This window comes from Xenopus laevis, chromosome 3L (genome assembly GCF_017654675.1).
Source record: "Xenopus laevis strain J_2021 chromosome 3L, Xenopus_laevis_v10.1, whole genome shotgun sequence".
Classification (NCBI taxonomy): domain Eukaryota; kingdom Metazoa; phylum Chordata; class Amphibia; order Anura; family Pipidae; genus Xenopus; species Xenopus laevis.
The window spans coordinates 66,088,192-66,160,280 of record NC_054375.1 but is presented as its reverse complement, the minus strand read 5'-3'; the positions used below and the strand labels follow the sequence as shown (position 1 = coordinate 66,160,280).

General features: G+C 37.9%; 1 protein-coding gene across 1 annotated transcript; it reads right to left on the bottom strand.

Annotated features, from left to right (window-relative positions):
- Window positions 1-26,496: 26,496 nt before the first annotated feature.
- Window positions 26,497-68,139, bottom strand: cnot2.L (CCR4-NOT transcription complex subunit 2 L homeolog). The gene is made up of 15 exons (XM_041586351.1): window positions 67,878-68,139; window positions 49,165-49,287; window positions 47,948-48,020; window positions 43,544-43,691; window positions 41,267-41,449; window positions 39,922-40,001; window positions 37,405-37,530; window positions 36,063-36,184; window positions 34,369-34,489; window positions 34,113-34,269; window positions 32,208-32,269; window positions 32,062-32,111; window positions 31,073-31,173; window positions 30,299-30,443; window positions 26,497-27,716 (listed from the first exon to the last, which is right to left on the bottom strand). The coding sequence occupies exons 2-15, from the start codon at window positions 49,273-49,275 to the stop codon at window positions 27,630-27,632; spliced, it is 1,566 nt and encodes a 521-aa protein (XP_041442285.1). The 5' UTR covers window positions 49,276-49,287; window positions 67,878-68,139; the 3' UTR covers window positions 26,497-27,629.
- Between the last annotated feature and the right edge of the window lie 3,950 nt (window positions 68,140-72,089).

Below are 72,089 nucleotides of genomic sequence, written 5' to 3'. Positions count from 1 at the left end.
GATATATACTACAAACACTAAGGACTTATTACAATTGATCTCATAATCTAAGGATACTAGGACAGCACTTGGATCTGACTTAAAGGGATTCTGTTATGATTTTTATGATATAGGTTTTATTTCTAAATGACACTGTTTATACTGCAAATAATTCACTCTACAATATAAAATGTAATTCCTGAACCAGCAAGTGTATTTTTTTAGTTGTAATATTGGTGTGGAGGCAGCCATCTCAGGTTGTTTTGCCTGGTCATGTGCTTTCAGAAAGAGCCAGCACTTTAGGATGGAACTGCTTTCTGGCAGGCTGTTGTTTCTCCTACTCAATGTAACTGAATGTGTCTCAGTGGGACCTGGATTTCACTATTGAGTGCTGTTCTTAGATCTAACCGGCAGCTGTTATCTTGTATCAGGGAGCTGTTATCTGGTTACCTTCCCATTGTTCTGTTGTTTTTAAGGAAAAAAAAAGACTAAACCGGGCCCTAGACAAGGTAATGCCCCCCCCATCTAAAGTTACAGTTGTAAAAGATCACTTTCAAATGGCTACAGCACAGCTCGCCAGCCTGGCCTGACTACCCCCTCCTCCCCCTCACAAGCCAGTCACAGTACCAATCCCAGAGACCCTTTACAAATGACTTTGCCCCCAAATACATTTTTTGTAATTTCAGCCTGCAGCAGGCACTGCCACAGTTGCTGCACAGACCGAGCTGCTGCATGAGCGTCATGACGTCAGCATGCAGCATCGCGGCGTCACTGCGACACAACGGCACTGCGTTAAGGGGTGCCCGGGACCCAGAACATTTCATAGGTGATTTTTTTATTTCTGTTATCCAGGCCCGAGCCTCTATAGCTAGGCGGGCCCTAGGCAGGTGTCTAGGGTGCCTAGCGGGTAATCCGGCCCTGGCTGGAGGAGGGGATGGAGGGGGTAACATCACTCCAACTTGCAATACAGCATTAAAGAGTGACTGGAGTTTATCAGAGCACAAGTCACATGACTGGGGGAGCTGGGAAACTGACAGTATTTAGAGCCCCGTGTCAGATTTCAAAGTTAAATTAAAAAAAAAATGTTTGCTCTTTTGAAAAATGGGTTTTAAGTGCAGAAGTCTTCTGGAGCAGCACTATTATCTGATGTGTTTTGGAAAAAAAAAAATTCCCATGACAGTGGAAGGAGGCAAGGGGCTATGATATCTTATTTCACACCGTAACCCCCCACAATGAATGTGGTTACTTGCAATCCTCCTTCTCCACCTTCACTATTATGTGAGCTCAGAAGATGTGTCTTATTAAATGATGCTTTGTGTATGTATATCTTTATTTGGAAAGCTCTACTCACATAAGCAGAGCTGATTGTTGGCATACATGAACACTTTACGTGACACACAGTTTGCAGAATCTTCTGTTCCAGGGTGCCAACAATTTTACATTTTGGAAATTAAACCCTCTGTTAAAACACGTTTGGACTTGCTCTCTACACCTGGAACTTGAAGGGATAAGAGTGCAGATAGGGGAACAAACATTGCAGTACATACAGTAAATAGAAATATACAGGGTTGGAAAGATTAAGTGCCATTTGATAAGAGACACAGAAAGAAGGAGGTCCCTCCCATGTAGAGCTTACAGTCTAAGTCAAAATATGATCTGCTTCTATGAAAACACACATAGCAATTTGACAGCAGTGTGCCTCAGTGGCTTATTCCCAATAGTTGCAAAGACAACATACAAAAGCATACTTAGTGAACTCAGCAAACCAACACACACCACCATTTGTGTAAAGGTTAAATGGGTTGTTTATTTTTAATATGTTATACTCTCTCTATATGCTCGACTCCTAGCAGCTTTTCAACTGTTTTATTTTAGTGTCAGATGGGGGTCACTGACCCCAGCATCCCAAAAACTATTGATCTTTGAGGCTACAATTATTTTGTTATTGTTACTTTTTATCACGCATCTATTTCAGCCTCTCATTCAATCCACTACCGGGTTGCTAGGGTAAATTGCACCCTAGAAATACATTGTACAACACCAGAGGATTTGGAAAGCAAATAGCTTCTATGGCCTTATATAAAGCAGAAAGGAAAACCTGTCTGAGCAGAATTAGGTGAGTTTTTTTTATTATTATGGCTTTTGCTACAAACATGTCAGCATCCCTGCAATACATCAAACTGATGGCTGAACTATAACAGCCTTAAGCTGGCCAAAATAAGGGGTGACCTAGATTGGAATGAAGGAGCCATTATTTATAGAGCATTAGTGTTTGGTCCAACTGATCAGTATTCCTCATTTTTGTCACTGTGTGGACATATATCATTTTAGCAAGGGATTTCATCTAATTATATCACTGCTTAAATGATACAGTGCTCACAGATTTGTTTAGAGGAGTTAAAGGGGATGTCAAACCAAAGTTTAAAAATTGCTATAATTATTCTGTGCCATATTGGAAGCTGAGTGGTATACAGTAAATTTGTTGCATTTTGGCTGTGTAAATTCCTTATTTTAGCAAGTTTTGTCCTCAAGATGCCTCATTCTATGGGTCTGGGTAGGCCAGCAGTATGATCTGATGATTTGCCCTGGTGGGGGGGATATGATTTGCCCCAGTACATGGTTGGATAAATGTGGCAGGTATATGCTTCTTTGGTGATCTCAACAATAGCATGGATCTAGATATGGCCATCTTTAATAACAGAGATCAGGCGAGATTCACCAGCATGAGCCTGCCACAACAGTGCTTATTCTGTATTTTACCAGAATTCTGTAATCCTTATTGTGTAAATAAAGTGAAAGTCAGTTAACAGATTTCTTTGTTTCCCTATCCTTTGTTTAGATTGATGTCAGTTCATATAAATGAATCAGGATTGCCTTCATTTCAGAGAGTAAATTTTGTACCTTAAATAGGAATCATCACTACATTCACTTTCAGATGCCCACAGAGAATAAAATAGAAGGTATGGAATGGAACAGCGAGATTCAGATTGGTGGGTAAATGGCCATTAAGTGAAACATTTAAAGTTAGTCCAGAGAGTATACCACCTGGGGCATCATCCCTATCTCACTATATCTGCCCCAAGCACCATAGAACAAATGTCCCACATGATTGGATGTCTCTCACTCACAAGTACATCACAAACTCCAGTGTCCTTACACAGATCCTTCTCTCCAGTCACTCTAAGCTTTTATCCAGAAAAGTTCAAGTCTAACCATTACATAAGCCAGTCTTTTGCAAACTGTTCTCTTCTTATTTGAAAATGGTTGCTCCTCCACCTTTGCATGGAGAAGCAAAGAAGCATAGAAAGTCAGTATTTAGTGGGCTGGTGGGGGCTGTTAGGGCCTCTATGTGGGCTATTTGGGCCTCTGTGTACCTGAAATGCCAGGGCCTATTTTAATTCTCAGTCCGGACCTGGGTGGGTGGGGAGGGAGAGCAATGGTAAAAGTAAATGACTCACATTCGGAGCGCAGACCAATGCACGCCGAAAATGCCTGTTGTAATATCAATGCGGCTTTATTTCTACATACAGTGTGATACAGATAGTGGGTGTGCAGAACGATCCTACCCATTTCGTGCCCCGAGAGACAGAGTATGTATAATATATATATATATATATATATATATATATATATATATATATATATATATATATATATATATATATATATATATATATATATATATATATATATATATATATATATATATATATATTAAAAAGGCAAAACACTTTACCAATAAATATCAGAGAGGGTATCAATAGACAATAGAAATAAGCAAGTCATCTTCTGTCATGGTCCAATGACAGAAATAGAGTATAAAATAAACAATTTCAGAAAGGCCTGAGTATCTTCTTGAAATATGATGTAACAACAGGTTCCTGTAGCTGGTTAGTGACTATAGGAATCATGACATGAAACCTAAAAAATAAAACTGACAGTGATTAGGTGCTTAGGGTTAGGTCAAGATTTCATTCTACCAACTATGTCATATGTTAATAAGACATAAATGTATCAACAATTTTTATTAAGAAATTCTATTGGGCTGTTATGAAACCACCCTGTTACCTTGAAACAATGAAGCTGGAAGGTGTAAGAAAGATGGAAGTGTTCCAATAAACCATAAAGTTGAACAAAGGGAACTCTGAAGTATGTTCAAACCATGTGTCATCTTAAAGGATAGAAAAAAAAGAGACCAAAAGGGGCAACAGACAAAGAAACTGGGTAAGGAGTGATAAATGGAAGTAAATAGAGTATATGATCAGGGCAGAGAGGTAGGTAGTCAGAGTAGAGGGATGAGCAGGGATTAAAGGGGTGGTTCACCTTTCAGATAACTTTTAATATGATGTAGAGAGTGATATTCTGAGATAATTTGCAATTGGTTCTCATTTTTTATTAGTTAAGTTTTTTGACGTTTTATTCAGCAGCTCTTCAATTTGCATTTTAAGCAATCTGGTAGCTAGGATCCCAATTACCCTAGCAACCATGCATTGATTTGAATAAGAGACTGGAATATGAATAGGAGAGGCCTGAATAGAAAGATGAGTAATAAAAAGTAGCAATAAAAATACATTTGTAGCCTTACAGAGCATTTGCTTTTTAGATGGGGTCAGCGACGCCCATTTGAAAGCTGCTAAGAGTCAGAAAAAAAACCAAATAACTATAAAACTACAAAAAAAAAAATGAAAACCTATTGGAAAGTTGCTTAGAATTGGCCATTCTATAACATACGAAAAGTTACCTTAAATGTGAACAACCCCTTTTGGGATTGAAGGAAAAGTAGGAAAAGAGAATGGGAAGCAGAGACCAGGGAAATAAGCAGAAGCAGTGACCTCTCTGCCAGGGTTGGCAAGTCAAGTGGACATTCTATCATCTTTCTTATACAATCTTGCCTGGTACGTGAGTGCAGTGTTCTTGTTTTGTAGTACATGCTGTCCTGGGTTATAAATGTTACTGCAGTGATCACAAAACAAGCTCTGCTTTCTGTAAGCAGACATACTGTTTTGGCTGCCAGACACTGCAGAAAAAAGAATGAAAGGTACACAAAATCAAAATGTTTTATTTGTTCTAAAACATTTAGGTTACATAAATAAGTTTAGTTTCACCCTTCAAGTCATGCCTTATGAGTCAGCTTCCAACAAATATAGCATTATTATTGCCCTAAACAAAGTGCTGTACAATGACTAAAATTATTACAGTCAATCTCACTATATTTAAAGAACAAAATACTGCAAACTGCAACAAGCCTGCAGTCTACAGAATAATGGGAAATGTACAGTGGTATTATTAACATGTATTTATAAAGCACCTACATATTCTGCAGTGCTATACAATAAAAAGGTGTATAAACTGAATATACAGATTTCAAACAAAACTTTACCAATAAAGCCCAACAGAGCTTACATTCTAAAATGAGGAGAGGTATGAGGCACAAGGTGTGGGGATAGGAAATATCAGCAAAGTGAGAGAGTGTTATTGCGCATTGCATTTAGCAGCATATGGCGTACACTGAAGCTACAGTATGTTAGAATAGATGAGGTGCAGTAAATATACTTTGAGAGATCAGTTAAAGGCAGAGGCATTGGGAAAAAGTCATACAGAATTCGGGAGGGAGCAGCTTTTGCAGAGGCATAAATGTGAGTATGTGAAAAGGTAAGGAGTTGAGGAACTGGTCAGTAGAAGAGAGTAACAAGCTATTTGGTGAGTACTAGTTGTTCTCTGAAATTCTATTGTGTGGAGTTGATCACCAAGATCAAGGGTGAGTGTATATTTCTATATCTATCTAACTTTCCTGGAATCAGGAAAATGTTGATGACTTGCAAAAAAGTTTGGGAATCTTTCTGGCATCCCAAGTTCTATAAATCTATAACAAACATGCAGCTATATGTATCATGTTTTGTTTCATACCTACTGTATGTACCAAAATGTTAAAGCCAAAGAACAATTTGGAAATGCTGTTTTGAACTGGAACCCTTTTTCAGTTCTGCATGGATGACTTAGAACAAGGCATTAAATATGATAGCTGTATGCCTGGTAATAATAAATAAAAGCTGTGATATGGTTACATTGGGAGTTTTGGCGGCACACGAGGTTTAAACAGTCAAATATTTACTACATACGTTTCAACTGACTTTGGAAGTCATTGGCGTGTCTTTCTGCCTCTATCCATTCAATATTTCTTCCTTGTGTGCTTTTCTCTGTGGCCATGTACTGCTGTTTGTGGATTCTTTTCTGCCTGCTGGCCTTCTGTGCATTAGGGCTGCCATCAGGGGGTAAGATGGGGTACTCCATGTTCCATTAAGAGTTGGGAAGGTGCAGAATTGAGCAGAGTGGATTGGGTATGGGTGGATCTTGGATGGGCTAGGGTGTAATTGGGCATGGTAGATCAGAGGAGTAGCCATGCATTCACATTTCATGAGTAGCCACACTGTGCTCCTGTATTATTACTGTACAAGGGCTAATATGGAAGGACAACATCAGTCTCACTGATTCCTTTAGCAAGAGATCTTAAAAAAACTAAAGATGAATGAATCATTCACACCTAATTTGAAACGTGTGAAGACTGCAATTGTACCTAATGAAAGAAAATTAGAGGTAGAGACGACAAACAACATCTGTGACAACATCATTGACCACCTGGTACATAATGTTCCCTTCTGTCAGGCCAGAGAACACAGGAGCCATAAGATGCCGGCAGCATCTTTTGTTACAGAATATGCAATTGATCATTCAACAAAAATGTTTGCCTTAAACCAATTAGTAATAGATTAAATCATATGTTACATGCATAAACCGTTACATAATAAATGAAATGAAAAATAAATGAACTCTAAAGGTATGACTACAATAAAAAACCCAGTGCCGTTGCTTGCATTTTTAATGATTTGACTTTGGTGCGTTACATTGGGAGCCTTTTACAGTTATTATCATCACAGGAGTAAAAGCAAAACCAGTTTTGGAAATAAATGCAGGAGCACACCACTTAGTAGCTTTCTTCGCTGATGGCAATTTATCTCCGCTTTCCCCTACCTCTACAATAAATTTGTGTACTTAAGTGATTGCGGATAAGCTCTTGCATTGCATGTTTCCATGGTGATGTCAGTACTTGTCGTCTGCTCTTGGATTCACATATTTCCTTTAACAGCTGAGTAGCTCAATAAATCTCACAACAATACCATTAACCACTGGTGTCACTGGAGCCACAGGGCCCCAGTTAGTTGGGACTTCAGTTTCACCTGCTGGCAATGTTTACTCTAATGTTTTACCTTCTATAACAAAACCAGAGGCTTATATTAATAAAGAGTATCACAGAATGGCACAGAAACATAGCTACTTTTTTAATGTCTGAGAAACTACTTCACTGTTACATTGTTCACAAGATTTCCCATCCTCACGCCACTCTAGTCATAGGAACAAACATCTCACTAGGAGATAGGTGACACCCAGGGGACCCACAGGCAACCGCTATTAACTAGACTGATAGCTGTCACCTACATACTGCAGGGCTTTAAACTGCTTCTTTTCAGGCCAATGCCTGAAGCACTGTATGTCTGAAAGTAATATTAAATACATCTTTGAAAATAAAATAAAAAAGTACCAGCATGACACTCAATAGATAATAAACCATAAATAGAATTTAGGCCATAATACTGGCATTTGATTGATTTTATGGAGTTTAACAAAACATATAACACTGTCTGCAAGAAACTTACAAAGCCTTCGCTAGCAACCAAGTGAAAGGACTAGAATTAAAACTCAGGTCTGCACAGTATTTAAGTACCGTTTTACAACTGGTAAACAGAAAAATGCACTGTGCCTGGTTCAGTAAATCTGATCATTAGTTCCATTACCAATTAGTGTGACATTGAAATAGCTGATTTGCTTCAACATAGAAATCTGCCCTCTTACAGGAAAACTAAACTCCAAAAATGTATATCGCTAGAAATGCTGTATTTTATATACTGAACTTCCCCAGCCTAAAGGTTCTGCATCTTTACAACGGTAATGATCCAAGCTTTTACGGGCCCATTTACTTAGCTCGAGTGAAGGAATAGAATAAAAAAAACTTTGAATTTCGAATCATTTTTTTTCTACTTTGACCATCGAATGGGCTACTTAGACCTTCGACTTTGAATCGAACGATTCAAACTAAAAATCGTTCGACTATTCGACCATTCGATATTCAAAGTACTGTCTCTTTAAAAAAAAACTTTGACCCCCTAGTTCGCCACCTAAAACCTACCGAAGTCAATGTTAGCCTATGGGGAAGGTCCCCATAGACTTTGCTATCTTTTTTTGGTTGAAGAAAAATCGTTCGATCAATGGATTAAAATCCTTTGAATCGATCGAACAATTGCGCTACATCCTTCGAAGGATTTAACGTCGACAGTCGAATATCGAGGGTTAATTAACCCTCGATATTCGACCTTAAGTAAATTTGCCCATTAAAGTTGTTCCATATAGTTAAATGCAATATCTTTAAAAGGGAACTATTGCGAAAATGAAATTTTAATACAAGCTTCAGCATACTGAAATAAGAAACTTTCTAAATATAATAAATTAAATATTCTGTAGCGTTTCTGAAATAATGAAGTTTATCTTCACTATGCCTCACTCAGCATCTGTTTCTCTTCATTCTCTCTTCATGCAGCAGTTGGGTGTCAGATATTCATTGACAGTTAGATCCAATATATCTTATAGGGGGCTCCTTTTACCTAGAAGATGTATTAGAGCTCACTCTATTAAAATCACCAGACATCATGTCTGTCTACATGCAGCATTTGTGCAAAAGCTGTAATTCATCTGTTAGGAAAGGAAGCCCCGTATAAGATATATTGGATCATTCATCTGACATCCAACTGTTGCATGAAGAATGAAGAGAAACAGATGTTGAGACAGGAATAGTAAAGATAAACTTGATTTTTTAAGAAACAATGCAGGATATTAAATTGATTGTATTTAGAAAGTTTGATTTCAGTATGATGAAGCTTATACAAAATTTTAATTTTCGCAATAGTTCCCCTAAAATATTAAATCCTCATTGTTGAGCTAGTATACTTATTGGAATGAGGTATTGAATAAGGCCCCCTTTAAATAACAGGTAGTTACTTTCAATGTGGTATATATAAATATTTATGGTGTAACGGTTCCCTTATTTATTATATTCAAATAGCTCTAACTATCATATTCAATGGAGTTTGTCACCCCTGTCAACCAGTTTTTGCCTTTTAATAGCTATTTTTGTTTCCTCTGAAACATTGCAAACAAATGTTGGTGTTCTGATGAACGTAATATCAAGTAAAGTTAAGTTCCATGATTAAAGAGCATTTGATTGCATATAGCTGTAGCATACTGTATGTACCAGGTTGTTTCAAGCAGGACTAAAGGATAAGGATACAGTTTGGTATAATACACATGAACTACTTGAGTTAGGTTTAACTGTATAAGCAGTGCTGGGCCAGGCCAATAGGGCCCCCCATGTAGAAACGTTTACATGTGCAGTCATAATGCAGGCACCGGGAAACTAAATGATGAGTGTGGTGGGGGGAGGAGGCCCTGGACTCAGAGTAGCCAGACAGAAGAGGTATAAGCAGCCAATCAGCAGAAGACATTTACTGGTCACCGGTTTAAAAGTAAACATCTCATTGGTTGTTAATGGTTACTGCTCCTGGGCAAACTTTGTGCCTTTTATTACATATGGGGTCAGTGAAATAAAGCAGTTATCAGACAAACATCTGTTTTTACTTAAAGGAAAACTATACCCCCCAAACAATGTAGGTCTCTATAAAAAGACATTGCATAAAACAGCTCATAAGTAAAACCCTGCTTCATGTAAATAAACCATTTTCATAATAATATACTTTTCTAGTAGTATGTGCCATTGGGTAATCATAAATAGAAAATTGCCATTATAAAAAATAAGGGCCGCCCCCTGGGATCGTAGGATTCACTGTACAAACATACCAACAAACCATACATGTTAGGTCACATGAGCCAATTAACAGACAGATTTGTGTCTTTTGCTTCCACACTTCTTCCTGTTACAGTTAGAGTTGTAGTATTTCTGGTCAGGTGATCTCTGAGACAGCACACAGACCATCACAAAATGGTGGCTCAAGGCAAGAGATGTAAAAGGGCAATATTTACTTAAATATATATTCCAGTTTGGTAAGATTCTATAATATGCCACTTAATATGATATGAACTATCTGTTGCTTAAGTGTTCATTTTGGGGGTATAGTTTTCCTTTAAATTAAATTTGTAGGCATACCTGTCTAGAACATTTATCAGAGGTAGTTGGTCTTTTTTAGTTTAACTCCCCTTGGAGGTCCAACCTTTGTCTGGGCCATATTTTAGCTCATGTCATTGTAGTATATCAGTCATTCAGCCAAAGCTCCAAATATAACTCACCCAAACCAAACTCTCAGGTGTAATTAGGAGGCATCACCCCCAAATCTGACCCATACAATACAGAGGATATAAGTATTTTTCACTATTAACACAATGGATGGTTCTTACTGTATAATGCCACCGCAATGACTAGTGAACTTGTTCTGTAGTTTTTAGAGATTATACTAAAGTTGCTAGTCTTCTGAAGAGATGTAAACATAAGATGGGGCAGTGGTGCCAGAATGAATTTTATTAAATTGTAACAAGAGATTGTGTGAAAGTAGATGAAAGTAGATGAACACACAGTATACATTTGGTATAGCCTATTATTCTACAGTAGATACTGGGCTGCATTAAACCCCCTTCAAATTATAATATTCCAGTTCCAGGAATATGACTACATGCAATTCAGTTCCTGTTGGACGGGCAAGCAAGATTTGCTTCATGACATTGGAGGAATATAATATTTCCATTAGGACCTCCTAACGCATCGGAACAAAGTGAGAGAATGCTATATAATAAGTATAGCCGTACCTATTTGTGAAAGTGGTTAGTTAATGCTAATGTCAAACTGGGTGTTTTGACTGCCGCGGTCATCAGGTAGAAAACTATGGTGGTCAAAACCTCCCTCTCCACCTGTCACAGGCTCCCATATTAATTACAGGGAAGGCTGTGTCCAACACATATGTAGTAGTAACAGGTGGACCTCTGCTCAAAAAGCAGGATGTTTACCTGTCACCACTGTGTGTGATTAAGACACAACGTTCCGGATACATTAATATGGAAAACGGTGACAGGTGGAGGGGGGTGCATTGACTGAAGCTATTTTTTACCTCATGACAATCATGGTCAAAGCACCCAATCTGACTAAATCATACAGTTGAAGAGAAGAAGAAGTTGGTCATTTTAAAAGGAAAACTATACCCCAGAACAATGAAGTTCCCTCTAAAAGTATATTGCATAAAGCAGGGTGGAAGAACACCAAAAAAAAATTGCATAGCATTCATTTGTTATGCCCGGTTCTCAAAATCTGATAATTATTTGCATTCATGTGAGTTTCTTTGCCATATTCTTTTTAGATCACTTAGGTCATATAAGTAAATTTCAATTAAAGGCAACTCTGTGTTTATTATAAATCTACCCGCAACATTTTGGAGGATTGCCCTTCTTCTGGTGTGACAGTTTCATCATTAAAGTAATATATAGGGCAGTACAAGTCCAAACATAAAGCCAATCCATGGTTCCTTAGTTTTCTTAGTTATCCCGTCTGTAGAGAACTTCTAAACATTTTAAGAAGATCCATGAGTCCAAGTAAGAATACATGGTTAACTGAGTCTGCAGCAAAACATCCTCACGCTGGTATTTTAATACAAGATGAAAGAAAAAAAGTCTTCATGTATCAATATAAATTTTACAATATATAACACACAAGAGCAAAATACCATACAATTAACTTGAGTCATCCTTACTGCCTCTTTAAAAACAATTGTACTATGGTACCGCTTATAATGGATCCCACTTCAACCAGACAGAAGTTGCTTTGGTGAAATACTGCAGCCTAATTTAGTCAGATGTAATTAAGCATCAAAGCCACATCTTGTGGAGACTCATTAACTGGATATCTTACAAACAATGCCGTTTTAGATTACAAATGGATAAATCTTTTGTCTCAGCACTGACTGTAATTCTTACAACGGTAACTTTCGCAGACAACATTACTTTGCATGTTTTTTGTTGGGCGTGACCGACATACACATTTCATTTCTGTCTTAAACCTGGTATTTGGCAGAAAATATTACTTTGGGAAATAATGTTGGTTATTTGCCAGTTAAAAAAATGGTTTATCAAGCATTGCATGTTAATATGGTACATGGTGTTAGACCAAGCAGACTTCTTTAACAGTAAGGGACACAAGATATGTGAACTCATTGTATTTTAAGATTAAAAAGTATATAAAGTGACAGTTCACCGTGGGGGGGCAATGATGTATGCATCAAATATTATCCAGATGCTGCATATTGTTTTATATAGGGCTATTGGCAATTTGCAATCTGCCTCTCCGCACCTGCATCACTGGCTGCTAGGATCACAATTTGTGTGTAACGTGCTCTCACTTACTAGTGTACAGGTCTGAGTGGGCAGGCAGATAATTCAAGGGGTTATAAATTACTGCATGTGTAGCTCAAATATATATATATACCTGTGCTGAACAGAAGAATGCAGCTGATTTAGCTAACACGTTATTTATTGTGTATTTCTTATATTTCTGATTTAATCAAAATAAATAACTAACTATAAATAAAATAATACAAAGATATCTCACCATGCACTGATCAAGGAGCACTCTGTTGTATTATAAGTGCTGGGCCTTTAGCAACATATCAAGAAACTTCTATGTTATTTGTATTAATTTATTTAATTGAAAGAAAGCAATATTTTAAATATGTGAAACTGTGCATAGAAAATGATTTGTGTTTGTGGTAAATAAATCCATAAAATACTGCTAAAATAGATTAGAGGTCAGCAGAATCTGCCTCTGTAGATATCTGGGATTAAGCATTGTATTTTATTGATACTGGAAAAAAAACTTCTTTTTTACCACGCAACAAGCAAATCCGCAGAAAGGTGCTGAAATTGTTATTTTATAATTGCGAAATCGAACTGCGCAATAAAACTCTGGCACCAGGAAGATATGTTGGCGTGCATTCAAACGCAAGAGTAATGAGGTGAGGAACACTAGGCAATGTCTAACAAATGTGGGAAGTTATGTTGTTATGATAGATTGGAATTGTGCATCTTATTGCGATGAGAGTAAGTGGAAGCTGATACTAGGAGTGCAGGATAGTTAGTGCTTTAAAGGAAAACTATACCCCCGAACAATTTAGGTCTCTATAAAGAGATACTGCATAAAACAGCTAATATGTAAAACCCTGCTTCATGTAAACAAACCATTTTCTTAATTCTATACTTTTTTTAGTAGTATGTGCCATTGGGTAATCATAAATAGAAAATTGCCAATTTTAAAAAATAAAGGCCGCTCCCTGGGATCGTAGGATTCACGGTTCATACAAACATACTAAACAAACCATACATGTTAGGTCACATGAGCCAATTAACAGACAGAGTTGTGTCTTTTACATAGTTAGTTAGTTACATAGTTAAATTGGGTTGAAAAAAGACAAAGTCCATCAAGTTCAACCCCTCCAAATGAAAACCCAGCATCCATACATACACCCCTCTCTACTTTTAATTAAATTCTATATACCCATACCTATACTAACTATTGTATCACAATAGCCTTTGATATTATGTCTGTCCAAAAAATCATCCACACTTCTTCCTGTTACAGTTAGAGTTGTAGTATTTCTGGTCAGGTGATCTCTGAGACAGCACACAGACCATCACAAAATGGGGGTTCAAGGCAAGAGATTTAAAAGGGCAATATTTACTTAAATATACAGTATAGACCAGTTTGATAGGATAATATGCCACTTAATACGATGTAAACTATGTGTTGGTTGAGTATTCATTTTGGGGGTATAGTTTTCCTTTAAGCAAAGATAGGTGCAAAATTTGTTTACACTATATGGTTGGTACTGGGATTACACAAAAACTGTTTGAGTACTATTCCCTGTGGGGGATCATTATGTTCTACATGTTTGGGCAACAGGTAAGGGGTCCTGTTCATATGGATCAGTGTGCCATAAATAATTGCACTTGTACTGGATCCCAGAGATAAAATTGGGCCGTGATCCTATATTATGCCCAAGTTGCACTACATTCAATAATAACATGATCTTGACATGATAAAAATGTTGCAGGTTAAACTTGGAGCCTTCTAATAAGCCCTTCTTGCATTGCATATAGTGTCTATTGTTTCAGCTATTTAAAAATAAATACATTTCAAGCATCTTTCCCATGATGGAAAAAAAATCTATAAAATTGCATTTAGTGTTGCTGTGCCTGATGTGTTCCTTCCTCAAACAAAAAACCAACTGTTCTGTTCAGTATAGCTGCACAGCTGCATAGATTGCCCCAGGAGACAGGCATGGCCTGCATGTCATATATTCTACACATATGGAACAATGATGTACTTGATGGAAGCAGAATGGATTACAAGCAGAAGATGACAGATACAAAAATAATGTTATTAGCTCCTCTGCAACTCCTCCCCCAGCAACACTTTCATAAATGCCCAATCACTGTCAATTTGTTTTTTTGAAAATAGGCAAAACAAGTTACATGGCATTTTAGTGACTATAACATATGTATGAAAGTACAACGTCTGCCTGAACAACAAAAATGCCAAACAAACTGTGCTTCTTAAATCGTCCTTAAATGCACGGTTACCACCACTGCGTACCATCAGCAGGGTAGTTGTGAGAATGTGCATACAACCCAACTTTGATATCCTTTTTTCTTGTACCATAATAGTTCACATTATATCCAGCTGATTCACAATGGCTTTAAATGTCACACTTGGAGCTGTTTGAAAAGATGTCATTAAGGCAGACTCCTTGTTACCTATTCTTCAGAATATAAATAGCAGCTGTAGAGATTGCATTCAGGCTGTGGTTCTGAATCCTTGGTTCCAACTGACTGCTTTGAACCTACTCTTTCAGAACAGTGGGCTTAGAGCAGAATGGATTGCTACACATATGTCTTTTTTGTTAACAAAATGTACAGTAGATTCATTGATCTTGGAAAGCTTTATATATATATTAAAGGAGAAGGAAAGGCTTCGTACACTTAACAATCCTCTTCCGTCTTGCTCTTTCTTTCGCACGGCTGCCGATGCACAATAGAACGAAAAGTCAAATTTTAACTAAAAAGTCAGCTATTTCGTGCATGCGTTTGCCCCGGTAAATTTGAAGAAAGAAGAGGCCGGAAGAAGATCGATCCGTGGTGCTTGCTGGTATAACCCTGGGCAGGTGCAGTTTTCTGCTGATAGGAGCACCAGCCCAGGGTTTCAGGTAAGTCAATACAATCACTTGGGGGTGCCTAACATTTGCCACCCCAAGTGCTGCAAGCCTTTCCTTCTCCTTTAAAGGGGAACTCCACACAAACATAACAAGCTATTTGAAAAGTGAACGTAATTTCAAGCAACTTTGCATTATAAATCAATTAAAAAACATGCAGACTTTTCATGATTTTTTATGGTTTGGAACAGTTCACTAAGCCTAGCCCCCTGCTCTCCTGCTGATCTGACTGACTACTTTGCTGAGCTGGCTGACTACTGTTACTTTGTATCAGATGCCACCAGTTCTCAGCCTGCATCCTCCATACCCCACAATTCCCTGCACACATGATTTCAATAAGGAAAGGAACATCACAGTGCAATGTATTGTGGGTTATGTAGTACCTGCATGCTGCCTGTAAGCTGTGGAGAAGTTGTAATATCAGTGTTTAGTCCCTCCTTCCCTGCCAGGATTTCAAATGATGCAGAAAGTGAAGAACTGTTAAATGGCATTTATTCATACTTTTTGAAGAAACAGGTAACTCACTGTGATGGGTATATGAGGGGTTTCTGTGTTATGTGGGTACATATATCAAATTTTGGTTTGGAAGCCGGAGTTCCCCTTTACCATTAAGGTACAGATTTTTCAAGTTTCTGCCCATCTAGGCTTGGGAAGCCGGAGTTCCCCTTCAAGTTTATGAATTGAGAAAATATACTGCTAATAGACCAGCAAAACCAAGACCTAGAACCAAGTACCAAGAAGTTTTAAAGCACCTTGAGAAATATGAAGGTGTATATAAAGTTGGCATATGATTAAATAATGGATATTGTAGTGTTTTAGGCTCGATATGTTTACTGGAAATTTTTCATTATCACAGGATAACTGTCAAAAGTGCTGTAAAAATTGGATGGCTTAAAACTAGACTGGGAAAGCTAAATGAAGACAAGTGCCCTGGGAACCTTAGATTCATGTCTATTACAGGGTTGTGATCAGGGCCGGGCCAAGTCGGCAAGGCAACCAGTCAGTATCTTTCCACTGAGGTAAAAAATTATTATGCGGTAACTAAGTATTCCTATATACTTCAGTCTTTAGAATGGTGTGAATAACTATTCTGGGCACCCATTCTATAAGTACTGGAGGTACTGGTCTTCCTTTAAAGTACAAATAAAGCTCAACAAGTAATTAAAGAGATTAAAATATACATTGATCTCTACAAGATAAATTGTTTCTAAAGATCCAATATCTGTACAAACCTTTAGGCTCACTCGCTGAAATTATATATAATGCTCAGGAATTTTGGATATACTCAAGTTGCTTCACAATTAAAGTCTATGAGAACATCCAGGTGACACATGACAAGTTTGTTAGAACTAAATAGTTGTAAAACATTTCTTACACCTGAAATTCAGTGAGAAAATTATCTGCTACACTTAAACAGCCACAAGTGCAGTCACACCAAAATGGATGCAAATGCTGCACATATATTTTCACCATGTTTTATTATGACCGTCCTATGTCTTCTCATGAATTATGCAGATGTTCACATATTGATTCTGGGTAACCTGGAGCTACCACTAAACCCGCAAACTAATGAAACCCCCTAGCCCCTACCCTCCATAGTCCCCCCTCCTGTTCACCCCTGCACAGGTGTTAATACATGTAAATGCCCTAAGTCTTCAGTAAGTAAGTGGTGTATCGGCGTATGGGCAGTTGTAGCAATTTTCCGGTCCCGAACAACATCGCATGTGCCGACAGCCACTGCAATTGCAGAAGGGACATGAAGATTCCTGAATCGATGAAGATGGTGCCTGTGAGCTCCGCTGCGCTGACTCTGCATTGAGGGGTAATTAAAGACTTAGGGGCATTTACAGGTATTAACACCTGTGCGGGGGGAACGAGGAGGTAGGGGGTAAAGATTTTTATTCGTTTGGGAGTTTAGTCCAGAAAAAAATGCCCCCAGTAGCTTCCCATTTTAATTTCTTGCTGATTTACTGCACGTTTTGGGCTGTTCTCAGATATTGGAGCTTTGGGACATAATGTACAATATACATTTCACAATACAAGTAAAAACAGATTCACAAACCATGGCAGCATTTAAACCTTCAGAATGAATTCATACTGTACATGTGCATTGGTGAATCGTCTCTATTTTGTATGCCTCACTGTCCCCAGCCTGTGGCAGCAATAGGAAGGTGAGTAATGTTGGGGTCAAAATGCCCTACTGATACCTTAATAGTGGAATATTACATAAAATCAAAACTTCACAAAGAGCTGCCAAAATCATTATTCAAACTGGCACACTTATGAAACACTTGTTCATTTTAAATTCTGGCCCATTGGAATACAAATGAACTCTATACAGCTATGGCATTCACAAATCCTTGTAACTCTGCTGAAATGCCAAGTTGTAAAAGTCTTCAATGTCTCACTGAATTACTTTGTTACTAAAGTATTATGTTGTCTGGCCTGTAATTCCCAATGATAAAAAGCTGACAGACCCCATTGTTAAGCCAAATTTTGCATCACCCCAAAATATTGTGTATGCACCAGAATATGGGGACCTGATGCCCATGCCAATACATAGGCTATGCTTTTATAGGCTGGGGGATGGAAGGAGGAGGGAATGTAAATTGTGCAGTGACATATAGGAAGTGTTGAATGGAAAGTGACAGCAATTGTGTGCCCTATCTCTATGTTTGAGGTATAGAGACGGCACAGTCAATATTTGATTGACAGCTGAGATTTTTAAATACATTTATAACATGTATGGGTGTTTTAATACAAAAAAAAAGAATTTGTGCTTTATGTTTAATTTGCAAAGGGCCTTTATTATACAGCTTTTTATGTGTGGGTGACAAGTCCCCTTTATTTTTATGTGTGGGTGACAAGTCCCCTTTATTTTCCTTCAGGCATGTACCTTCATGCTTGGCAGTTAAAGGTTTACTTGGCAGTAAAAAAATTTTTCTTTTTTTATACTTTTTGAACGATTTGCCTTCTGACTCTTTCCAGCTTTTAAATGGGGGTCACTGACCCCATCTTAAAAACAAATGTAAGCACAAATCTATTGTTATTGTTACTTTTTATAACTCATCAGACCCTCTCTTATTTATACCCCAGGTAATTTGGAGCCTAGCAACCAGTTGCTAAAATTGCAATCTGCTGAAAATAACTCAAAAACCACAAATATTAAAACCAATTGTAAATTGTCTTTGAATTTCATGCTCTACATGATACCAAAAGTGAACTTAATAGCGAACAATCCCTTTAGCATATTGAACTGTTAAACACAATAATAACCATGTCTTAATTTTGCAGGAACAAAGGAAAGAGGATAACAACATGCAGAGAAGATCTAGACAATGGTAAATCACAGAGAAATCAAGCAAATCAAATAAAATGTGATTTCTATATAAACCTAGAAACAAATTGTATATTACATTTTATTTTATTTTTTAGAGCAGAAGCCATTTTCTAATAAATCCTGTGTTAATGTATTACATGCTTGCTTTATTGCACATTATTGTATTTATTGTAGGTAAATGGTTGGAAGTTTTTTCTCCATTGGTTGGATGCCATTTCTGATCATTTTTTATGGTGATAGTCCCTAAGAGAACTCACATTTTTCTAATACAGATTAAACATTTTCTGAATGAACTCAAATATTTTTAAATGGATGCACATGATTAATGATTAAATGATTTTAAAGGGATACTGTCATGGGAAAAAAACATTTTTTCAAAATGAATCAGTTAATAGTGCTACTCCAGCAGAATTCTGCACTGAAATCCATTTCTCAAAAGAGCAAACAGGTTTTTTATATTCAATTTTAAAATCTGACATGGGGCTAGACATTTTGTCAATTTCCCAGCTGCCCCAAGTCATGTGACTTGTGCCTGCACTTTAGGAGAGAAATGCTTTCTGGCAGGCTGCTGTTTTTCCTTCTCAATGTAACTGAATGTGTCTCAGTGGGACATGGGTTTTTACTATTGAGTGTTGTTCTTAGATCTACCAGGCAGCTGTTATCTTGTGTTAGGGAACTGCTATCTGGTTACCTTCCCATTGTTCTTTTGTTTGGCTGCTGGGGGGAAAAAGGGAGGGGGTGATATCACTCTAACTTGCAGTACAGCAGTAAAGAGTGATTGAAGTTTATCAGAGCACAAGTCACATGACTTGGGGCAGCTGGGAAATTGACAATATGTCTAGCCCCATGTCAGATTTCAAAATTGAATATTAAAGAATCTGCTCTTTTGAGAAATGGATTCAGTGCAGAATTCTGCTGGAGCAGCACTATTAACTGATTCATTTTGGAAAAAATTTATTTCCCCATGACAGTATCCCTTTAAAGGGTTTCACACTATTCTATTGCATGTGGCTTAAGGGCCCTTACACACGAGCGTTTTGAGCTGCAATCCCGTGTTCCGGTTTTATGCGTTCAGTGGCAGGGGAGCGCAGCATGTAGCATTTTACCTGCGTTCGGCGCTTACATGCATATGTGTGAGTACAGCCCCCTTGACAGTAATGGTGTGCGTTTACTCTTGCTCTCCCCTGAGGCTGAACACATGAAACTTGAACGCAGGGGAGCGCAGCTCAAAACGCCCATGTGTAAGGGTCCTAAAGGGTGGTTGAATTTTATGTTAATTTTAAGTATGTTATAGAATAGCCAATTCTAAGCAACTTTTCATCTGGTCTTCATTCTTCTTCTTTTTTTTTAGTTTTTGAATTATTTGCCTTCTTCTGACTCTTTTCAACTTTCAAATGGGAGTCACACAATTTATTGTCATTGCAATGTTTTATCACTCATTTATCTATCCAGGCCCTCTCCTATTCATATTCCAGTCAAGATTGGTGAAATAAACTGGAGAGCTGTTGAATAAAAAGCTAAATAACTCATAAACCACAAATAATAAAAAATGAAAACCAATTGCAAATTGTCTAAGAATATCACTCTCTATATCATACTAAAAGTTCATTTCAAGGCGAAACCCCACTTTAAAGCACACTATAACAACGACAGCAGAAGTCACAAGTGGGCGAGTGCGGATACATTTGTTTTGAAAGCATTTTCTAATGAATGACACAGTATATGATACAAGTCCTAATATGCTTGCCACAAGAACATCATAAATTGTGCTTATGTTTCCACTGAAATTGTTTGCTTGAATTATTTTCACATTTCTATCTATTTGGAGCCACACAGACAAAAGGCCAATTTCCAAGACCTTTCTGCCACCCTACATCAGTAAAAGCATTTTTTAAGGGTAAAGACACACACAATACATACCTATATTCAACATGAAATTCTGAAATAGGGCTTGTGTTGGATATGCCTTCTGCCTATACAATTGATTAAGAAACCTGTAGTTGCTGTTACAAATGTTGCCAATCAGTGCAGAACAGAGTGGATTGCATCCAATTTACACTTGATCTCATGTCTTTGGTTCTTTAGAGCAGTTGTTGAGGGAGGAAAAGTTTTTTTTATCTGATCTGATTTACTAATAAACACCCTGTATAATGAAATCCTCCTTATCTGTACACTGGAGACAAAGGGCAACAATGAGAAAAAGGGTTTGATTTATACAGAGCACATTATCTCTCGTTATTAAAAACTGCTTATTCCAGGAGTTTAATGCTTCATTCTGGAAAAAGCCCTTTTTTACCTATTTGAATACAATTTAGATGTTGTACATTCCAAGGTCAAATAAATATAATCTTTTTTCCTACATATCAACCCAACTGGTAATTTAGCTCTCCCTAATCTAATCCATTCCTAATCAATGTTTGTATTTTAGCAGCATGACACTTTCTCATCCTTTGCAAATTCCAGGGGATTTTTGCTCTTAAGAGCTTTTCATCTCCATAATTCCAGCCATGTGAAGTTGCAGTTCGTAGGCAAGCTCACATAATTCATCTATGAACTCTTGCTCTTACTAGTGCTCATAGAGACAACATAGCACACAATAATGAATATTATGGCATCCAGCATTTCAGTTAATCTCACAGTACTGCAGTGCAATGCAAATTATATGTCTTTATGCATTTATTTTTATTTGCATTTACTGTGAAAAGGACACCAACTATTTTTTAGAAAAAAACTAGATTTATGGCATACATAACTTGGCAGTGTTGGACAAGATGTAGAAAGTGCAGGTATGAATAAGGAAATGAAACCTAAGGCTTGTATTGCACTTCATCTTAGATTGTGGGTTTCTGTTCTTAGCTGTCACATTTCATTTTGATAACCAGGCTGCAGTTGTATTTGTAGCTGTGTTAAAGGAGAACTAAACTCTAAAAATGAATATGGCTAAATATGCCATATATTATAAACTGAACTTATTGCACCAGCCTAAAGTTTCAGCTTGCCAATAGCAGCAATGATCCAGAACTTCAAACTTGTCACAGGGGTCACCATATTGGAAAGTGTCTGCGACACTCACATACTCAGTGGGCTCTGAGCAGCTGTTGAGAAGCTAAGCTTAGGGGTCGTCACACATTATCAAGCAGAAAAAGAGGTTTGTCTGTAATATAAGCTGATGCTACAGGGCTTATTATAAATTCCGATGCTAGTTGCACTGGTTTCTGTGCTGCCATGTAGTAATTATGTGTATTAATTAATATCAGCCTTATATTATGACATTCCTATTCTATGTGTACTGTATATTGTGAGTGGGTCCCTATGCTCAGTAAGTGACAGCAGCACAGAGCATGTGCAGTGAATCTGCAGAAAAGAAGATAGAGAGCTACTGGGGCATCTTTGGAGACACAGATCTTGCCTTGGGCTGGTACAGAAGCCCAAAACATAATGTACAACATTTCTTGCTACCTCTATAGTTTAAGTTCTCCTTTAAGGCTTCATATCTAACTTCCCCCATTTTACATCATCATCACTGAGGGTCAGTTAGACCCTGTTTTATTCTTCCTCTTACTTATTCTTCTAGTACCATCTGTTGCAGTAAAATCTTCATTATGCAAGAAAAGTGAGGGTTATGTAATAAAAGGCACATAAAAATTTGCTCAGGTGCAGTAACCAATAACAACCAATCAGAAGATAGCATTTACTTGTCACCTGTTTAAAAGGAAACATTTTATTGGTTGCTATGGGTTACTGCTCCTGGGCAAACATACTGCCTTTTATTACATATGGGGGCAAGACCCCAAGTAAAAAATGCAAAAAGGTGTTTCAGATGCGTCTAGGACTCACAAGAAGAGTGAGCAGATTTATTACATTTGGTAGTAAATAACAAATGGAATCGGCCCTGTCTGTGTATAAACTGCTCTACAAAATCCATAAACTGGGTTTGTGCCTGGGAGTTTTCCCTGTGGGAAGATAAGTGACTTATTTGAAGATATCTAAACCAGCCCAGATAACATAAATTATATTTCAATTATGTCTGTAAGACTAAAAAGATTTGAAACAGCTTTCCATGCAGACGGTTTTTACCAATTCAGAATATATCCATGTTCACCAGAAATGTTTTAAAACTTTGTTTTATAACCTATTCCAACATTATCAGAATATGTAATTTGTGTTATGAATATTACCATATATATCACATCTATGGAAATATTACATGCTACTGTATGAATGCAGCTATGATCTATTTTCATTGTCAGCATCCTCAAATATCTTCCTTTCCTTATGGAGTTTCCAGTCTTACTGAACCAATAACATCAATAACTTATACTTCCCCTAGCATCAGTGCCATACTAAGTAGACCAAGTATAAAGGGATTTAATATCTGTTTCAAAACACATGCTGATCTTGTATAGAGACATTCAGACAGCTTTTATAGTACCACTCAAATCGTATTAATACTTAGGGTTTATGCAGTAAACAGACGGTGAAGCATGAGGACTCATTTTACAGTTTGCAGAGAACATTATGCTCTTGTATATTTGCAATTATAATTAGGGCAGCTGCCATATTGCTTGTTGTGGTGATGTCCTTCTCTGTTGCTATAAGAAAATTTAATTGCAATCCTCAACCAATGTTTCTCTGTAGGCCCCATGTTATGATCCAGTTGATGGCCCTAGAGACAACGATTGGATCAGCTTTAGTTGGCCCTGTATGTAGCTGGTCGTTTCAGGCCCAGATCTGCGCATTTGGTGACCTCACCAAATGAGATCTCTTCGTTGATGCAGTCTCACGATCCTACCACCTGTATAGCCTCAATTCTGATCCGATCGTTGGACCCTAGGGCACAGCTGCCTAGGCTGATCGACGAGCTGACAGTTTTCAAAGCCATCTACCAATATTGCTCGTCTCCCACCATACACGCACCGAATATTGTACGAAAATATGCGACATTGGTGCCACCTTTAGAGTAGGTTAAAGATGTGCAGTAAAAGCTAATGGCACTGGAATTAAAGACCTGAAAGTTGAAAGGAACCAACAAAAGTGTTTACAAATGGTATGAAGCTTTCACAATTTCATGCAAATTTTAAAAAAATGAATACGGTAATCACTGGTATTCCCTACTGCTTATCCAGATGTTGAAGACAAGAATGGAGATATATACCTAGGTTTGTACACAGGTCAGGGAAATCCATATGCCATTTATACATAATAATATTACCTGATGTTTTGAAGTGCAGTTGCAGTCCTCAAATATACAACAGCAATTCAGACTTTAAATTATATTGTATTTGTTTTTTGGTGTAATTTCAGATAAAAAGTTCCCAGCAACAAAGGAATAATAAAGGTAAGCATTTGGTTTATATTAATAAAGGCACTAAATATGCATGCAGATAGTAGCCTATATAATATTTAGCAGTACAAACTCTAAGTAGGGCTATAAATTAAAGGATTCATGATACATGAGTTTACTAATGGGTAGGATTATTTGCTTTTACTCCTTATTGTAATGTGTACAGTGTATAATCAGTAGTACTAAAAGATTAGCACTACACTCCTGTGGGGTTGTATTGGTTGAAGTAATAAAGTCCATGTAAAGCTGGCCATAGATGTTTAGATTTACCTTCGGTGCCATACTTTTCCTCCGTTTCCTATGTCGCCACTTTAATCCTCAATTTACTTTCAAAGCTTGCCAGCAGATATAAAGAACAAAACCTGAACTTATCAATAACCCGGCACCGCTGCTATATGGGCGGGATGCTGCACTGACATTACAGGCAAGAAAAGGATTCTCTAGTAAGAAAACCTTTCTCTGTATGGCCCTACTTGCCAATGCAGAGCAACTAGGGCGATCTTCAAAAAATAAGGGGGAATTAATTCTAACAACAGTAATAATAACTGCAGAAATGAATTCAGCGCAACTGCGGATTGTTGTACTTTCCACCAAAGGCTGCATCTGCAGACTAGAATTCATCCACTTTATAGAATCTGGAGAAGGCATGTAGCAAACTCCAGATGACCACTTGGCAAGTCATGTCCAGGGGCGCTCGGTTGTGGAACATCCATGAGGAACTCACTTTACTTTTGGTGGTGCATCCTTGTCACATGAACTATATGCTTGTGAAATTGCCTGAATTATCTACCATGCCAAGGCAATAATCCTACTAAGTGCCTCATACTGCTAACAAGTTCTCTCTTGCCCATTCTTGTGTCCAGTGATTATTCTATGGTTTCTAGTTCTTCATTTTCTATTGTAGCAACTTAAAGCAGACATTTTTTTCTCAACTATTCTGCTCAGAGACCTAGTCTTCTTTCTTGACAAAATGAGACGTTTAGGGTTAGTTCACACAGGGCGTTTTGGGGAGAATGGTCATCTCCTTTTTCATTTTTCCTACTGTAATTGTAATACTATATGGCTTTAATGGCTGTCTCCCTCCCTCTGTTATAAGAAGCAAGCAGAAGGGGCATGACCCCACACAATCAGGAGAGTGGCCAGCTAAAATTAGGACATTAAACGGGACACTATATCCAGGATCAGACTGGGCCAGACACAGGGAAAAAAACCTGGTGGGCTCCAGCCCTCGTGGGCCCTGCCGGCCCAGACCTGCTCCCCTGGTGGCCCCATAAAGATATGCACCGCATCTTTCGCATGTCCGCATAGAGTTTTAAGGTTGGGAAGGGGCCCCCAGGGACTGCCAGGAGGGCCCTTGTTTTGCGGCCCCGGTGGGTCCCCAAGGCTCCAGTCCAACCCTGACTATACCCCACTGTTTAACATGCATTTGAAGAATAGATGCATGTGTCAAACATAATTTTTGCCGCTTGTTTTAATTATGACAAATCTAATAATATAAATAATGCAGAAAGGGAAATTAAAGATACTCCATGTTTTTTCCTTGTGAAGTGAATATTAAGACTTTCAATACAACCCTGCCACTTTTGTTGTGACTGTTTTGTTTTAGTAGAGTTCAATATGCATTGAGTAGCGTAGGTTCCCCTATTTGCTATGTTAAGATCATAAAATTAAAAAAATAAAATAAAAAAAAAAACAGATTAAAACAATAGGCAAATAGTATTTCAGCCCATTCATTTCAGCTCCATTCATTGAACTCATCTTAAACAAGAGGGTACACTGCCCCTTTAATGAACACCCAAAGCAAAGCATGACCACCATCTGGTCGGTTAAAATGATGGTTGATCTCAATGTTATTCATAGTGAAAAAAGATAAATATATAGGCCGGTATTTTTTTTCCAGAAAAGGTGGCAACCCTAAACACATTATTTTGAATATCTTTAAAGACCATATATACATTCCTGTGTGTTTTGAAAATGTTTTTCCAAACAAGAACATAATATGAATGATTCTAAGATATATCTAAGAGTGTAGCAAAACGACATATAGTTTGAAGAGAGTCATTGGAAGACTCTGAGGTCTAGAAGAGTCTAGTTGCTTTAATCGATTTACGTGACAATTTCTGTTTTATCTCCTTAGCTAATTTTTTACTATGTGCAAGCAATAGTGAGGCATTTAGTATAAGCAATAATTTCGATTCAAGACTGATGGCCTCGGAAGATTTCATTCTTTTGTATATTGACTAGATTAAGATCTTTCACTTTTTGCTGAGCGACCGTCGTCAGTATCCCCCACATGTGTGGCCAGAGATTGTAACTTAGCAGTTACTGGAGAGTGTACTTTGAAATCCATGACTTATATACGATGATTCCCGCACATCCAAATGAGCTTATCAGGTAAGTTAAATGAATCTGATATTATGGCAAAATGATTTCACAATCTCAAATCAAAGTCAACACGTCAACAGTGAGGAGAGCTTTTCTACTTTATTACAAAGAGAAGAAGCCTTTATGTGGTCAGAAAATACAAGATTGATCTTTTTTGTCCTATGAAACGCTGCTGTTCAAACAGCCAGAGTGAATTGTCTCAGTTCACTTCCTTAAGTCCCATCACGTTCACTTGGGTATGGATGTCCTTGACTGCTGAAAATCTGGCCCTTTAGTGCACAGGGCGACAAAGGAGTCCCCCGACCAGCAGTTCCAAAATGTCCCATTTTCATATATTGCATCCATGCACACCTCCTAAAAATGAGGTACAGCAGGGCAAACATTTCCAAAATAGGTGTCATATATATAATATATACACATTCGTACATACATACCTTTATTCATGTGATGTCCAAAAATTTAAAAAAAATGTACACATTTATTACAAAATCGTAACAAAGACTGGACAGTGTTTTGCTCATTCTGGAAAGATGAAGCTCAGTAATACACAACTCTGGAAATTGTCCAAAGGTTGCAGCAATATCTTTCTCCTAAACAGTCAAATATGTTGTGTCAGCACTTTCCCTACCAGAGGGGCCTGTAAAGCCTTGCACTGCAAAGCAATTCAGAACCCTCTGGACGGGAAGGGGCTTCACGTGGCTAAAATTGCCTTTCAAAAGAGAATGGGGAGTAAAATGAAGGAAGTTGACCTTGCCCATCTTTCCAAATGAAATACGAGAAGGATCTTCACATAAAAATGCACAAACATGTGTTTCTTTTTATTACCAATGAACAATGCAAACTTTGCTGTCTAAACGTGTCGTTTTTTTTTTCCTCTCTTCCTTTGTACAATTTGGAAATTGGGTGGTAAACTTTGTCGGTGTACTGTATTTGTGTGTGTGTTTATGTCCAGACCAAGGTCTGTCTGCTGGCATTAAAGGAAAGCAAACAAGAGAAAAAAAAATCCAGACCCTGCTCAAACTAAAGAAACAAATTACAATTACAGTTGTTGGGCAGCACATAATTAGTAAGGCAGGACCTCAAGTGATGATCCCTTTGCATGAGACAATTGCCAGATCCTCAAGGAATTAAAACCAGGATGCCTGAGCCACATCAGTTCTGCAGTTATTGAGTATTGTGCTGAGACAGCCATACCCCATGAACTGGGAAGTCTTTAGAAGGCTTGCTGAGCAGGATTGTAATTGAAGGTGGATGGCAGTTGGGGCCTTTCTTCTAGCTTGTCATATTCCAAATGGAACTCCTGTCATAAACCAAAATCAAATCTTGACTTAATATTTCATGTTTACACAGAAGCTGAAAATCCACTTAAATACAACACATATATTTATATGTATATATATAGCACAATTAAGTGTTACTTACCGGAAAAAAGGTTTGCTGTCATTAATCTTACAGTACTAGATCTGTAAAAAGTAGCCATGGCTGTGTTGGTGATGGTATGGCTAACTAGATTCTGATATATTTATTCTATGTCTGCATGCCATTGATCACTATTATTTTAAGGCCATGCAAGATATTCTTTTAGATATTTTTCAAGTTCACTACTAAAAATACAATTTGTAATAAGCTATTATTAATAAAACATACTGATAAAATTCCAGCTTTCATTTTGCAGCACTGTATGATAAAGGGGTGCGACCAATGGACACATATATTACAAAGAAAAAAAAAACTCATAACTCATAAAGAAGGTCCTGCACAAAAAAAAAGCTTACAATCAGATTCTGAAAGGTTTTGCCTTGTTGTGTCAAGACCCAGTCAAAGAAAGACCCAAAACAGATTTGGATGGCTGTACAAAATCGCTGTGATAAGGCAAAATCGTTGAGAAACCAATGGATTGCGAGAATCCCTAACTAGAAAACATCATAATAAATCTTTTCTCAGATTATAAATTCCATTCTGCCCTTCAATACATTTTTAAATGATGCAGTATGAGGACAATACACGCAAACGTTTGTTCTGTCAAATTAAAAATGATCATTGATGTAACTCCTCTCTCTCAAGCCAGAATTTCTAATACAGACCCAGCAGTGCTACTTTATATTCCTAAGAATCTGGACAAGAAATGATATTCAAGGCTATTCCTGCAATTTCACTGGGTCACTAATCAGCCTGTGACATTTATCTGGTCATTAAGAGGAATCCAAATTAAATTCCTTTTCAGTTGTTTTTGATGTTTAACTGTGTCTGCATGAAATTTTCTTAATCCAATTGTGGAAATGATTTTAGGAAGCTGCCTGGAGACTTATTATATTTGTGCTATGGTAAATTTGAAGCTCAGAGATTACCTTTAAATTATTATGCACTGCATTAAACCATTTGGCCTTATTACGCATATTTGATTTATCTACCAAAGGCATTGGACAAGGGAGCTTTCTGATCACTTGTACAAATAGTTATTTTTTACATTTATTTTTAAACAAGTAGCTCTGCAGGAAGGGACATTTATTATAAGATGTTTGTGCAGGAGGGAATTGTGTAGTAAAATTATATACTTTAAGGGGCATATTTATTAACATTGGGACAAACATTACTGGTTGTGTTGCCCATAACAACCAACCAGCGATTAGATTTAAATAAAAGCAAAGATCTGATTGGTTGTTATGGGCAACATCCCCACAGATGTTTGTCTCCAATGTAAAATATTGGAATATATTTATAGAAAAGAGATAATGCTCCAAGGGGTTGCAGTAAAAGAGGGAACTTCCATGTGATAACTTTAAGTATTTTATTAGCACATTTACATTAATAGGTAATTAAGGGAGTTATTTATCAAAGGTCTCACTTTGTTTTCATGAAAAATTTGAGTTTTTCTAGGGTAGTTTTCATTCAAAACTATAATTTTTGGGTTAAAAAACCCCCAAAACTTTGGGATTTTATTAAAATAAAGAACTTTTCGAGATTTATTATGCCCTGAAGCTGCATATACACCATCATGGGAATGTAAAAATAACAAAAAATAGGATTCAAGTATGTTTTCTTACCTCGCCAGCCTGTAAAGCAAGAATGAAATCAAAATGAAATGTATTTCTAATGCTTTTAGAAAAAGAAGCTATATCTTTTTAAAAAGTATTAGTCACCAATATTTTCTACCTAATCAATTTTAGTTTAAACATTAGATATTTTCTGCAGGTGTAAATTTAAAGGGGTTGTTCACCTACTTAACTTTTAGTATGAAGTAGAGAGTGATTTGCTGAGACAATTTGCAATTGGTTTCCTTTTTTATTATTTTTTGGTTTTTAAGCTATTCAAATTGTATTCAGCAGCTCTCCAGTTTGTAATTTCAGCTTTTTGGTTGTTGAGGTCCAAATTTGCCTAGTAACCATTGATATGAATAAGAGACTGGAATATGGATAGGAGTCAAAATAAAAAGATAAATAATACAAAGTAGCAACAACTATAAATTTGTAACCTATTTGTTTTTAAATAGGGTCATGACCCCCATTTGTAAGAGGCAGAAGAAGGAAAATAATATAAAAAACGATAAATAATGAAGACAAATTGAAAAGTTGCTTCAACTTGAAGATGAAACACCCCTTTAAAGAAAGAAAATGGCATCAAGCCAAAGCAACTGTTTGCAGAAAATGTAATGGAATTCAGAGCCTCACTTGTAGTTTCTGTAATGGATTGCCCAAACCTGGATGGACAGAAACTTAAAAATATGTACCTTAATGTTAATTTAAACCATTTGCATAATGGTTACATTCAAGGAAGTGCTTGAAATGTGTAAAAACATATTTGGGTGACCCAATGGGCATGGTTATAATTTGTCACCAGGGCTTGACATTTGCAAAAGCTTAACACAAGATCACAGATCTATACCTTAGCTACTTTCCTCCAGTTAAGACAGTCAAAGAAGTAATATGTTCCCCTCTCATATGTGTTGGTCTTCATGGTTGGTTCCATTCCGGGTGCCCTGGTAATCCATACTCGCTCTTCTTTGTGATATCTCCAGTCTCTGTTGAAACTAATATTTAAAAAAAAATGTTATATATATATCCAAAATCAGCATACATTTGGTAATACAAGAGTGGGTCTAAAAGATGATCTAGCCAATAGTAAGAGCAGCAGAAATATGAAACTGTTTACCATCTAAAGTACCTAGAAAATGTCAGTTTTCAAAAGCTATTATCACTTTAAAACCAACTGTCCTAAAAAATGTAATTAAAGCTTAGTGTGAACAGAAATCACTCAGTTTCAAATTTAAATAAAATTATACTTTTTTTTAAATGCAGGCAGAATACATTTACAACACAAATGATTAACTGTTGTTACGGTATACTTCCCCAATAGTGCCAATAATTACAATTAACACTTTCATAATATTGTTGGCTAATGCAACATAAGGCTTTTTCTGGGGGGAAAAACATCAGCAAGAATATCCTGGCTATTGAAGTGGGATCCTGTAACAGATAATGGGTATTTTTTGGCAAACATCTCAGATTACCAAATCTGATATAATTGCCAAAAACACAGCTGTGAATATTTTTGGCCAATTACTGCGCCCATGCACTGAAAATTATTAATCTCACACTTAAGTAGCACGACAATATTCATTTATAATTGTAAAATAAAAATTAAAAGCAGACTACTTACAGCTCCACTGCGGCTAAAAGCTGTAAAACATCTCCTCCATTCATGTAATAAAGATAGAAAAGTAGGTCTTCTCCATATCGGCCAAGTTTTATTGCAGCCAACTATATAAAGAAAAGTTAAATAAACAGTTATTTAAGCCATTTCAGTGGCATGCTATCGAACCCGATATTAATGCTGAACCTTATAATAATAATAATAATAATAAATCTTTTGAATATTATTAAATGAATAAAGAAGCTTTGCCCTTGAAATGATAGCTTTGTATACATAGATAATCTCCATACTGTCTCTGTATGTACAGGTATGGGACCTGTTATCCAGAAAGCTCGGGACCTGGGGTTTTCCGGATAAGGGGTCTGTCTGTAATTTGGATAGCCGTGCCTTAAGTCTACTAAAAAGTAATTTAAACATTAAATAAACCCTACAGGAATGTTTTGTCAACAAAAAGGTGATTTATAGCTTAGTTAAAGTGAGCCTGTCATCGGAAAACATGTTTTTTTCCAAACGCATCAGTTAATAGTGCTACTCCAGCAGAATTCTGCACTGAAATCCATTTCTCAAAAGAGAAAACAGATTTTTTTTTATATTCAATTTTGAAATCTGACATGGGGCTAGACATTTTGTCAATTTCCCAGCTGCCCCTGGTCATGTGACATCCCTTTAAGTTCAAGTACAATGTACGGTTCATTATTACAGAAAATCAATACATTTTTAAAAATTTTAATTATTTGCTTAAAATGGCATCTATGGAAGATGGCCTTCCAATAATTTGGAGCTTTCTGGATAACAGGGTTCCTGTACTAAAAAACAGTGAGTGGAGTACTTTTCAACTTTTTTCTGAATACCTTAAAAAGGATATGATCTTTCAATTTTGCATGTGAATAAATGTAACATTTTCATCTACATATGATAGAAATTAAGTAGATTTATTATTATAGCCATTTTTTTAACCAAAGTAGAATATGCATAGAATATCACAAAATACTGACCTTATCCCTAATATGAATATTTGTTAAATACTCCGATGGGACGTGAAAATCTGAACCAAAGGAAATAAAATGTTTTTTAGAAATATAGACATCATGTAGAATTCTTATTATACATGCAAGCGATTAATTTTTTTCTTAAATCATACCAATGTCTTGAGGTCGGCAGGGTGAAGATGCCCACGGGGATGCAAATTTTGGATATAGATTTCTGGGTGCAAAATTAAAACAAATAAACTTGAAGCATTTGTTAAAAAGCAGGTTTATACTATGAACCCCATATACAAATGTTGTACAGACAGGTAAATGTATTTGTAGCTGTAACATGTACCCTAGAAATATAGTTAGCAGAATTCTTTATGAAAAGTCATAGGGAGTTTTCCCTTTATGACACAGCCTATATCATCCCAAAAAACAAAAAGTACACTTTATTTAGTAAAGCATTTAAATTTTGTCAAATTATTTTTTATTCTGCAATCCCTGTGCTGAGATTTGCAGTCCCCTTCATGGGAAGAAAGGAGAGACTGTCAAAGTGCTGTATGATTAGTGCCCATTCAGTTTCCACCCCAATCCCGTACTGAGAAGAACACAAAACATACAGGCAGGTTAAATGGCTCCTGATAAAGCTGACCCCATTGGGTATAAGCATGTGAGGCATGCTCTTCAAATCACAACCCAAATGGCCTATAGAATAAACTGCCCTTGCTGGGAACAAATGCTCTAAATCTGCTTGTAGATGGGAGTGCCACCTGCCCATTATTTTTTACATACAGGGCCAGTGAAAATCATATTAGATGCAAACCTTATAAATATGGAAGAAAAAGAAGAGATAGGAATACTGGTATGTATTACAGAAAAAGTAGCAACCCAATCAGCAGGCAGAATTTGGCCATACAGGAGATATTTAACGCCCACAGCCTGCTTCTTACGCCTGCACAGACCATTCATGACATCGTAATTTTATCAACATTTTAGTTATATCGGTCAATCATCCCATTACATGAGAAAAGCTGGGAAACATGGCTCTAAAAAAATCTCTTTGGTCACAGAATGGAATTAAAATCGGCTTATGCAAACTAAAACACGATGTATACTGTTTATAACAATTCCAAGGTGGTTAGAAAGATAACATGCCTCTTAAATTCAGGTACGGAACAAATTAAAGCCCAATATCTGGCAGTGCGGAACTTCCATGCCCAGTAACACTACTACATATTGTATGTATCTCAGTTTTCCTGTGGTCATTTTGCTATGGTGATAGCACTTCCACCCAGATCACAGCTCACAAAGGCTCTTATGATTATGTCCTCTTACTTTTTTGTTGTTGCAGTTTTTAGTTGTTTGCCCTCTGTGCCTGTTATGCTTTTACATAGTTTGACAGCAGTTTGACTGAGTGATACTAACGCAGGGAGAAGTATAATAATGAGAGCTGCAACACTGACATTTGGCTTAAGCAGGGATTTAAAAATAGCGTGAAAGGTTTGCTTGCTTGTTCTGCAGCTAAAGCAGCATGCTTCACTGTGAAGAAACCAAGCAAACAGAAAAACTGCCTTTCGAGAGGCAAAACAAATACAAAATTGTAACTAGTTGAACAGCAAGAGCTCTTAGGTAAGTGTGCCAATCAGTGAGATACTATATGGTTAGTACATTTAGACTGTGCAGACTAAGCATTAAAAGGAATAGGATTTAGAAATGGAACATTGGGTGATAGCAGGTAAACAAATTGAAAAGGTGCTTGAAACTGCTTGCTCACCTTGCTAGTTAGTTCTATTACTTGCCTCTGAAGGATTCCATGGTATGGATGTTAATAAATGAGGAACTAGTCTTTAATAGCTAGAGGATGATTTTCTTGTCTTGCAAGTTTACTACTGCCATGCTATGCGGGTATTTAGAATCCCAATCATAACAGAAGATAGGGAATGCAGTCTTTAAACAGCAAGAAGATACATTATGTGACTGAATGCTGTGCTGTTCTCCAGACAAGCAGAAAACACTCAGCATGAAAACTTTTTTATTAACAGCAACAGAAACCTATACTCATTGGTGTCACTTACTCAGGAGAATTCAGATTGAGGCCTAGTGTTGTCAAGTCATTTCCTAATGCAAGATGTACCATTCCTGGATCTGTTTCTGCCGCCCTGATGAATGTTAACAAGCCAATCATGCCAAACTGATCTGTTACCATGCCTTGAGGAATGTTGGTAACTCGCCCTGGACAAAAACATGAAAGTCAAATGAGTGCTCCAAAGTGATTGTACATTACAGTTTACACACAGTTCACAAAGTGGGTCAGCTGCAAAGTATACTTACCATCTGGCAAAACCTGAATGCCTTTTTTCTGCTGGTTGTTGTTTTGTGTTGTGGAACTTTTGTCTCCAGGGAATTTGGGCCCATCTGTACTTGAGGCAGACTTTCCTGGTGTATTTAAATTCTATACAACACAAACATATTGGGTTGGTTTCCTTCATAATACAATAAGCACTATAAAGCATCTGAAAATAAGTAATTTTTTAGCTTAAGTTTAGGACTACAGCACACAGAGCACTGTGAGCTAATTGTATGCGCAGCTAAAATGCAGCAACTTCCCACTGGCATACAGGGTTATGTTGTTAGAAGATCAGTCTGACTGTCTAAGTGACTCCTGTGGATCCATAGCCCCATAGTCGGATACTTTTGCAAAAACTGACAGCATAGTGCTCCAGCATCTTTATGTTTTCTAATCAAATGGGCTATGAAAAGCTTGTCAAAAACAGCTCATATGCTTAAACCTAGTGCAACATGGGGCTGAAATCAGGCCCTATACTGGCAATAGCCTACTCTTTTCTTCACATAAGGAACTACTGTGTTGGCTCTGGTACAAACACACTGCTGAAAACAGCAGAGTGTCTTCACACCAGAGCCGACACAATGATTTGTGGCACTATATCACAAAAATATATTTAGCTCAATTCAAATTGTATACTCGTAAACCCAAATCGCTTCACAAAATGATCCAAAATCATATATTTGTTAAATTCAATAGTGATTGCTTCTTCAAAAGTATAAACCACTCACCCAAGGAATTTTCTCACCCTGGTGTATAAACCCCAGGTCCCACGCTCCAGGGTTCGCTGGACCTTTAACACTGCATGTATCATGAAATGGAAATTGCACTCACTGCTTAGGACGAGTGGCTCGGGTGCATCGCCCCAAACCCATAACTTGAGTTGAAGTACAAATGAAGAATAATTGGCAAGCACTCCTTTATGCCACTTGATAAAATTCAACTTTATTTCAGCAGTTTAAAAACAGGAACATCCGGACGCGTTTTGTATCAGATGCCTATGACTACCTATCATCTGATACAAAACGTGTCAGGATGTTCGAGTGGCGGAATGGAGTGCTTGCCAATTATTCTACTAGTGTGCCACTAGTCTAATGTTTCTTAATCGCTGAATGCCACATTCCTGGCCAAACAATATGCCTACTTTACTTCTTTAATACAGATCTATGCAGATTTGGGGGTAAGGGTCCAAGTACAGTACATTAAAGCTATTGCAAATGGGAAAATATTGAGAATTTTGTCTCCCACAGCAATTAGTAGCTGAGAGGAGGAAAGAAAAAATGCTAAAAAACCACCTACCCAGAAATATGTATGGTTTTGGCATAACTTGCACTAAACAGGGCAAAATTCCACTAGGATGAAGTATAAAATACGGTTTTATCTTTACAGGAAAAAAAATTATGAAATTATTTGCTTACAACTGGCTCTAAGAGAAATGAATTTACCATAATTCAAAGTTTGTGGATAATGGGTTTCCAGATATATACCACAAATGTAGAGAACGGTTAATTACGAATGAGAAACCTATTGAGGGTTGAATCAATATTGGAAAATAGATCCATAGAGGTAATAATTTTCCTGTTTTTAAGTCTTTAGATGTTTCTAAACATTGCTTTGTTACAAAAGAAAACGTGGATTGTGAAAGTGTTGATATCATCTTGCAGCTAATATATTTACTTACAGATTTGCTATCATCATTGCTTGTTGGATCTTTATAGCTGGAACCTGGTAACGCAGGGAAATCCTCGTTGTGTATTGAGAAGTCTTGGGACTGCTCACTTGCTGGTTTTGTAACCATTCCAACTGCAATTGATAAGTAATAGGCTTCATTTTTATTGACCATTTCATCACTTCCTACTGTAATCATTGGGAATTGCTTGAAAGTAGGGATGCACCGAATCCAGGATTCGGTTCGGGATTCGGCCTTTTTCAGCAGGATTTGGCCGAATCCTTGTGCCTGGCCGAACCGAATCCTAAATTGCATATGTAAATTAGGGGCAGGTAGGGAAATCACGTGACTTTTCGTAACAAATGAAGATTTTTTTTCACTTTTTCCTTTCCTGCCCTTAATTTGCATATGCAAATTATGATTCGGATTCTGTTCGGTATTCGGCCGAATCTTTCATTAAGGATTCGGCCGAATCCCAAATAGTGGATTCGGTGCATCCCTACTTGAAAGTGACAGCCGGTAAATATCACTGTAGGCCTAATTTTAATTCTAAAATGCCAGCCCTTATCAGTATCAACCCACAAACAATTTAGTTTGTAACAAGCCCCTTAGCACACATGAGTAAAGACATAATAGCAACAGCAACTCTGCTAAGCCATGCAAAGAGAAAGGAACACCGCCTGAAATCTGAAAAAAAGCATTTAATATGTCCACACTGATAAAAGGTAGGATTTAATTGGCATTTATAAACAAATAAAAGAACCACCCTTCGATATACCGTGTTCCGTGAAAAATTTGGTTAAAAAAAAAAAAAGCTATTTTGTGTGTAATCAACAACCAATACTTTACACACATTTAAATATGTCCTGTAAAATTACTGTACCCTAACTTCCTTTACATACACAAGCAGTGCAGTGGAAGCTGCCATGATGGGCTGGAGGTTCTACCTTCTATACCAGGTAGCAAATGAGCTGTTTGGGTTTAAAAGATAGGTCATCAAACAGCAACAAATGTTTTAACTTACTGACACGTTTATCAAAGCCGATACCAGAGTCAATTTGTTAGAACGTAGTATAAAGCTTTAAGCCTTCAAACACATTCATTTCCTATGGAGTATTATGCACAGCCATGCTTCTGTGCTGTGTTGTATGTAAATATTCTAATACTATCCGAATCTTGTATACAGTGAGAAAGGATTCAGACAATTAATTTCCACACCGAAAATAATTATTCAAGCATGGGAAATAAACTCAAACATCCAGTTGCTGTATATAATGTATAACTGCAGATAGAATTTTCACTTTTTGCTGTTATTGGTCATTTGCAAGCACATCTCATGTTGACAATGTCTCACCATAAGGAGCCCTTCCGGCTAATGGATTTATTAATGGAGTGGGGTTGCCGCTACCTTCCCTTCGATTTCTATCTGCTAATGCTGGAAAATCTGAGAGGTCCAGTCCGGTGACATTTTCACTTCCATCTATAACAATAGGGGAGAAAAAAAGTAAATCCTATATTTTATACAAAAAAATTAAATGAGTCAATATAAAAGGAGACATTGATACTATACTACAAAGTGAAGAGAGATTGATTATGACAATGGTTTTTGGACTTTTTGCCAAACTGGCCACGTGAATTTCTAGAACAAACTGCTTTTTGTTATTTCTTGAGCTATACATGGAAATTAAAGTTTCTCCATGTTTGGCACTTGCGAGGTAGTATTAAGAGACCTTTTTGTCTTACAGTTAAACAGAAGTCCATTATGTGGGGGACGATCTGTGCACTGATCTACCTCACAAGGACAAAACATAGAGTAACTTCAGTGTCCCTGTTTATTTAAAGGATTAACCAAAATCATATCATTTTCACATCTGTCACAAGCCCTATTCACTAAACTCATGTTAAACGAGATTTAAATGACCCTCAGAAAGTTAAGCAGCAATATTTTTCTAAATTCTTTATTTCAGTGCTGTCCAACTGGCGGCCAATGGGCCACATGCGGTCCACGCCCCCCCTTGTGTGGCCCCCCCACATGAAAGCCTGCTTGCTGTGACTGATTACCTTGTGTAAGTTTAAAAGGTATTAGTATGGAAATTAACTGGCCCCTGTATAGTTTACACCTCATATTCAGACAGTAAAATCCTGCATTGTTCTGTGAGACCTCTATTGTTCACACAGTCCTGTACTGTTTACACCTCAGTCACAGACTAAGTGCCCACATTGTTCCCCTGTTCACATTTCAGACAAACTGCTGAAGGGGCACCAGGTCCCAAGTTTCCCTGTCTCCTGCTGTATTCTGCCTTCCCTATGCGCCCCATGTGCGTCATACTATGCCTGCCCTATGCTCCCTGTGTGTGCCATTCTCTGCCTGCCTTATGCTCCCTGTGTGCCATTCTCTGCCTGTCCTATGCTCCCTGTGTGTGCCACTCTTTGCCTGTCCTATGCTCCCCATGTGTGCCATACCCTGCCTGCCCTATGCTCCCTGTGTGTGCCATACTATGCCTGCCCTATGCTCCCTGTGTGTGCCATTCTCTGCCTGCCTTATGCTCCCTGTGTGTCATTCTCTGCCTGTCCTATGCTCCCCATGTATGCCATACTCTGCCTGCTGTATGCTCCGTGTGTGCGCCATACTCTGCCTGCTGTATGCTCCCGGTGTGTGTCATACTCTGCCTGCCCTATGCTCCCTGTGTGCCATATTATGCCTGTTCTATGTTGCCTGTATGTGCCATACTCTGCCTGCCCTATGCTCCTTGCAGGGTGTATCTACAGAGGAAGCAGACCCTGTGGCTGCAGGGGGCCCAGGAGGTATAAGGGGCCCCATGAAGCCCTAATTAATGAGCCCTTTTAATATGTATTGGTAAAACAGGACAACCTCTGCATATTTGGGGGGCACTAAAATTAATTTGTTGTGGGACCCATTAACAAATAGGTATGCCACTAGCTCCTTGTGTGAACCATACTCTGCCTGCCCTATGCTCCCTGTGTGTGCCGTACTCTGCCTACCCTATGCTCCATGTGTGTGCCATACTCTGCCTACCCTATGTTCCCTGTGTGTGCCATACTCTGCCTGCACTGTGCTCCCTATGTGTGTGTCATACCCTGTCTGTGTGTGCCATGCTCTGCCTGCAGGAACCTGGTGGGGGTTTGTTAGCATTTGGAAATACGTGTTAGGGGGTCCCCAAGGTGTTTAGTAATGTGCTGGGGGGGGGGTGCTGTATTAACCACAGGAGAGGATGAGGCATATGGATTTAAGAGTATGTCTTAATATGGTTTAATAAACATGTTTCACATGAGTGATATCACTGCAGTGAGCACCAACCAGCCTTTATACATGACATTTTTGGCTAACCAACTATATTAGAAACATTTTTTATTTTGCACATCCCATCTGTTTATAATTTTACAATTAACTGTTCCTTTAACGTTTTGTACTGCTCAGTAATTGCAGAGTACCATAGGGAAGCTTATTCATTTACAATAAGCAGTGACTGCTAGCAGGGGAGAATAGTGTATTTTCTTTGTAGACAATGAACCAGTCCTTGGCAAATAAAGCACCCCTTGTGCCACATGGCTAAATTAGCAAAAGAAGTCCGTGACAGAAGTCCAATAACTGTAAAACTAGGTTTCCATATATGGACTAACCTTTTCTCTTCCTGGACTACACCTGGTGTAATGTAACAAATAGCCTTAAGGTTGCTACTTGTCTAGTAACCCATTACAGCCTATCAACAGGTAGCATTTGCTGGTCAACTGTTTAAAAGCAAATGTCTGATTGGTTGCTATGAGTTACTAGATGTAGGCAAACTTAAGACATTAGTACCGTACGTTGTCATGTAATCCTTAAAAAAAAAAAGACTAAATGCAACCTCACCTGTTCCATTGAATATGTTATTCGATAAGGAATTGTTCAAACCAAAAGCCTGATTCCTGCTCATTCCAAACCCAGACATGCTGTGGAAGCAAAGAGACACAGAGAGGTCAGTTTGAGGATTGCTGGCAATAACATATTTTATGTATCCATCTTCTAAACAAATACTTCCCCAAAAACCTTTCCTTTTGAAATATTGATTCTTTTGAATATGCACTAAACTCACTTTGAGTTCAACATTAAAAAATTTAAAACTTGTGGCCAACATTTTAAGGTCTTTAACACCCAAAAGAAGCTTGCCTTGGCCCCATATGTGGCAACACACTAGCCCTAATATGTTCCTATTGGCCAACATTGTCAGAAAAGAATTAAGCAGATGGTTTTTGTATATTTCAGTGTTTTTGAATAACAGGTTACAGATGATTAATCCCATACCTGTAACTCACTGCATGGATGGAAGTTGCTTATAAGTTGATTTACTTGACCAACACATATGGTTGCTTGTACATGTAAAATGACATGCTACCCTTTTCACACTGTCTGGTCCAAAGCTGCTGTAGGACTATACCACAGTGTACCTTTAAGATGTCTAGTTTAAGCGAAAAGCTTGCATTTACGTTTCTGAGCCTACTTTTCATTATGGCTGGGATAAAAAAAAAAAAAAAAAAAGGATGAATTAACATCCATACCAACGAATTGTTGTTGCCCAAAGCAAATGTATATGGTTTAGTATATCAAATTAGCATTGGAAAAATATGATTTACTTAATGGGCACCCATCAATTAAATTTTTTTTCCAAATTGGAGGTGTGTCTTAACAGAGCCCCAAATGTGGGAAAAGGCCTTTTTAATAAAACAAAATAGAGTGTCTGGACGATGCACTTGGAGGGATCTATGACAAACATGTGAATATGTTTTGGACATTTTGTGCATGTGTGTGCCAAAATACAGCGGTCAAATCTAGAGCTTTCTCCCTGTGAGAGGGCCCATCCAGACTGGGGACTCTATTAGCCATCACCTCCAGTGGTAGGAAATCATTTTTAGGTGACAGGCTCCCTTTAAATTTTCAACAGTTACAGACAATTTCACCATGCTATTTCTGATATATTTCTACCTTCTCTAAGCCATGTTATTTTCACTTAAGGATAATGACATAGAGAATATGACAATTTAAGGAAGCCAAAAGATGCAGGCCCAAAACACCCAAAATCACCCTCATTGGTACCTATAAGAATTGCTTGAAAGAGCGATTCTCTCCTGACATCACAATAGTTTAAGTATAAAAACGGTTACTGACAACAGAGCAGAACATTTATAGACACAAAATTTGATTTATTTAGGCCACACACCTGTTCACAGTAAAAGGCTGCCGGGATGGAGGCTGCTTTGGCATACATATTATGCTGGGTGAGCTTCTGTTAGGACTGCCTAACCCTGAACTGCTCATGTTATTTGTCCTGCTAGGAATTCCAATGCCCTGGCCAACCTGGGAGTGGTTCATCATATTCCTGGGATTCATCGGCAAAATCCCCCTAGAGAAAAGTAAGAAAAAGTAAGTAACTAAATTGAGTCATTTCTCAAACACGTTTATGAGTTACACATATGCACCCATAAGAAAACATGCTGAAATGCAATTTGCAGTGGATAAAACAAGCATGAGTTCAGACTTTTTTTTTTTAATAACTAACATATTTATGAGAAAATGCTTCTCTTCAAATCTTACTATAGAAACAATCATGTTAGCACTGATGACAAAAATACCTAATCTTTTACAGAAATGTTGTGTCACTTCAGAAGTTAAGATTTCATATTTATTGATTGAAAAAAATCTTCCTCAGGTATAGTCACCGTCATGGCTAAATTAAATAAATACCGCTCCAGGCAGCAGGGAAATGAGCCTTCCATATACAGTAATTTAACCTACACTGTGTTGTGTGAGACGAGCAGTATAATGCAGATTTGTCAAAAGGAAAATATAAAAAAAATGTTCACCAGAATACACAAAACAACATTTACTTTTATGACCGAAGCCCAGTAAAAAGAAACCCTAAAACATACAAGGGTGATGATACCAAGAACATTAACATAAGACATGCATATAGGTATTAAACATAGCAGAGCTTTTTGTACAGCATGCTAAGTATCATCTAAGATTCAATGATCTATCCTTATCCTTCAGTAAAGGCAGCATATAATGTTTTATGTTTACAAAGCAGTCTCTAGACCTGTAGTGCAGACTGTCCAACCAGAAGGTACAAACAGTTACACAAATAATGTTATGCTGTCATGATATCACATCCGTTAGCAATGGGGAATCTTTAGAACTCCAGAAGTGAAGTTTCATATTTGTGAAGTAGCTTTTGTTCTACTACCTACCAGATATCAGCTGTTTGAGGTCTTGCACATCAATAATGATGCCCACATAAGTGAAGCCTATACCCACCCTACCAACAGAACAGTATTATTGTGAAAGTTGTTTGGTGCAAAACCACAAGATTCTTTACTTTTCCAACTTCCAGTTGTTTTGTGGTAAACAACCTAATATATATTAAGTAAAGAAGAAAGAATGTTAAACAAATCTCAATTTGTGTTGTGTTTTTTAAATCATTATCTACTTGGCTTTTAATAAACATGGATTAATCTGCACAAGAATGCTTTGCAGCCCGCTCAGCTCTCTTCCTGGTCAGTGATGCTCTGAAGGATCAAAGGCCAGAAACAACCTTTGTTTCAGCTAGGTCTAAACATTTGAAGCAGCCCTGAGACGGAAGCTGTGACTTTCTACATTACAAGAGACACAATAAACAACACTGATGTGGAAAAAGAAAAGTGAAAATCACTAGAGGGTGCAAATGTTAGGCAACCCACCCTAGTGACTAAAATTCCAAAGTACATTCCACATTAGCTACTATATGCTTTGGATACCTATGGTGAATATTACTATTATTTCTGTATTAAATTCTTATGGTTCAGAATTAGAAAGTTTGTTATTTAGTATATATTATGACCAGACTTCTCCTGAAGTTCCTTGACTACTTAATCTGGACTGTCTTAATAGTAGGAAAGCACATAAGGTAAAAGGGTCTTGTCCTGAAAATGTGCATTGATAATCTACTTTTTCCATTATGACTCATGTGCTATACAGTAGGCCAATTTTAATATGAAGTTTGAAAAACTCAATCTCCTTGCCATGCTTTCTGCCTGTGCCCTGGTCTGTGGGTAGCACTGTTGCCTTGCAGCACTGGAGTTCCAACTTCAATTCCAGCCAGAGAGCTATCTGCAAGTAGTCTGTATATTCTTTCCATGTGTGTTGCAGGCAGATAAATTGTCTCCTGATAAACTTGAAGGAAAATTGAAAGGATTCTATCTCCAGTATTTTGCCCCATTGGATTTTTTTTTTCTAAACTTATACTTCACACGTCACAAACAAATTAAAGGGCTATTGCTTGAAAACCAAAAGAATAAGACTGTGAAATACATAATAAATCCATATCATACAAACCTGTAGCTATGCAGTTTCCCTTGAATATTCCAAACTGCAAATTGGCTGTTAAGGTTTCTTCTAATGCACAATTCGACTTATTTTTCATATTAAATTCACATTTTACCATCATATTTCTTTTCCATACCTGTTCGGAGATGGCGGTGTATGAAGCGACATTGTTGGTACCCCTGTAGTAGGCGTTACATGGTTCTGTAACTGAGTGCCTTGTGATAAGCTGCGGTTTAACTGAGGAGTATTGTTGCTCATCCCCCTCATTGGAAGGCCTAGTGCACCTGTACAATGAATAATAAAAAAAAAATATATGTATATATTATTATATTTCATCATAAAGACAAACCAATATCTACAGAAAACTTTAACGTTTCAGTCTTCCGTGGGACTTTCTCAAGTCAAAAATATAATAATGAAAATTTTAAAAAAAAGTGAGTACTGATATTCTGTAGATAAATATGTATGTATATGAACATAATGTCAAGCAACTTTGCAATATACATCAATTAAAAAATATGCAGACTTTTTATGAATTTTAATGGTTTCTGACAGTTCCCTAAGCCTAGCCCCCTGCTCTTCTGCTCTTTCTGACTACTTTGCAAAGCTGGCTGACTACTGTTACTTTGTATCCTCCAAAGCTCACAATTCCCTGCACATGTGATTTCAATAAGGAACGGAACATCACAGTGCAATGCATTGTGGGTTATGTAGTTCCTGCATGCTGTCTGTAAGCTGTGGAGAGGTTGTTACAATTTGTAACATCAGTGTTTAGTCCCTCCTTCCCTGCCAGGATTTCAAATGATGCAGAAAGCGAAGAACTGTTAACCAGCTGGATTACGGCATAGAAAATTGCATTTATTCATACTTTTTGAAGAAACCGGTAACTGTGATGGGTATATTAGAGGTTTCTGTGTTATGTGGGCCTCTTTATCAAATTTGGTTTGGAAGCCGGAGTTCCCCTTTAAGTTAGGAAGATCCAAATTATAGAAAGATCTGTTATCTGGAAAACTCCACGTCCCAATCATTCTGGATAACAGGTCCCATACTCTTATTTATAAATATTAGGGATGCATCAAATCCACAATTATTAGATCATGATGACCCAACATTCGCATATTCAAATTTGAATTTTAAAAATGTGTTAACAGTACATTATATTTAAATCCATATAAAACATGTATTTTTGGTGCTAGTTCACTAAGAGCTAATGGAAGGCACGTGCAATACACTGGAAAAAAAAATGTTTTATAAGCAAGGTCTGCCAGACACATTATATTGTTTAATAGCCACTGCCTTTGAGGTTTGATAATATTATACGGTTTGTGACTTCAGTAGTTCCCTAAAACCAGAATGTCACAACCCTTTAGTATGCAATAAATACAACATTTTTTTGCATTGTTTTATAAAAACAACTTTGTTGTTCTACTGCTCTTAGTGCCAAGGTTTCTCTTTTTCCACTCTTCCATTTAATCCAACAAAAATTGTTATTGTACAGCATAACCCTTTTACAACAGCTATGTACACAATATTCCTTAAAGCAAGTATTACTAGAAACAGACTAGTATTTTAGTATTTCTCAAACGGAAAACAAAGTTGTGGAAGCTGTAATTTCCATTTGCTGTACCAAGTGTCTGCCCATTAGCCCTTGAAAGTAATGTATCATGTCAGCTTTCCATGAAAGAATTCCTCTGTAACAGCATCCAAACATTTCAACACATATTTGTTTGCAAAGTGCTGCAGAATTAGGGGAGGCATATAAATACCCAACTTACAAGTAGCCCCCTCACAGGAGGTAACTTAGGCCACTGTGATAGGTTCTGCCTGTTAGTTTAGTTCAGTTTAATTAATACAGGAAACTGCATAGGAAAGGTTGGCAACCAGATGAACTATATTTCATTATAGTTATTGTGCAAAATATGTGTGTGCATCACTCAGGTCCTTGCTATCTGGTGTCCAAACGGCACCAAAACATAAATGCTTGGATCCAGACTCTTGAAATTCTTGGTCACCATATAGTACCCACCTTATTTTTCTTTCTGTGTCTGATAATTCTCCATGATTCTATTGCCACTTCTCTACTAACCTGCCCTGTCCTGCTGTTGTAGCTCCCAGAATGTGTTCGGACTTTGGCTATATAACTGCATGCTATCTTATAACTTTCTGGTTATTAAATCTGAACGTAAAACTACCGGGATGCGACCAGATCTAATGTCTTTTTGCACTGGCTGGCATTGTGTCCTTTCTCTATAATGCACTGGAATATGCTTATGCAGTACAAGATGCTACCTTGCCATTTATGCAACATGTGGGTTTTATTTAACTGCAGAAATATTGGGCACAATGAACACATTTTTCTTAAAAAAAATCTTGGATTTCCTAATTCCTAAATGCCTTCTGTTAAGGCCAGAAGAAGTTTCAAAGAACATATAAGCAAGATCAAGTCTAACAGCGTTTAAAATTCATATTTATATTCTGCCTCAACCCCTGCAAACTAAGACCTGCTGTGAAGATGTGACATTGTTTTCTTATGATGATAAAACATTAAAATTTGCCTTAATCTCTGACTCCAAATGCATTAAAAAGGGGTGACATAATCCAGAGACTGTAGGGACAGGGTCTTGATTTGTTTTTTTCATATAAAACGGTGTGGGCCATATAGCAAAGAAGAGGGCCGAAGAGCCAGAAGATAGCCTTTAGCTAATTCCCAAGAATGGGCAAGTGTTTAGATTGGGTCCATGAGTCTCACCAGTCAATTTTGGTCTCTGTGGATTCACTCCAGGTTACTATACTGTAATATCCAGATTAAATTGCTCTACTACTGATGTTGCAGTAACTTTAACCTGCAATTGTGCAATGCTGAAGGGCACATTATCTACCTTTAAGGCACAATTTCACCACTTGCAACTCAAATGGCAGGCTAACCACCGCACTTTTGTGCTCCTTGATGGAGGGGCACACATTTGAGCATTAAATGGAACAGTGGAAAATAACAAACCTGGATATATTTTATGAAAATATGAGTGTACTAAATTGAATATTCATTAGCTAGATTTTGCAATAGACAAGTCTTGAATCTGTATGCTGTCAATAGGCAATATGTAGTAACCTTTCTACATTAGCCTTTAGGGCAGGAAACAAACAGCAGATCAGTTGGATTCAGGTATGTTGTCAATGGCCACTACACTGGGTATGCTGCTGGCACGAGCACCAGTATCTGATTCTGATGGATATGCAATATTCAGTGGGTAACGCAATTCAGAAGAAGAAGATAAATAATTAAACTATAAAAAAATAAATACTAAAGAGCAATTAAAAAGTTGCTTGATCATCCAACATCACTGCCCACCCTCTTATGAATAAATGCAGCATATTCCATTCAACAAAGTTACAGTATATCTAGTGGAAAGCCTTCCCAGAAGAGTAAAGCGTAAAGGTTTTTTTAGTAGCAAAGAGAAGACCTACTTCATATTATTACCTTTGGTATTGGACTGAAATGTTGGATAGGCAGCTTTCCACAAACATGTGGCCGCATAATGTATGTAGTGTTGTCTTGCAGCTTTCACACAATCAGTTCTCTTTAAATCAAGGTATTAATGATCTGCCTTTCTTTAGACAGAGCAAAGTTTTAGGGTCGCTAGAGATTTGGATACCTTCAGACACCTTTGCTGGCTTGATAGCAAGCAATTCAAATAACCAAGAGTATCCATACTTCTCAGTTAACACACATTTATGGGTAAACTCATGTTACTTAATAAGGGCCTTTTGTGCCTGGGAGATTTGGTTATTTGGACTAGTGAAACCTCAAGATATCAAACTCCTTTAGATATATTTTAATGTACTCAGTTAAAGCATGCCAAGGGGCACAGTTTGGTCCAGAAACTCAATTACAGCAATTAAAAATGTAATTAAATAATTAAAAAAATAATTAAACTTTAGATTTACTTTTTTGACAATCTGCTGTTCCATAGAGTGTAAGGGAGAAATGGTGTAAACCCCACCAACTTGCAGGCCTAAAGCGTGCGTTGTTTGCATCTGATACAGGTAGTATATTACATAATTAACCCACTAGAGGGCAGTTGTTTTACCAAGAAATGCTTCCAATGATACATCCAATGAGAGACTGCTTGAAACACCATCATTCAGACGCTAATGCTCATTCTATCCAAGGAACGTATAATTGTAGGTAGAAGAGCACAAAAAAAGTCTTCAACATGAACAAGATTCGGACAGAACCGGATCTCCAAATATTAAAAGGAAAAGTATTTATCTGTCTAAATATGACTATGAGCCTACGGTGTTTGATCATCACACAACAGTCACTAATATGACATTAATATGAATAAGGGAAGGTATCTGCAAACACAACTAGCTGTTATTAAAATGAAACCCCATAGGAGGCACAACAAACCTTTTGACCTTTAATTAAAACCCCCCTTGAGGTAGATTTACTCTACAGAGACAGTCTGTATTGCATATACACACACACAAAGTGATTAATTTCCAAAGGATTCAGCTTCTCAAGCCAAAAGAATCTTACTTTGTTGTCCATATAAACTGGCCCCAAACTGTGACAGTTGACCCGATGCGGATGGTGATGGAGATGCCAGCATCTGAAGGACACAAAACATATCTATCATTAGTGAAAAAGACAAAATGTAATGATCTGGACTGTCTTTAAATTTCTAAGTAATTTTTCCACGTAGACAAAGACTCATGTCAGGAGGGCCCACTGATAAGATTTTTACAAATGTTTTACACCTTGCTTCAGAAGTATCATAGCACAAAATAAGCATTGTAATAATGAAATGGTTTAAAAAAAACTCCCATCTTATCTCATGAATATATATATTAAAATAATAAAAAATGTGGTACAGGTATGGGACCTGTTATCTAGAATGCTTGGGACCTGGGGTTTTCCGTATAAAGGATCTCTCTGTAATTTGGATCTTCATACTTTGCATCTACATGTATGGGACCTGTTATCCAGTGTGCTTGGGACCTTTCCGTAATTTGGCACGTCATACCTTAAGTCTACTAGAAAATCATGTAAACATTAAATAAACATTAAATAAATGTAAACATTAAATAAAAAAAATAGGCTGTTTTTTGCTTCAAATAAGGATTAATTATATCTTAGTTTGGATCAAGTACAAGGAAGGTACTGTTTTATTATTACAGAGAAAAAGGAAATTATTTTTTTAAAATTTGGATTCTTTGGAGAGTGGCCTTTCCATAATTCAGAGCTTTCTGGATAACGGTTTTCTGGATAATATAACAGATCCCATACCTGAACTAGAAAATCATGTGAACATTAAATAAACCAAATAGAATGGGTTTTGCTTCTAACAAGGATTAATTATAACTCATTTTGGAAGTACAAAGTACGCTTATTTATACAGAGAAAAAGGAAATCATTTTTATTTGGATAAAATGGAGCCTATAGGAGGCAGCCATAATCTGGAACTTTCTGGATAACGGATCCCATACCTGTACTTTATTTTCCAGAAAAAAGAAAAAAAAAAGTGTGAATTTTTTAATAGCCAAGTGTGCATATTTACAATGCAAGATTACGAGAATACTGTATTTATTAAACACAGATTAGGCACATTCATAAAAGTTAAAAAAGAAAAAAATTAAAAACCCGCACAAGGCCTCAACCATTACAATTATAACTTGCTCACAAAACACAAAAATACTTCTATTTTGTCTGCTCTTATAAAGTTATTTGCAACATTTTGCCATAAAAAAGCTTACATCTTTCTCCGACCGATGTGGAAATATCGAAGACTGGCTATAATACATATTCTCATCATGGTAGTCACTTTCGACACCGTCTACAAACTTCTTTCTTGAAGCACCAAACATGCTGTATGTCACCTAAAAAAATAAGATTGCACCAGTTAGGTTGTAACATTTTTTTAAATAAACTGACGTCACTGTATTAACTGTTTGAAAAAGCATAAAAAACACAAAAATTTAACTTCACCTTTGAGCAACCATATCAATTCTCTGAGATAATGTAAGCCTATATATACTGCATAGGCAACAACAGCATTATTTAGTACCAAAGGATATTCTGTACCGTTGCTTTAAATTGGATTGGAAACAATGGAAAGGTATTTTTATGTTCAGCTGTTTTAGCAGACCAGACAGTATAAATACAACCACTGGGACTGACTTGGATTCCCTGAGGAGGGCTACTCACTAACTGGCTGATCTATAAGTGTAATCAACATACAGAGTGCAAAGATTAAGGCGATCGTTAGTAAAAATTGCTATAAGAAATATATGGTTTAGGATTTATTATGGATTAATTTGGATGGGCAGTATATTTTTGTGCATGGATATTTTCTGATGATTGCTACAAGTGTGGGCTAGGCTTAAATATTAGTAGAAGAGGAAAAGTTTTGTGGCACTGGATTGTTTCTTTATTTCCTGTTGGGGTAAAACCACAAAAGCTGTGACTGACTGCACCTACATAAGGGATTGCCTGGAAGATCGCTTAAATTAGAAAAAATGGGGTTTAATAAACTGAATTGAGTGAAGATGTAGGACAGTATAGCTGCAAAAAAGATATCATCATAATGACTAAACTACATGGGAGATTTAGATCAGACTTTGGGGGTCAGATTTTATCTGAATGACAAAATATTGCCATGCGACAGCATGAGATTTGGTTGGATCCTACATTTATAATGTTTATAAGTCGTATCAGATAAGTCGGATGATGTGTTTTGTTCCTGCATCTATATCTGACAGTAAATGTATTTCAATAACAAACAAAAAGTTTTTCAGACACCACCAGATTATATTTTATATATACGCAGATTACAGCATGTCGGGACTGCAACACTTACATGTAGGTAATGTTACACATCAGCTTTTTCTATCAGTCCCTTTATATTTCGACCCACACAACAACATATTTCTTGAAAGATGACATTTTTGACCAAGCACCGTTCTACAACATCTCCCATAAAGTTTAACTGTAACCAACCTAGAAGTATTAAATGTTCCGATATAAAACAATTAACAGCAAAAAGTAACTGGCTCTTATAAATGCAAAAAAAACTTTCAGGCAAATTGGGAGGTCTACAGTTAACTGCACATACTGAGCATTAGGATATAAATTGGTATACTTAGGGTGGAAGTAAATGTGATTACAGTGTGAATCTGAAAGAATCTATTTTTGTGGAAAAGGGGGAATAAAAATATATCCCCTAACAATTATAAAATATCCACAAGTCCTAATCTCTAAGAAACAATTTGTTTAAAGGAGAAGGAAAGTCTTCTTGCACTTGGGGGTGCCAAATGTTAGGCACCCCCTAGTGCGTGTATTTACTTACCTAAAACCTGGGCCGGTGCTCCTATCAGCAGAAAACTGCGCCGGCCTGGGGTTCTTCCAGTGAGCACTAAGGAGCGATCCTCTTCCAGCTTCCATTTTCTTCGTGCAGCTGCGCATGCGCAGTAGAACAAAGAGCAGAACTTTAACTAAAAAGTCGGCAGTTTCAATCTACTGCACATGCATCTGCCCCCGGAAATTTGAAGAAAGAAGAAGCCGGAAGAGGTTTGCTCCGTGGTACTCACTGGAAGAACCCCAGGCCAGTGCATGGAGCACCGGCCCAAGGTTTCAGGTATGTCGATACAATCACTTGGGGGTGCCTAACATTTGGCACCCCCCAAGTGCAAGAATACTTTCCTTCTCCTTTAATGGCTGGCAAACCACAATCTGGGTACAGTATTCTACAAATGCATCAAATGTAAATGCATCCTAGATATGCTTCAAACTATGGCTGAATTACTGGTATTCTTGCTACCAACACTGGTTGTTTGTTATCATGTTCCTTTGGACATTGCACAATGCTTTGACATTTTTTTGGCATTGGAGCAGTACTCCGGCTGGGTACACATCCAACTCTCAAATGCATCAAGCAGCCTTGAACATAGATCAGATGAATACATAAAGGATTTATAAGACATAGTTAGAATTGTATACTCAAACATAAAACTAAAAATAAATCTCACTGCTAAATATGAATGAAACTTCTGAGCTTTTCATTTACTATTGTAGTGTTTTCGATGCTACTAGAAGCTTACCACCATTCAGGTATGAATTCAGGTATCTGTAAGCTATATGGAACCACATGCACTTATATAAAGTGCATTTAATCAATATAGCAATGTGAGTCTCAGCATCCCTTTACAGCAGAGCTGCACAAACTGTGGTGCTAGCCCCCTTTGGGGAACCTGGAGCAGTGTCTGGGTGGCTCAGCATAGGGTGACTATTGGGGAGAATGGCCATTTGCTCTCCTAGTTTCAACTGAAGGCCTAGCCTAATATTTAGTTAGAGTGAATATGTATGTGCTCTCCTAGAAATCATGGAACTGAAGCCAAATGACTGGTACACTGATGATGGGGGCCTTAGCCAAAGGTTGGACTTTCAAGAAACAATGAAAACTGTGAAAACAGCCAAGTAAACTATTGTTGCTTGCACTTTTTTGACAGAATTTACATTTTGGGGCAAATTTATTAAAAGTTGAATTGTATTTAACCTGAAAAAAATCAGATTTTAAAGGGTATTTTTCATTCAAAATTCAAATTTTCAGGTTAAAAATAAAGAACTCAAATTTTTCAGGGTTTAAAAAAAAAAAAAAGTATAATTTGAGTTTTTGTAAAAAAAAAAAATGCCTTTGAAGATTTTTAAGTGTGTTTAGGGTCATTGTCTTGTTGGAATATCCAACCCCAATATCCAACTTTGTGACTGATGCTTGAACATTATCCTGAAGATTTTGTTGATATTGGGTTGAATTCATCCGACCCTCAACTTTAACAAGGGCCCCAGTCCCTGAACTAGTCACACAGCCCACAGCATGATGGAACCTCCACCAAGTTTGACAATAGGTAGCAGATGTTTTTCTTGGAATGTGGTGTTCTTCTTCCACCATGCAAAGCGATTTTTGTTATGACCAAATAACTCAATTTATGTTCTTGCAGGTCTTTAGAGGTGATCTTTAGAGGTTGTCTGTAACCACTCACAATCCTCTGCCTATGCCTAGCCTGGGTTTTACAACAACTGTGCCTGTGGCCTTGCATTTCCCGATTTCATTCCTTACAGCTGAAACCATGATACTAAACAATCTTTGTTTTCAGATCTTTTGAGAGTTGCTTTGAGGATCACATGCTGTCACTCTTCAGAGGAGAGTCAAACAGAAGCACAACTTGCAATTGGCCATCTTAAATACCTTTTCTCATGATTGGACACATCTGCCTATGAATTTCAAGGCATGCATTCAAATATATATACGGTATACACACACACACAAACAAGGGAAATCTACAAAGATTAATACGGCAACCCCTAAATCTTTATTAAGTTATACTTCTAATGTAATGCTGTCCATCAGGATATCCCTTACTATATATACACATGGATACATTCTATCTACAACATTCACAATGTAATTTACTTGGTTATAGCAATACAAGTAAATTCTGCTCTATGAAATAGAAAGTCATACTGCATGCTCCCAATTATAACTCAAATGAACCCAATTGGATTATGAGCGCCTACTACCAATTCACCGTACATCTCTGTGCCAATAAATTAATTGAAGGGAAGGGGGTTCCTCTAAATACTGAAATACTGAAAGACTGAAATAACAACAGCGTTGCATCAATTTTAGTTTTGGCAGTGTGAACATCATTCTGCTGTAAGAGCATGCCAGTCTGCAGGCCTGTACTTAGTGATAAGACTGCCAAATTTTGTTTCCGATAAGCACATTTCAAGATAAGCCAGGATAGCAAAGCTTTCTCAACACATACAAAATTCTGAAACATCTGGATATTTACTTGGAGTCATGGGACAGGCTTCACATATTTAATTGGGGGAAGGTGGGTAAGGGATCATATCACGGTATGCCTGGGGTCCTAAACATATTTAAAAATGAACCACAGATCAGAAAGACTAATGGTAGCCTCATTTATTTAAGTAGAAAAAAAATCCACAATGTAACAAAATATTATAAAATTAAAAAAGTAATTGTCATTTGCCATTTGTAATGGTAAACTTTAATGCCACTTTAAAGGAACACTAACATCAAAAAATGAAATTGTTTTAAAGTAATAAAAATATAATACAGTGTTGCCCTGCACTTGTAAAACTGGTTTGTTTGATTCAGAAACACTACTATTGTTTATATAAATAAGCTGATGTGTAGCAATGGCGGCAGCCAATCAAAGGAGACAAGGCTCAGGTTACACAGCAGAAAAGCTCTGCAGAACATAATGGTGTTATCTGTTATCTACTATTTAACCTGTGCCATATAGCCTTTTTCAATTTCCTCTATTGCTATTCAGCAGCTTGTTAATATGAACTATAGTATCGATCGAGTTTTCAAGCACAAACCACCAAACCTCCCACCATTTCATGAAAATCATGAAGGGTATAAACATCTTCAAATGGTTCAAGGGACCTCTGCCATTGACTTCTACATGACCTCGACAGGTTTTAGCAGGAGTATTTTTCAAGTTTTTTGCAGCTTCGGGGCATAATAAATCTTGAAAAAGTCGAGTTTTTTTTATCCCAAAAAAATTAAAATTTTGGAATTTTGGGGGGGAAAAACCTCCACTAAGAGTCAAAAAGTAACATAGAACACAAGCCTCAACATAGAAGCTTTGGTGGAAGAATAATAAATAAAATTATGAATACCAACAGCATACTTACTATGTTAAATAAAAACATGGACCCCTCAAGCATGTAAATGCAACTAGTACATTAAAGAAATATATTAGTCAGTTTGGTGCAGAAGTAGTGCCAGTAAGTTTGAAATTTGGACAAAATATGCCCAACTAGCAAATCTGAACAATGGCTGACCTAGTTTTACTGGAAATCACATAACAGAAGGAAGACTTCCATGGTTACATGAAAACATATAGAAGTTTTAATAGATTTATATAAGAAGAGAGTTGCTTTTGACATTTAAGAGTTTTATTTTTTAAAGTAAGGCTGTAGATCCCCATGTAAAAAGGTTGTACAGTAATACTTTGCACCTACTCAGGCACTTATAACATTTTAAACAAATGGATGAAGATTACTGGGGTTCAAATTGTACTGTTCCACTGACCTGCGTCAGCCCACAAGCTATACAAAAGCAATCAGAAGTTTTGAAGCAACAAATTCAGCATTCCGTTTCAGGATTTGGCCATTTTCAGTAAGATTCTGAATCGGCCCAATCCCAAAATAGTGGATTTGGTGCATCCCTAGTCAGTTGAAGGTTAAAAGCGGACAGTTGCTTCCAGTTTCAAATGCCCCATGTTACATGGCCGTAAAGCTTAAAAGAAAACAATTGGATATTAACAAAATGTGTTTGCTTGCACTGCAGAAACTCCACAGATTCCACACAACTTTAAACTTGCTTCACACGTGTGACAAGTGATGTAAAGATCCTTATTTATGCATAATGCAGTAAGATTAGGACTTGCTTGCAAAATTATCAGTATTGTGCATCACTTTGGGACTAATCATGCAAAATAAAGAGTAACCATGCAGCATCTGATGATTGTGAATCTCCCAACAGCACTCTGTACTAACAGCAAAGTTCCACAATGTGATACATTTTACTGAAAACCCTGAAGAGATGTATGCTGGGATTTCAACAAAAATAACAAATATCTACAAACAACACTTAGTGTAGAGTAGGGATGTGTGGATCAAACCAATACCTGCAGGTTCGGGACGACTTCTGCACAATGTTTGCGACCTTACTGTGCCGGCTTGTGCTTCTGGCAGCCGCCATTTAGAGATGTCCCTGCCCCCAAGTCATGTTGGTCAGGTGCGGGTCTATTAATAGTGCTGGTAGAGTTTGGGTCGGTTGACTTTTTGTCGACCCATACATCACTAGTACAGAGTGCAGTTTGTAGATATTTATTGTCATATATTTGGATCTTGAGGCAGTGAGCCACCAATACTATCCACCCATACACTGATTAAGTTGATGCAAAGAGTAGACTTTACTATTTCCAGTATAGTACCTAAGCAAAGCAAATAAATGCCTTCTCTTCTAAAAAGTCAAAAGATTACAAAATAAATAAATAAATGAAATCTGCTTAAGCTATTAACTGCTTTGCCCTTCACATGACATGAGTTTAATCCAGTGCGGACATGCCGTTAGTTGATGCAATTAAATCATAGATTTTTAGTTTCCACTAAAAATCCTCGGCCAAAAATAGTCCTGTAAAATTATGCTAAATAGATTAAACAAACATTACCAAAGAAAACGGTTTTATGTGTTGATCAATTTTTCTGTTACACAGACAAAAACTTTTTTCAAATGGATGCCTAGATATCAATGGTATATGCCAGGTCAACATTCAGAGTATAGATATAAAAAATGACCAGCAAGAGATAGGAGTGAGTGATTTTTTTTAAATACACATATGCTCACAAATACATACATATTTTAGTTGGCACCAGGGCCTTTTACCTTAAATTACTGGTAAATCAGTGCAGATCTTAACTTAAAGGGATACTGTCATGGGAAAAAAAAATTTTTCAAAATGAACCAGTTAATAGTGCTGCTCCAGCAGAATTCTGCACTGAAATCCATTTCTCAAAAGAGCAAACAGATTTTTTTTATATTCAATTTTGAAATCTGACATGGGGCTAGATATATTGTCAATTTCCCAGCTGCCCCAAGTCATGTGACTTGTGTTCTGATAAACTTCAATCACTCTTTACTGCAAGTCGGAGTGATATCTACCCCTCCCTTTCCCCCCCCCCCAGCAGCCAAACAAAAGAACAATGGGAAAGTAACCAGATAACAGCTCCCTAACACAAGATAACAGCTGCCTGGTAGATCTAAGAACAGCACTCAATAGTAAAAACCCATGTCCCACTGAGACACATTCAGTTACATTGAGAAGGAATAACAGCAGCCTGCCAGAAAGCATTTCTCTCCTAAAGAGCAGACACAACTCACATGACCAGGGGCAGCTGGGAAATTGAGAAAATGTCTAGCCCCATGTCAGATTTCAAAATTGAATATAAAAAAAATCTGTCCCTTTAATATACCTAACCATATGTACATACACAGTATAGTTATGGAATCTGTTTTCTGGAAACACATTATCCAGAAAGCACTGAATTATGGCAAGACCATATCCCACAAATCTACTTTAATTTTCAGGTTAAAAAGAAATTTGAAAAATGTGAGTTTTTTAAAAAAAAGTATTATAAAAACGTATTAAAATACACAACTTATTAAAACCCAAACCTGGAAATTACTCGAATCCAAAAATACACCATCTCAAATAGGTCATGTAGACGTCAATGGCAGAGGTCCCTTGAACTATATGAAGATGTTATTAGCCTTCATGACATTCAAGTTTTTTGGGTGGCTTTCGCCGGAAAACTCATTAATTTGAGTGATTAGAGGGGTTTTTTTTGCCAAAAACTCGATTAAATCGAGTTTTTGGGCCGTTAACCACAAATTCACTTATTCGAGTTATTTTCCATTCAAGTTTTTTTTCTTAAATTAGAGACGATTCTAGTTTTGAGTTCATTCAAGGTATAAATAGAAAACCTCACAAAGCTCTAAAATTCGACCTTTGATAAATAACGTTGCTAAAATTCCAGAAACAACTGCCCATAAATAAGATTGCAATTGCCTGAAAAAGCTTAAGATACACAGCACCATGTTCTACTACCCATAACAGGTTACTTCTAAACATGGCTGCCTGATGTTAAAGTAGAATTTAATTTTGAGATTTATTTATAAATCTAATCCAGCAAAATATTGAACCCCCTTGTCACTTAGCTCCAGATGCCCTATAAAAGAAACTGTAGCCAGGCCTAAAAAGTTACATTTCAAATTGTGTATCACAGCGTACACTGCCCAGAAGTAACTATCACTTACTCTGACAAAAGACACATTTTCAAATTTGATGGCTAAGCTTTTTATGTACAGGAATGGAACTGGTTATCCAGAATGCTTGGAACCTGGGGTTTTCCAGATAATGGATCTTATCGTAATCTGGATCTTCATTCTAGAACATGCTAGAAAATCTTTAAACATTACATAAACCAAAAAGCTGGTTTTATTCCAATAAGTATTAATTTCCTAGTTTGTATTAAGAACAACATTCTGTTTTATTATTACAGAGAAAAAGGCAGACAGCATTTCCATAATTTCAGCTTTCTGGAAAACGAGTTTTCAGATAAAGTATCCCATACCTGTTTAATACCAAACTACAACTTTACTTCACATTGCAGTTGCTCTGTTTGTGTGCATTCTTTAGAATATTCAAACATATGTATTGAAAATGTTTTACAACTTTGCAGAACTTAAAAGATATTTGCAAAGGATATACTGGTTTAGCAGACTTAGTGGAAACATTCTTTTGTATTATTCATGTTATGGTCTCCCCTGGGAAATTAATGTACATAGGTAGGTGCAACACTGAAAACATTGCAGTATCCCATAACAACTAATCATTGTTATACAGCACCATGGGGTGCAAAGGCGATTACAAAATTACCAAAAGACAACAGAAAAAAAACTGTTTGATGAATAAACCAAAAAATAAAGTGAGTGAAAAGTAAGCAAAGATGTGTGTACTTGTCCATGCACAATGCTGCTATTGTGTACTTTGATTTTTAACAGTCAAATATCAGAAGTCACACACAAAATACTTTTCTGTGCAATGCATGTATCACAAACACTTAAATGTATACTGCCTCTGATTTTATTAAGCTTGAAAACAATATGAATGCATCGTCTGTAACATGAATTCAAAAACACACAAAGGAGCTGCATCAGTCCATGCCTTCAAAGTTGTCAACAGCAGATCCTTCCTGTGTTTTGTTCAGCCATCTTGCATGCCATTGTCACTACACTCTGGACTGCCATTGAGAAGTTAAGCTTAGGGGTTGTCGGAATTATAAATAGAAGAGTGAAGTTACAGCTGACAAGCTGATGCTAAAGGCGTAATTATTTATTTAGGCAGATAAAGAACATGCAAGTTTCTATGCTCCAATGTTGTGCAAATCTGAATTACTAAACAGCCGAGTTGTGAATTTTCTGTTGCATATATATGGTTTATTGTGTGGAGGTGATTAAGCTTAGGTAGCTAGTAGCATGAAGATGGGGAGCTACTAGATCAATTTTTTAAGCAAGAGAGATCAGACAGTATTCACCTTAAGGCTTATATCCAACCCCTTGGAATGGTGCAAGCTCATAGGGTTTCATGATAATACAAACACGAAACAAAATGCAACATTCCCTTCCTAGCAGCCTTGCACACTGTACAATGAAGCTAGATGATTAATAACAGATCTTGTACGTTAAACCATGTACAATTCAGTTACGCAGTTTGTTTACCATGTTTTAAACAGGAAATATATAGTATTAAACTACATTAGGAATGATCTTTGATCCAGAAAACAAGGTAATCCCAGGGCAACATCTTCGGTTCTCTGGTCTCTTAAAAAGTTCTCTTAACATAGCAAAACAAGCTTGACAAAACAGTACACGGGTGCAGTAAGCAGGTTCAGAGAAGTAGCTTCTCTAAGATGACATGAAGGTGCAGCTACAAATCTCACATTTGAATCAAGTTTATTGCAGGCTGGAAATTAGCAGTTACAGTTCCTGAAATTTGTATTTCTTTCATAAAAAAAAAGCAGGAAATCTAAAGGCCATGCATATTTGTGATGCTATTCACCCATACAAACAGCTAAAATGTTCTAATATTTTACTGTAAAATAAGGATTGTGTGGTAACCTATTGTTTCAGTTAATATCAAAACAAAACCACAAGTTGATTAAAAATACAACCCATTCAGATCTCCGGCATTGATGCTTAGTGTTTAATGGAGATGTAAACTTTCCAGTTGCTTGAAGGAGTAAAAAAGGTCTAATCCATGGATGTTAGGGCACCCCCAAGGATTGTAATGACTTACCCGATAACCAGAGCCAGTGCTCCTGTTAGCAGAAAAATGCACTGGCCTGGGTTACTCAAAGTCTAGCATTTAACTTTACTGTGCAAAGGAAAGCAAGGGAAGAGGATCGCTCGCTTGCAAAAACCCAGGCAGTTTTCTAACACCGACCCTGGATATCAGGTAAGTCAATCATAATGCAAAGAAATAGCAGCCCCCATGGGACTGGACATTTCCTTCAGAGCTGTGGAGTCGTATCTGGAGTCGGAGTCGCCAAAAATGTAACAACTCCTAATTACAAGCACTGAAAACAAATCAGATGTAAGAGCTTCTGTGACAGAGGATATGGCAGAAACAATCCTTGTTATAAAGCTGGCCATAGATTTAAAGATCTTTAAAAGATCTTTTCGTTATTGTGAGACCACGATTATATCGAAACGATTGTTTAAATGTACGATTTGTCCATCAACTAAAAAGACCATTCAGGCGATATTGCTAGGAAAACCGAGGGTAGCTGCCTGCTTGGCCCTGCAAACATAAATAGATTGCACTGGGGCCGATCGGTCGTTCACCAACGAAAGATCTTTGGGTCTATGGGGACCTTAACAACAATACTTTAGTTAATTTTGGACAGCTATATGCCAGGTTCAATTAACATTTAATTTGTTTTAGGTTTTCCAATTATTTTCCAACATGGAAAATATATTAGTATATTAAAGGAACAGTAACACCAAAAATTAAAGTGTGTTAATGTAATTAACATATAATATACTGTTAGCATGCACTGGTAAAAGTGGTGCATTTACTTCAGCAAGACTTCTATAGCTTATCTAAACAAGCTGCTGCGTAGCTATGGGGGAGCTCTAGAACAGGAAAAGATCGGCACACAGGCATTCAAGTTGCAGGATATACCTGCTCGTTTATTGTGCGGAATGCAATGTTTCGGGGTCACGCCCCACAAAGGAGAGCTTATGTGAGGCTGCCAGAGCCTCTAAGACTGTGCACCAGGCTGATCTGTATAAGGGTGTGCTCCTGTTCTACCTACTTTGGTAGCTATGGGGGAGGCCATTCAAGCTGGAAAAAAGTGGAAAAGGTGCAGGTTACATAGCAGATAACTAAAATACCATTGTATTGGGCAGGGCTTGTCTGTTATGTAATCTTTGCTTTTATCCTTTTTTCCAGCTTGAATGTCTTTCCCAATGGCTACACAGCAGCTTGTTTATATAAACTACAGTAGTCTTTCTGAAGCAAACACACAGCTTTTATCAGTGCAGAGCAACAGTACATTATATTTTAATTACTTTGACACATTTCCAGTATTTGGTGTCAGAGGTACCATAAACAATATATACAGGATGCACACCTAAGATTTAGTGTATTTAGCTTGCTTAATGTCATTCCAGAGTCTCTCTCCCACCACTTTTCCCTGGCAGGCAGCCATGATGAAGTCTCTCTACCTGGCATGAGCTTACAATTTAAAAAAAAAAAATGCTACACATGCTCTCTGCCGGCATGGTCTTTCAGGCATGCTCAGTAAGGATCTTTAGGATAATTTAAAAAAGTATAAAAAAAATAATAATAATAATAATAATGAAGACCAATTGAAAAATTGCTAGAATTTGCCTTTCTATAGCACACTAGAAGTTAACTTCAATGAGAACCACCTCTTTAAGAATTAGGATTAGGGTGACTGATAAATGCAAGGTGACAGAGTATGGAGCTGACATCATACATACAGTACTCATGAAACAGAACTGAAGTATTGGAAGGGGCATGAGGGTCAGGTACACGCACCTGGATAATTGAGACCTACTTTTCACTAAGTTAAATGTTATTAAGCTATATTACTATACATTGAAAAAAAGGTTGTCGTTTTCTGTTGCTTCTGAAGCCTGTGGTGCAAATATTTATGTGAATGGAAAGCTCTGTGGCCTGCAAGATCTGAAGTCATATTTTCCTGTAAACTCTCTGCTGCAGTTTAGCAATGCACTACAGAATATCTTGAATAGTGCCCTTGTTAATAATGAGCCATGCAAGGAGCACTTCCTGCACAATGCAAACAACTCATCATTTTTCTTGTACATTACACGGAGTGATGCTAGTTCAGTGAACACTGCAAGTTTTTGAAGGAAACAAAAATGAAAGACTTTTTTGTTAGAATACTTCAAACATGGAAAAACAAGACACACTGTAGTAAAACAGATTAAAGAGAGTCAGTTAAATGTTATGGGTCACCGTAGCCATTTGCCTCAAAATCCCAAACTGTGGAGTTACAATCCCAGGGTAGTCCAAAGCAAAAGAGCTGGAACACAAAGAGTGTCTAATTGCAAAGAGTTTGTAAACTTGTAACTAAGGCAGCGGTTCACAACCTATGGGTGGCGACCCCTTTGGGGGGTCGAATGACCCTTTCACAGGGGTCACCTAAGACAGATTAGGGGTTCCCGTTTCCCCCAGTTACCTGCACCTTCCAGTTTCCCCCAGTTACCTGCACCTTCCAGTTTCCCCCAGTTACCTGCACCTTCTAGTTACACCCAGTTACCTGCACCTTCCAGTTTCCCCCAGTTACCTGCACCTTCCAGTTTCCCCCAGTTACCTGCACCATCCAGCCAGGCCTTTAGCTATGATAGGGCAGGGAGTCCCCAATTCTACTAACAACTCATACCCACAGTTATACAGAAGCTACAGAAGTAGCAACGAAAATAATTTTATCGTTGGGGTTCACCACAACATGAGGAACTGTATTAAAGGGTTGCGGCATTAGGAAGGTTTAGAACCACTGAACTAAGGGAATAAAAATAATAAAAGTCAGAGTAAGTACACATTACTGATCCCCACTGTAATTCTGCTCAAATAGAACCCCTTAGACCAGGGGTAGGCAACCTGAGGCTCCGGAGCCTTATGCGGCTCTTCATCCTGCGGCTTAGTCTTGCAGCTTTGCCAGGTCGGCTATACAGCCCTCGCACCTGCTGGCAGCTGCTTGAGTGTGTGACCGGGGTAAGTTAATGGTTAGCTTACCGCAGTCGCACATCCAGGAAGCCGCCAGCAGGTGCAAGGGCTGTATAGACGTCCCAGGAGCGACAGGGAAGACCGAACAGAATTTACATTTAATAGGGCTATTCAGTGTTTAATTTATTTCAAAGTAGGACTACATATACACACTGCACTTCTGTTTGTTGTATTCTGTTGTTGCAACAATTACAATTGAAAAAAGGTTAAAACTTTTAAAAGTTTATAATCTGTTTTATGGCTCCAGACTATTTTTCTTTAGGGGAAGAGGGGGCAAAATAGCTCTTTTGATAGTAAAGGTTGCTGACCCCTGCCTTAAGGTGGCCATACACGGGCCGATAAAAGCTGCCGACAGTCCGTGTCGGCATCTTATTGGCCCGTGTATGGGGCCTCACTGATCGAGATCTGGCCGAAAGTCGGGCAGATCTCGATCGGATGGGACAAAAAATCCTGCCGGATCGCGGCCGCATCTGTTCGTTGATGCGGTCCCGCGATCCGACCGCCCGTTAGGCATCGTTAGGATCCGATCGTTGGGCCCTAGGGCCCACAATCAGATCAGCCCGATATTGCCCACCTCAAGGTGGGCATATCGGAGGGAGATCCGCTCGTTTGGCGACATCGCCAAACGAGCGGATCTCTCCATGCACGGCCACCTTTAGACTAATTCCAAAAAGATTCACTGGCACTCAAGGGCTGGTGCAAGCAGGGACAAGCCATTGCGTGTTTATTTACAGATAAGGCAATGTTTCAGGGTCAAGTATATGCTTGACAAAGGGGTATAACCCCCAAAACTTTGCCTTATCTGCAAATAAACACGCATGGGCTTGTCGCTGCTTGCACCAGCCTTTCAGTGCTAGTGAATCTTTCTGGAATTGTCCTACTTGGAAGGTGTCGATCCCTCCGTCACCAGGCATCCATCATAGAAGGCCAGGGTGTGAGAGTGGTGCCTTTTATCACCTTAGACTAATGCTAGACGTGTAGGGGCATGTGACAGCTTTTGGTTCAGAAATGCATACTCACACGCTTTAGAGCAGATATCCACTGCATGCGCATGGGCCTACGAGTGGTTTGGGGTGCTTACAATATCAATGTTATCAGTTTATGAGATCTCTAAATAATCATGGGAGGAAATTCACGAAAGGGTGTATTTTCTATAGCGACCGCTTTGCCACAATCCGTGCCACTTCGCCAGGTGCTAATATGAAAATTTGGGTCTCAGCAGTCAAATGCTGGCGAATTTTCGCTAGCATTATTTCAGCTGGGTGAGCATTTCATAAGGAATTCTGACTACCGATCATTTCTGCCTAGAGAAACTTCACTAGCACTCTTGCACTTAGGTTAATTTGAATAGGGCATGTATATTAAAGTCTATGGACGTCTTTATTAGAGATGTTGGTGCAAATTCTTTAAGTGGCCACTTTTTATTACTAATGTCGATGAATAAAGACAGAAGAGATCCTCTAATGCCCTACACATGAGCCCATCCTTTTGAGGAAGGCTGAATGGGGGTCATACGTAATGATATGAAAAAGTCTTTATTAAGGCATGAGGCCTTTTGGATCTGGCAACTCAAAACGCCATTTCCAAAAGGTCTTAATGAAACTTTTAGTTTAGCTTGTTTTTTGTAAATATGAATTTGTAATAATGTTTAATACTGACTGATCTCTGCCCCTTCTTTTTTCCTTTCTCTACAGATGAGAAATACCAGGGGGATACCAAAAGAATAGTAATAGTAGTAATAACTCAAAAGGTAGTGAACAATATTTTTCTACTATATGTATTTCAACTGTATGCTATGCTAGAAGCAAATTGTTACCTGTGTGATCTAGTATTTTTGACTCTGGATTCTGGATTTTTTGACATGTTGGATTTATAAACTATTTATGTGGGACTTGGTATTTATGAATGGACTTTTTCTATTGAGAATCATTTGTTCTATTGAGTGTTTTAATTGAGAAATGTGCCCACATGTGAACATGGAATTATGGGGGAAGAGGCTGGGTTATGCCTATAAAGGTGTGTCACATTTGAGATTGCATCCTGATGAAGGGATGGTGTACCCCCCCAAACATTGATGTTGGTGGTGATATAAAATAAAGAAAGGGGCACTTCCCCCTACTGCACAAAACTGTGTGTGTGCGGATCCGTAAACAAAAGTTGCTGTTAAATTACACTAGAGCACGCAGCAGTTTTAAAACAAAGGTGGCAATGATATGACAATATCCCAGTACTGGGAATGACCAGCCCATACACTTAGAACACTGAATGAAGTGTGTCAAGTATCTATTTATGCAGGAGTGTCACTTGTGGGTGCTGGTGGCAACTGCTGTTATTCTAGGATGCCTTCCCAGGTGTCTGAGTTAACTGAAATGTTTTTATTTAATAAACCATTCATTAAAAAAGCAAAAAGCTAAGTTCCTTCTACCTTGAACATGTTTTATATAGCTGGTCAACTACTACATAAAGCAGTGATATGCAGATTTTTAAGTCAGACTAAAATAGGTTCCCTCCCATCTTCTCTAGCTCACCTTCAAATAGCCTCATGAAGACAGCAGATCAGCCTGTGTGCCATTAGCCTAAAAGTAACAGTGGTCTGCTGCTGGTCAGTGTAACTCAACCTAAAACTAACTAGAATCACATCAGTCCAAATCTGCCCGACCTTTGGGAATCGGGCCAAACCGTGCATCAAATCTGGCCACAACATAAAATCAGATCATTTCATGTCCTTTTTTTTCTTTTTTACAAGGCCACACCAACTTCTGGCATTAATTAAAGCACAGGGTGAAATGAAAGACTTTTGCATGGAACTTACATCACATGAAAGTCTCTTTACTCTGTTACACTGTATATATAAATGAGGGGCTCATTCACAAACACTGGGCAAATTTGCACCTAGGCAGTAACCCTTGGTAACTAATAAGATAATTGCTTTCACTGGTCAACTGGTTGCTATGGCTTGCTGCCCAGGTACAAATTTGCACAGAGTTTATAAATGAGCCCCAGAGACTGCAACTATGCTGCAGTCAGATGGACAACTGCCACCACAATTAATACTAGCGTGGGGGTGGGGGAAACAGCAATAAAGGCTGACTGGGGAATACTGGAGATACACTGGGTAACCAAATAACTTGTATAACCACAGCAGAATTGTTGAGCAAGTTTATAAGAAAGCTTTTGGCTGTACAGAATTCAGATTATGACATCCTATGCAAAACTCAATCTGCTAGCTCAGTCTGTAACATGACAATATAAACTTGGGGAAAATTAAATCAACAAAAAAATATATTCCATTTGACCAATGCCATTAAAAACTAAGGTACAGTGAATCTTCAATACTTTGTCACAAAATACCATGTACGGAATACAAATATCATTATAGCTGGCCATGAAGGAAGAAAATGTAGCTAGTGTGAGCAGGCCCAGAAGCTTCACATCAGTCTATTTCTTGCAATTAAGTTGTCAAAAACACTCCACAGTTGTTACTGTAAACAACCCTTAACTTGAAATATAAAGTCGGCGCTTACTCTGGTTCCCAGATCATAGCAGTGCTCAAACTGGATAACTTCTGTGCCAAAGCAGGTAGAGAATACTCTCTGGACTTATTCACACAACATACAGTACTTGTTCTGAGTCTAATCCAAACCAACTGGAACAAACACATAGACAAGTTCTATAAGCCTCTATAAGCCTAGGTCAGACAAAAGTGAATGTGATTCTGTTCTGCTGTAAACTGATCAAAAGGTGTGTTCAACTTGCATTGTAATTTTTTAAAAGCCTATACAACGAATAAAGCCTTTACACTTACTAGAAATTAAAAAAAAAAATTCAAATTATTCCTGTGTAACTTAGGTCCAAAAGTCTTCCTAAACACAGATTTTTTTTTGCAGGTATGGGAACTGTTATCCAAAACGTTGGGGAACAGTGGTTTTCCAGATAAGGGTCTTTCCGTAATTTGAATCGCCATATCTTAAGTCTGCTAAAAATCATTTTAATATTAATTAAACCTAATAGAATTGTTTTGCCTCCAATAAGGATTCATAACATCTTAGTTGGGATCAAGTCCAAGGTACTGAATTATTAAAACAGAGAAAAAGGAAATCATTTTTGAGTTTTTTTAATTATTTGATTAAAATGGGAGATGTGGCCTTTCTGTAATTCGGAGCTTTCTGGATAACGGTTTTCCAGATAACGGTTGCCATACCTGTTCTTTTTTTAAAAAAAATTTGCTTTTGAAAGGATGCCATGGAATAAAAAAATGTCGGGACACTTCACACACACACACAGTCAGTCTGAAAATCACACAAACTTGCACTTCGTACAACTTTATATTTGTGTCTATGGCCAGCTTTATTTTTTCTAGCAGTAGGTACAAAATATGTACTGTACCATCATTATTTAAAGGATAACTATTGTAATAGTACAATGAAGAATATAAAGCACGCCACTGAAAAATGCATACCGATGTTATGTAATAGGAGGCCTAAATAACTATATGTATGTATACATTACCCCGCATAATCACAAATGAATATATGAAAAAAATACTGTGTGTTATCTTTACCTGCAAACAACTTTGACAACAAATAAGTTTCCTAATATAAGATGCATTCAAATTCAAGTTTACGGTCATTCTTTCTGTACTGAGCAGAACAGGACACAGGGTTAGTGTCGTTGCACAACAAAAATAGGGCAAGCTGTGGCACAGGACAACTACCAGCAATATGTTTCAGGATTCCTCTCTGTACTGGCTGACACTACAGGTAGTAAGAAAGCAGTAGTACAGCAGCAAAGCAGAGATCTGTAGCCAGATGGGGCTCCAGAAGATGTCAGTGCAAGGCTACTGGGAGATGCACCGATGTGGAACACAACATCACCTACATCCCTGAAGTTTTACACTTGAACCTGGAAGTGATAGAAAAGCTGCAATTATTTCATAACACCCCCCCCCCCCCAATTTGCAGCTCGTTTATTGCTTGCTCCTCCCTGTGATTGCTCTGATACTTTGCCAATTATTACAGGTTAATCCTTGTGCCGATGGAAGGTGCACATTTATGTCCTCCCTCCCCCAGCTGCTCTTTGACTACAACCCTCCGTCAGGCTCCGGAATACTGATGGGATTTGTAGTTCAAAAAGCAGGTGAAGGGTTAACATTCCTGATTGTTCCGAGGCCTTCCCATTCCCAATCTGGCGGCCCAAGGCCCAGCAGTTGCAGCGGCCTTACTACTCTCCCCGGCCTTCTCTTCCTCCTTATTATGCAGGGCCCCGCGTCTTCTCTCATTAGCCTATTCGCCCAGCTCTTCCCCGCGCGAACGAAAAGCCGTGTGCAATTCTTCCGCTGTCTAATACAGAGCGCAGCCTACACTGGCCTGAGCGCAGACAAAAGCCGCCTGGGCCTCCCTCGGGCTCCCCCTCCTTCCGTAGCGCTCTTCTCCCCGGCCTTCTGGCCCTGCTGCCGTAATAAGCAGCGAGCGCGTTTAGCTTGGCTGGGGAAATAAGGGCATGACGGGAGTAGGGCAAATAAAACCACTTACCGCATGAATTTTCTTGTCTCGCAGAAGCAAGATGGCTGTGTATCCAACACGGAGGATGCTGGGTGGGTGACCTTTCCCCTTTGACCCTCCGCCGTGACCCCCCTCTTTCCTTCTCCCTCCCTCCCTAACAACGGCAGCTGGTAACCAGGAAGCGGTGCGGAGCCGGGGCCTAGCGAATTGTGAAGGGGGGGTTTGCGGCCTCCTCTTCCTCCCGGGTTCTGTCCCTCCTCTCCGGTGCTCGACTGTGGGATTCCCCCTCCCCTCTGAGTCTGTGCGGGAGGAGGAGGATTGGGAAGGGGAGTTGGCGGCTTTTACTCACATCTCAGCCCAGGGAGCAGGAAAATGGAGCCCTGCACTGTCTGTTACTCACTCAAAACTGTGTTTTATTGAATAAAAAAAGCATTAATATCGCCATTCAGTTAATGAATTTGACAGGATTAATGTAGCTTCGTATACTGACATGAGTGGGGTTGCTGGTTTTTGAAAAGGACACGAGGTGTAAGTAGGAATTTTGTGCAGAGGCTTCATGAAGAATAATAATAGCCTCCCATTTAGATTGCAAGCTCTGGGGCGCAGGGACTACCTTTCCCTTGTCACTTATGCATTTGTTTTTGTATTTATATTCTGTTATAGTTATCCCTGCCTGATTCATTTGCATTAATAGAGTACACTTTTTTTTTCCCTATAAGGCATTGACTCACCAATATGAAAAATCATTTTCCAAACCTAGTAATTTTGTCTGCACAAAATGCGTAATCCTTTGTCACTTTTACAAACAACTTGTGGGATGGAAACAATATGCTGGCAAAAAGTACATACAAAAATATATTTAGTCTAGGAATCAACTTTTATGAACAGAAAATAAAAATATGCACACTTATTCCAAACAGCCAGTTGGTTTTAAATTTGCAGCCGAAAATTCTTTTGTTAGTAAATCAGCCTTTCATTGTTTGATCATACTATTGTTCTTGTTAAAGGGATGCTGTCATGGGAAAACATGTTTTTTTCAAAATGCAACAGTTAATAGTGATGCTCCAGCTGAATTCTGCACTAAAATCCATTTCTCAAAATAGTTAACAGATTTTTTTATATTCAATTTTGAAATCTAACATGGGGCTAGACATATTGTTAGTTTCCCAGCTGCCCCAGTCATGTGACTTGTGCCTGCACTTTAGGATGGAACTACTTTCTGGCAGGCTGTTATTTCTCCTACTTCATGTAACTGAATGTGTCTCAGTGGGACTTGGCTTTTACTATTGAGTGTTGTTCTTAGATCTTCCAGGGAGCTGTTATCTTGTGTTAGGGAGCTGCTATCTCGTTACCTTCCCATTGTTCTGTTGTTAGGCTGCTGGGGGGGGTGATATCACTCCAACATGCAGTACAGCAGTAAAGAGTGACTGAAGAGCACAAGTCACATGACTGGGGCAGCTGGGAAATAGACAATATGTCTAGCCCCATGTCAGATTTCAAAATTGAATATAACAAAATCGGTTTGCTCTTTTGAAAAATGGATTTCAGTTCAGAATTCTGCTGGAGCAGCACTACTAACTGATGCGTTTTCCCATGACAGTATCCCTTTAAATAGTAACCCAAGGTAAATATATTTATATCCCCTGACTTTACCATCATTTCTCTCATTTTAATTTTATCTAGTATTAGGCAAATTCAAAGGGCCCACCAATAATTTTTACACACATTTATGGACAAGGAAAGTGGATCTAGCTGGAGGGTCCCTGTTAGGAACCCCCCCCCCAAATTAGGTGCTAACTTTGGACCCCAAGCTTATTATCCTCTTCACTAACAAACCAGCTCAGGATACTTTTCCTGTGAGCACATGGAGCCAAATTCAGCCACTTCCAAGCAGTCCCATCCGGCTGTCCAGGATTGCGGATTTACGGTACACACTATAGTAAAATCTATATATAATATAGTAAAAATTCTCTCAAGTTCAACACTTCCAAATGACCCAGAACATACATACCTATATATACACACATATCTATACTAAACTAGCTTTTGCTCTTGAGATCACTTTAGCCATGGATATTATACTTGTCCATGAAGTCATCCAAGGCATGAATAGAAACTGGCATCACATAATTCTACAGCTTCACTGCCCTTACTGTGAAGAACGATTTACATTGCTTCAGTTAAAAGAAAGTGTAATATGGTTATCTATCTCCAGGACCTTGAGTGTTATTTACCTGGTGCTAGGGTTTAGCTTGTGGTGGAGGTGGTGAGGGCACATCAATCATGGTTCACACTGTTATCAATGACAAATTTAGTGCAAGAGAGAATGTTCAAAAGAATGATTTCAGAAAACTAGATGAAAAGCTGAAGGCAAGAACTTACCAGGTACTTATTTCAGAGTTACCCTGCCACTTGCTATGTCAGGAAGGCAGTAGGATATTAACATGTGGCTAAGAAATTGGCAGGCTTGGATATGTGGCTAGGACAGCAAGTTTTTAGCCGCAACGGAAGGAGCACTGGGGACGTGTACTCCTCTACGATTAATCCCCATTACTCCAGCGCACAGTGGGGGGTTGCATTCGTGAGGTAGCCAGTCGTTAGGAGCCAGCAATGGCCTAGGGGTGCCCTAGCCCGAAATCCGGGCCTGGAAATTGATGTAGATATGAGTCTCTTTGAGAGAAATGGGCTTAATGATGATGGTGCAGCTGTTTTGAAGAAGAGGGTGGCTAGAAGGTTGGTAAAAAAAGACACGGGGGTTGAGAGCAGCAAGAAATACATAGGTAGAGCTTGATAGCGATATCATATATGAAAGGAAGGACCAGAAGTCATATCTACACCATATAGAAACTGCTGTCAATATTAAATATATTCTTACATTTGCAAAAAACGTAAGTTGAATGGTGAGCTTAAAGGAGACATAGTTTGTAAAAAAAAACAAGAATGTGCCAGTGAAATATACTCTTTTCAATGTCGAAGGCATATGCTTAAATAAGTAGCTATTAAGATTGATTTACTAGTCTCGCCCATCTGTTCCTTCCAGTTGCCTCCTTTCCCAGGCTGGACAGGGGAGCTGGCAGTACTCAGCAAACTGCACTGTAGGATTGGAACCAATCAGCAGCTAGGCTGACCTCATAGGGATCTGAAGCCTGTCTTTGCTTGAGTGACTGCAGAGCTATGGTTGGATATTCCTCTCCTACTGTACTTCAAGCAGGGAACGTTAGGATACATCCACTCCTTATTTTAAGCACAGACAGGGCCATAGCAGATCTATGGGGAGCTCTTATAAAGGGTTTTTTTTAAAGATAATTTTTAGCCCAAACTAAAACCAGCACCATATATTATTCACTAATGACTACATGATCTGAGGTGTTTTTAGTTTAAAAGCCAATACTCTCATCTGTGCCTGGTAGGACCACTGTTGGGAAGCAGTATTATGACTGTAAATAAAGGTGAAGAGGCTGGCCATGTTAATCTGGAAGGGGGTAGGGTGAGTTTAAGAACATAACTTATAGCTCATAAAGTACTGATGCAGCGAATCCATTATTTTAGGATTTGGCCGAATCCTTTGTGAAAGATTCGGACAAATACTTAAATGAAACGGAAGCCTAATTTGCATATTAAAATTAGGCAAAGAGAACTGCATGCAGCTAAAAAGATTTTGACTTCCTTTTATGTGTGATGAAAAGTCACGTGATTTTTCATGCTCAGTTCATCCAGGCACTTGGATTCGGCCGAATCATGCTGAGAAAAGCCAAATCTTGTGTGACTCCCAAGCTGAATCCTAGATTCGGTGCATCCCTACCATAAAGTGTTGTAGCCAGGAGCAAGGACATATTGCAGCCAGTTGTCCTCTAATTGCTGCAACATGATGCTGCTGTGGGTCAAACATTTTTTCTATATCTGTATAGGATCTGGAAACCTAATATCCAGAAAGCTCAGAATTATGAGAAGGCCGTCTCCCATAGACTTCTTTTTATCCATATACTGTAATTCAAATATTACAAATGATACATTTTTTTCTCTGTAATAAAACAGTACCTTGTACTTGATCCATCCAAATACTGTATGGGCAGATTCACTAACTTCGAGTGAAGGATTCGAATGAAAAAAATTCGAATTTCGAAGTATTTTTTGGGTACTTCGACCATCAAATTGGTTAAATTCGTTCGAATTCGAACGAAATCGAAAGAATCGAAGTAAAAATCGTTCGACTATTCGACCATTCGATAGTCGAAGTACTTT

Coding starts and splice junctions, on each gene's coding strand:
- cnot2.L (XM_041586351.1), bottom strand. CDS start 49,275: ATGTTTGGTGCTTCAAGAAAGAAGTTTGTAGACGGTGTCGAAAGTGAC. Junction 43,692..47,947: donor CAGTTTATATGGACAACAAA/GTAAGATTCTTT, acceptor TTCATTGTACAG/GTGCACTAGGCCTTCCAATG. Junction 40,002..41,266: donor CAGCCTTTTACTGTGAACAG/GTGTGTGGCCTA, acceptor TTGCTTCCACAG/CATGTCTGGGTTTGGAATGA.